This window comes from Gouania willdenowi, unplaced genomic scaffold (assembly GCF_900634775.1).
Source record: "Gouania willdenowi unplaced genomic scaffold, fGouWil2.1 scaffold_313_arrow_ctg1, whole genome shotgun sequence".
Lineage (NCBI taxonomy): Eukaryota > Metazoa > Chordata > Actinopteri > Blenniiformes > Gobiesocidae > Gouania > Gouania willdenowi.
Window position 1 is genome coordinate 1 of NW_021145074.1, and position 63189 is coordinate 63189.

General features: G+C 39.0%; 1 protein-coding gene across 1 annotated transcript; it reads right to left on the reverse strand.

Annotated features, from left to right (window-relative positions):
• Positions 1 to 17603: 17603 nt before the first annotated feature.
• LOC114459444 (NLR family CARD domain-containing protein 3-like) lies at positions 17604 to 21697 on the reverse strand (the record flags this gene model as incomplete). The annotated part of the gene is made up of 4 exons (XM_028441701.1): positions 21551 to 21697; positions 18030 to 19824; positions 17779 to 17952; positions 17604 to 17691 (listed from the first exon to the last, which is right to left on the reverse strand). Coding segments are annotated over exons 1-4 (2169 nt in total), but the record flags the coding sequence as incomplete, so codon positions are not given.
• Between the last annotated feature and the right edge of the window lie 41492 nt (positions 21698 to 63189).

Consider the following 63189-nt stretch of genomic DNA (forward strand, 5'->3'; position numbering starts at 1 on the left):
CCTGTTGTTGTCAGACAGTCTGAGGTTTCTGTTGATGGAGTTTGTGTCGAGGTGAATGTGACAGAAATCTGATGAGACACAAAGAAACAACAGTTGATCATGTGATGCTTCATTCTCTCTGTATCACTGACATGTTCATTCACTCAGAGCTTCATGAGGACACTTTGAATGAACACACACACACACTTACACTTCCTCACACCAGCTTTGATCCTCTGCTCTCCTCCATGGTCCGCCCTGCAGGAGCAAACACAGGCAGTGATTTACACACCTAAAGAGTCCAAAGTGCTGCTCAGAAACCTGATGCCATCTCCATCAAGCTCTCCATGTTTCTACTGGTTTGTCTTCAACAGCTTCACCTTCTTCATCTCCTTCAAAGTGTTGAAAGTGTGAATATTTAGTGAAATGATTTTGACACACGTAGGCTATTACGTGTATTTTGTATTTGAATGTAATTATTTTTAGACCTAATCAACACAGGTTCACGTTGACTTTTGAAGACATGGGTACGCAGCACCATGACCCAGAAAAGACTCACACACCTTTCTCTGATGCACACCCACACACAGATTCTGAACTCCCTGGACATTCGTCCCCTCATGAGAGACTTTATCTCCACGCCCCCAGAGCACACATCCACATCTGGACACCTGTAACCATGGCAACCCTCCCTGCAGCTCAAAGTAAGAGCATGGTGCCACCGTACACTTTCATATCTATTCATACAGTTTAACGTCACACTACAGTATTTTTACAAGGTGGTGGTGATGGAGATGGAGTGTGTTATTATGATTGTGTGTTCAGTGTGTAATGGATGTGGAGAGTTGTTAAATAACATTTAAATAGTCAGATTATTTCCTTGTGGTGTGCATAAAAGGATTTTGGAGTCACGTGACATAAACATAGATGGTGCAGTGACTCAGGTTCATGTCAGCTGATCTAATCTATTACATTGTTATAGTGTTATTGTGAAGTTTAGCTAATAGTGCATATATTCATCTGAGAACTGATGATGTCTGTGCGTTACAGACCCTGGCTGTGAGTGTGCACCAGGGGCGTAGCACCACATTTTGGGCCCTGGGTACAAACCATCTTGTTGGGCCTCTCCTGTAACTTTTAATATCTACACTTTTTTCACCTGGAAACTACACTAGTATTCAGATATAAACTTTATTTTTTTGAATTTTATTTGAACTAGATTTATATATTTCAGAAAGTTAAAGTATAAGATACAGTTATTTGATATTTATTGTATTTGTATTGTGTATTTGTTACGACTGTTGTCGTCTTTCAGTTTGTTTTTTGTGCTACTTGTGTTTCTGTGTTGTGCGCTGGGGGGGTGTGTCTCTCTATCAACAGCCCAACCTACGTGGTCTGTGAATAACGGGTCCACTTCGGATTGGCTGAGCTTCGGTGGAGGGCGGCTACAAAAAGACCCAGATGACGTATGGTGTCCCAGAGGTGGTTCAGAGGGCGGGTCATCCTATACCCATGCTCCAACCAGCACGCAGCATGTCCTTCTGCCCTTTGACAGCTGAGCGTTTGACAGCTTCACAGCGAGACTGAAACGGTGATACGTTTTCTTTAGTTTGGCCCAGTTGGCTTGGAAACTTATGTTCTTTTATTTGTGGGTTCTGCGTAACCCAGTTTGATACTTATTATTTTTCTTATGTGGCTCAAATAAATAGCCCAGTTTGAAAAAGATGTGTTGGCGTGCTGCTTGAGGCTGGTAAAGGATGACGTGTTCATGTGCCGTTCAGTGGCTCCTAGGCTGAGCGTAACATGAATTGGGGGCTTGTCCAACGGAATTTGTTTTTTTCGCGATTTTTGAGACAGTAGTGTTGCGGTGTATATTTTTCTCTGATTGGTGTATTTTTTCTCTTTTGTGTGGGAGGAAAAAAGGTGGGAGATGGCAGATTTTTCTGTAGAAGATTTTAGTGATAATCCTTCTTGGGATACCTTTGAGAAATGTAAAAAAAATGAGTTGTTAATGATTGCAAGTCATTTCAGATTAAATGTGTCTGCTAATATCCGCAAAGCAGAGATGCAGAGAGTGCTGGGTCGACAGCTGGTGGACGCCGTTGTGCTGCATGCTAGAGGTGGTGAGAGTGAGGCCGCAGCACTTCAGAAAGACGCATTGGAGCCGCAGGGTGCCAGTGGAGTCCTTGATGGAGATCGCAAATCGGCCGCTGGTTCTCTGACAGGCATGACTGCAGAGGATCTCCGCCTAACCCTAGCAATCAGAGAGGCAGAGGGGAGAAACCGTGAGTTGGAGGTGCAGACAATGCATCTTCGTCTCCGCGTCCTTGAACTGGAGCGGAGCCCGCCTCCCGGCACGTCCGTCCCCAGTCACAGTGCGTCTGCTTCCGCGGCTAGCTTTGACATGAGTAAGCACATTGCCTTAGTTCCTCAGTTTTGTGAGTCGGAGGTCGACTCTTATTTTAGTGCTTTTGAGCGCATAGCTGCTGCGCTAAATTGGCCCACAGAATTTTGGTCGCTACTACTGCAGTGCAAACTAGTGGGGAAAGCGCAAGATGTCTGTGCCAGTTTGTCTATTGAGCAGAGTTTAGATTATGAGACGTTAAAGAAAGCTGTGCTGTGTGCCTATGAGCTTGTCCCTGAAGCTTATAGACAGAGGTTTAGGAATAGAGAAAAAAATACCAATCAGACGTATGTGGAATTTTGCCGTGAGAAAAGCGCGTTGTTTGACAAGTGGTGTCAAGCATGTAAAGTTAACTCCTTGGAGGAAATGCGTGAGTTAATTTTGATTGAAGAATTTAAAAAGTGTTTGCCTGAGCGCATCGTGATTTATTTGAACGAACAAAAAGTGTCCTCTGTTACAAAAGCTGCTGTGTTAGCGGATGAATTTATTTTGACACATAAGAGTGTGTTTCCAATGCAATCGTCGTGCTGTCAAAATAATGTGTATGAACTTAGAAATAGAAATAGGTCACCGAAGCTCGCTCGTAAAACTGTTCCCACGGGTGCGCAGGACAGCCGTGAGTGTTTTTACTGCAAAGAGCCAGGTCACTTGATTGATGTGTGTCCGAGTTTAAGAAAGAAAGAACAGTCCAAACCAAGTAAACCTGCGGGTGTGTGTTTGATTAAGACTGTGTCTTCACCTGAGTTATTTTCTGCGCCTCCGAAAGCTGTAATTTTAGACGTGGATTCTCGTTTTGAGCCTTTTGTTACGCAGGGCTTTGTTTCTGTGACTGGTGAAGAAAAAGAAAAGGCACCTATTAACATCCTACGGGATACGGCAGCCTATCAGTCCGTAATGTTGCGTGACGTCCTACCCCTGTCGGATGAAACTTCGTGTGATGCTGATGTGTTAATGTGGGGCATCGGGATGACTGTGATGAGAGTCCCACTGCACATGGTGCATCTGCAGTCACCCTTAGTGTCAGGACCTGTCAAAGTGGCCGTGTGTCCACGGTTGCCCGTTAGTGGCGTTTCGTTTATCCTAGGGAATGATTTAGCTGGTGGAAATGTGTTTCCCTCCCCAGTGGTTGCCGATGATCCGATCCCCGTCTCGTCCATGGCCGCTCCTGCTGACCCCTCTGTGCCATCTCTGTTCCCTGTGTGCGCCGTTACGCGCGCACAAGCTCGTAAACTGTGTGACGTTGTAGATTTGTCTGAGTCGTTCATGACTACTGTTGATGAAAATGTGAAATCCAACCTTTTTGAAAATGTTGTAAAATCTGAAAACAAGATAAAAAGTAAAAATGAACTATGTTTATTCCCCACTGATGCTGAGTTAACATTAAATGTGACCCGTGAGATGTTAATAACTGCTCAAAGAAATGATAAAACATTAACATCTTGTTTGTCTTCTGCATCAGCTGGTGTAAACACGTTTCCTGTGTTCTTCTTTGAAGATGGTGTTCTGATGAGGAAGTGGAGTCCTGAAGCTGATGAATTACAGGCGGTTCATCAGGTAGTGGTGCCCAAAGAATATCGACCACAAGTTCTAAGTATTGCACATGATTCTTGTTTAGCAGGCCACCTTGGCATTAAAAAAACATATTTCCGTGTGCTGCGCCATTTCTTTTGGCCCGGTTTAAAATCGGATGTAGCCAGATATTGCCGTTCGTGCCACACCTGCCAGCTCGCAGGAAAACCAAATCAACCAGTCCCTCCAGCACCATTAAAACCAATTCCTGTACTTGGGGAGCCGTTTGAACGGGTGATTTTAGATTGCGTGGGGCCTTTGCCAAAAACGAAAGCTGGACATCAGTACATTTTAACTATCATGTGTGCAGCTACGCGTTTTCCACACGCGGTCCCGCTACGCTCACTCAGAACCAAACTAGTAGTTAAAGCACTCCTTTGGTTCTTCTCTACGTTTGGACTTCCTAGAGAAATCCAGACAGATCGCGGTACAAATTTTATGTCCAAATTGTTTTCACAGGTTGTTAAGGAGTTAAACATAAAACATGTGACGTCGAGTGCTTATCACCCAGAATCTCTGGGTGATAAGCACCCAGAGATTCTGGGTGACAAAGTTTTAGTGCTACTGCCGCTGCGGGGCGGTAGTCTGCAGTGTCGATTTGCAGGTCCATATGTAGTGGAAAGGAAATTAAGTGATACAAATTATGTGATTAAAACTCCTGATCGCCAAAAGAAAACTCGGATGTGCCACATTAATATGTTAAAACGTTACTTTTCCCGAGAGGATCCCCCCATGGCTCCACCTGAGGTGCCCGTGGTGGTTGTTTGTGAAGCCGTACCACAGTACACTGTGAGTCATGATGGCTTACGAGAGAAAAATGGTTTATTGCCGGTTACTCGTCTACAAAACTCTGAAGTGTTGAGTGACTTAGAATCCTTTTTATCATATTTAGATGAATCAGCCAAAACTGACATCATTAAGCTCATTGAGGATAATTTAAACATTTTTTCTGATCATCCTCATCAGACTTTGGTTTTAAGCCATGACATTGATGTGCAGGGTAACCTGCCAATCAAACAGCATGCATATCGGGTCAATCTAACCAAACGAGCTTTAATGAAAAGTGAGGTGAGTTATCTTCTCGAGCACGGGTTAGCTGTTCCAAGCGTAAGTGCCTGGAGCTCCCCGTGTGTCTTAGTTCCCAAACCTGACAAAACTGCTCGTTTTTGTAATGACTACCGGAAGGTAAACGCCGTCACAAAGCCCGACTCCTACCCATTACCACGAATGGAAGATTGCATAGATCGGGTTGGTTCTGCCAGATATGTTACTAAGTTGGACTTATTAAAAGGTTACTGGCAGGTTCCATTAACTCCTTGTGCTTCTGAGATCTCTGCCTTTGTCACCCCTGATTCGTTCCTCCAATATACAGTGATGCCATTTGGGTTAAGGAATGCTCCTGCTACATTCCAGCGATTGATGAGCAAAGTTTTAGCTGGAATCGACAACTGTGAAGCATATCTTGACGATGTTGTTGCTTACTCAACCACGTGGGTGGAGCATGTGGCAACATTGTCCCTGATTTTTACTCGTTTAAGTGCCGCATCCCTTACCCTTAATCTGGCTAAATGCAAATTCGGTAAGGGAAAGGTAACCTATCTTGGAAAACAAGTAGGTCAAGGTCAAGTTCGCACAGTTGCCGCAAAAGTACAGGCTGTGATTGACTTTCCTGCTCCCCAGTCAAAACGGGCGCTGCGCCGATTCCTGGGAATGTGTGGTTACTATAGAGGATTTTGTCGAAATTTCTCAGAAGTTGTCGCCCCTCTCACTGCTTTAGTTAGTCCGTTGAAAAATTTTGTCTGGTCCCCTGAGTGTCAGACTTCTTTCGAGTCCGCCAAGGCTCTTTTGTGTAGTTCTCCTGTGTTGGCTGCACCTAACTTTGATCGCCCTTTTAAGTTGGAAGTGGACGCCAGTATGTGGGGTGCTGGTGCTGTCCTTTTGCAAACCGATGAAAAAGAAGTCGACCATCCTATTTGCTACTTCTCGAAAAAGTTTAACGAACACCAGGTACACTACAGTACTATCGAGAAGGAGGCCCTCGCTATGTTGTTAGCCCTTCAGAATTTTGAGGTCTATGTAGGATCGAGTTCCCAGCCCGTACAGGTTTTCACCGACCACAACCCCCTCGTTTTCCTTTTGCGGATGAGGAATTCAAACCAACGCCTTATGCGGTGGTCCCTTCTTTTACAAGATTTTAATGTCAACATTCTTCATAAGAAGGGCACAGAAAATGTGTTGGCTGATGCTCTTTCTCGGTCCTCTTTAAATTAAACTCTTCAGGAGTGTTTAATTCTTAGGGAAGGGGGTGTTACGACTGTTGTCGTCTTTCAGTTTGTTTGTGTGCTACTTGTGTTTCTGTGTTGTGCGCTGGGGGGGGGGGTGTCTCTCTATCAACAGCCCAACCTACGTGGTCTGTGAATAACGGGTCCACTTCGGATTGGCTGAGCTTCGGTGGAGGGCGGCTACAAAAAGACCCAGATGACGTATGGTGTCCCAGAGGTGGTTCAGAGGGCGGGTCATCCTATACCCATGCTCCAACCAGCACGCAGCACATTCTTCTGCCCTTTGACAGCTGAGCGTTTGACAGCTTCACAGCGAGACCGAAACGGTGATACGTTTTCTTTAGTTTTAGTTTTAGTTTAACCAATTACTAGACATTTAAACCCCGTTTTAGTTCCAGGCTGACCCCACATGGGTTAAACAAATACTTAAATAAGTCAATAAAAAAATAAATAAATAAGTTGATCTCCAAAGGCACCAAATATGACAAGACAAAATACTTTTGTTTTAATGACAATTTACCAAAAACCTCTTGGGTAATAATAAAATAAAATAAAAAATCAGGACAATAGCCAAACACAGACACATTATAAAAACATATAGACACAAGCACCAAAACATCAGCCTATTGCAAAACAGAAATACAACAATAATAATAATATGAATAATAATATAACAATAAACATAAAAATAAGAGTAAGAAAAATGAAAATATTAACAACAATAATAATAATATTATATAATATAATAATAATCAATATAAATATGAAATAAGAATAATAAGAAAAATGATAATCTGAATGAGAATGATCTGGGACATGTCATCTACCAGTGGCTGTTAGTGATTGGTAGATGACCGTTGCTATGGATACTATGGACAAATACAGAAGGAACTCTCCCTTAAAAGGAAACACTCTGGAAACTCTGCTGCTGGGAAAAGACTAAACTAAAGTGTTCTAATCATTCCCTCCTGATAAAACAAGTAAAGACTGAAGGACACGTCACAGAAAACAATAATGCTGATGCTGCTAAAATATGTTGGTGTATGTTAACATGAAACACATCAGTTTAGAAATCATTAAATCAAAACTATATGTTCAATCCCATAAGGTTTTATAGATAACGCTAATAATTCTGTAATTTGTCTCATGTTTAATTAAAAAACGAAAACATTAATGAAATAAGATCAAATACTAATTATTGAACAAACTAAAAAACTTAAATTATAATATAAAATTAGGAAAATAAACTAAAATACATTTTGGTTGAGAAACTTTTTAATAAAAGTTCAGCCTTTGTTTCAAAGTTAGATTTGAAATGAAATTACTCCTCCATGAACCAGTAATTATTTTATTTTTAAACCTAAAATATATAAAGACTAAGAAAAAAATAGGAACCACAACAATATTTATGTTTTAGTTTGATTTTGAATATTCAATTTAAAATCACTAATGTCCTAAAAAGTCACAACTTTCACATTATTACATTATTTAATAATAATAAACATAGAAACAAAACATGCATCAAACAATTATTTTTCTGATCTTAAATCAGAAATGTCCAAATCAACATATATTAAATTAAAACAGCTTTAATAGATAAACCAGAAATGAATTTCTCCTCTTTTTGACATGAATGAAATGAATGATTATGAAAATATATCTTGTGTGAACTGCAGTGAACTGGTAGAAAGAACATTAGATAACACACAACACAACTTGTTCACAACTGATACAGAAAGAATATAAAAATAACATTGTTTGACCTAGAAAATAAACACTTACACAACAGAATAATTACAACATATAAACATTGATTAAATAAGATATTATGGAAACAACACACACACACACACACACACACACACACACACACACACACACACACACACACACAGAGATATATATGTATGTGTGGGTGAATGAATAAGGATGATGTCATGCTGTATGTATGGGAGAAACGTGTTGTGAGTGTGAGTGTGCTAGTGGGCGTGTCATAGGGTGATTGATTGATAGATGATGACACTTTATGTATAACTGAGAGAAACGTGTTGTGAATGAAAAATGTACCAGGGCGTGTCTTTGAGTGAGTGATCATGTGATAGAAGGATAGCTGTTTGCACACATATATACATACACACATACATACACACATACATACAGACTTACACACACACCAGTTTTTGTTTAATTCTTTAAATATTTATAATTTAAGATGGGTTAGGATCTTTATTTTAAGGAATTACTAAAAACTTTTTTCTTGTTGATCATACGTTGATATTTTTGAAATGACAATTAGAATAACTTTTGGATATCATATTTATAGATTTCATACTGTTTTCTTTCTCTTGATGAATAGAGTTGATTGACTTTATTTTTTTTAACACTCCCCAACACTTTACAGTTGTAGCTTGAATAAAAGTCATATTTTTTAGTTAAAAGGTAAATGAACAAATGATCTTAATAACTGACATGGATAACATTATTTCATATATTTAGGAATCATATATACTGTATAGACCCTGGCCCAGAATGCAGAACAGTGGCTGATCACCTGAGGTTATAAAAACAACCTCACCACCTAAAACGTCTAATCAAAGGTGGGGGGGCTGAACTGTACATGGTACGTGGTCTATAGATTTAACTAGGACTCTTTAGAGAGATAATAAAGACATAAATACAATCACACATCTGTTCCCTTGTAATCTATATAAATATTAGTAGAGGCATAAATTAACATAACACCTGGTTACATTTCTGTTTTGTTCTAATTACTGTTTTATTCTAATGATTTGATTTACTTTTCAGTTCTTTGGGTTATTTTCTTACTTTTTTATTCACTTCTTTAATAATCTCTGTCAGTTTGAATATTCTGTTACAACTGTGTAGAATATTGTCATTTTCCTATAATTATGTTCTAAAAATCTCACAACTAAAACCCTTATGTGTATTTATATCCTCAAATAGATAAATAAATATGTAGACATGGATAGAATTAGATAGAAATTATAACTTGAAATATTTAAAAAAATCATAATAAATTTTTTGTTGTTTGTGCTTCAAAAGCTTCCATATAAATTTGATAAAGATTGATAGTAATTTCTGAAAGTCATTTCCTGATTGGTCGCTGTGGGCAGGCAGGACCGTGAATGTATTTTTCCTCACTAAGAAATAAGAATCAATCAATCAATCAGTTAAGGTTCCTGCTGTGGGTTTTCACATTCACATGGAAAGAGAAGTGATATTAAAATAAAATACACACACACTACATAGCAATCTTAGACTCACCACATTATGTGGTTGTATGTAATAAAGAAATTATAAAATCTGTATTGAATAAATCTTAAAACATCTTTTGTAATCATGTGATGTTTTATAAGATTGATTTTGATGATCATGTATTCAGTTATTGTTTGTACGGATAAATATAAGTGGCTAATTTCAAGTTTACTATGTTTATTCAATTTAAACACAAATCATGTTTGTATTCTGTTCTGTTTTACTTATAACTTTTTTCTTATATTAAAACATAGTCTAACAGTAAATACAAATAAATGTAATAAAGTTAAATAAACGTTTTTGTCCCACTCTAACAATGGTAAACAAAATAGGAATATAACTTGAAATAAAATTATAGGAAAAATTACGTTAAAATATCAGTAACCTGATATTATAATTTCCAAATAAAGTTAATATAACATAATAAAACATAGTCTGAATTAAATATTTTTTCTTATTCATAATTTTATATCGTCACACTGTTAAACAGTGTGAAGAGAGGAAATGTTAGAATGGATTATTATTCATGGTTTCTTTTTGTGTGTAATACTATAATTATATATCTTTATACTCAATAAATCTATTCATAAAATATATTCAGATCAACTTGTTAGCTGTTATTTTCAGAACAAGGACAAACAGTTTCAGAACATCTGATTTCAACCTAATCTAAATCTAAAAATAACACAACCATGTACGTAAACATAGAGACAAATCAGATATAAACAAGACAATCAGATTAACACTAAAATGTTAGTTTGACCCGAAATGCACAAAGTCTAAATTATTAACAAATAATTATAATTATATTCTAAAATTAAACTTAATACACATTAAACAACTCATGTTCTATATATCTAAATAAATCAAATAAACAGACACCATAGACCCCTAAATGATCAATAATAATGAATAAATAAATAAATCTTAAACATAATTTGTATTGCTTTAAATCACCAGTAAATGACATTTTTAACTAATTACAAGGAGCTGATCATTTGATTTCTAAATATATAAAAACACTGATAAATCTATGTTTGGGGGTGAGCAGACCCTGAGGACCACAGCTGTGTTTTAGATGAGTGTCTGTTCTTCTATTGACTTGTTATGACTTGTTGATTCATTTTCTGTTCATCTCTAATAAATTGATTGATTGATTCAGCAAAACCTCTGACTATGTCTCTCTGTATGAAATCTCAATTACTGAACACCAGAGTTAGCTCGAAAACTCAAACAATTATTAAAAAATGATATTTGTAACATAAGTCTACAGTTTGAAAAAAATGTAAAACGTTTTAAAAACATACATATTTCTGTTTTAATAATTGTATAAGTGGGTCAAGTTGAACATTTTATTATTTTATTTTATGCATTGTTGGAATGTCTGTGGTAAATAAATATTTTCATATTTCAAAGGCAGGGTAGGTGTTTTTTTTTTTTAAAGCTAGCATGATTTTGAATGTAGCTTACCCCCCTCCCCTCTGTGCTCTGTCTCACTCAAATGCATTAGCACAGCTGCTGCAGAAGTGGATCTAAGCTCATTGTTTGTATTGTGTAGAAACTACGTCGTCTCATTCAGCAGTAAGTAAACACTAAACTTTATCATTATATACTGTATGTTAAAAAACGTGACTAAAAACTCTGTTTTAAGTTCGTCACCAATTATGCGTTTTGGTTAATAAAAAACGAACCATCTTTTTTCATTGGTCAACGTTTGCACAGGTTTACAGCTGCAACACATGATGGATTTTCTTTGTTCCTTTTTCAGAGCTCATAAGATCTTCATTTCTGTCAGAACATTAAGAAAATTTCAACCAAAAACTTAAAAAGTGTATCTGGAAAAAATCCCCTACCCTACCTTTTATTGATTGATTATATGAAGCATTAGTTTTGATTTATACAATTGCATAGTTTTAATTTTAGTGGTTAGTAACATTCAGAGCTGGAAATTTATTTTAGTTTTCAGTCAATAATTCACATTTCGGTTCATCCCTAAATTTTTGACTTGATAACTTGTGTCAGAGAAAAGATTAAAATATAATTTCATAAGATATATTTATATTTTTGTATGAACACAATCCTCACTGATTGGTTCCACCTCCTCTGATCTTCTCTGTCATTCCTTCATCAGCTCCTCATAGTTCTCCATCAGCCTCTCCTCACTCCTCACTACCTTCTTATCTCTGTCCTTCATCCCTCTAACCTGTCCCAGTCCTCCTCCTTTAGTGTCCCACCTCTCACACCTTCATCACATTCCTCTGATACAGCTCTCTGTCACACATGTGATGGGGATTGATGTGAACATGTGATGAGCTGCTGTGATGTGTCTCACCTCAGATTGTTCAGTCTCTGAGAGAGCAGCTTCACTGCTGAGTCTCCTGGATGGTTGTAGCTCAGGTCCAGCTCTCTCACACTGGAGGAGTTGGAGCTCAAAGCTGCTACCAGAGAAGCCCCGCCCACCTCTGTGATGACACAACCTGACAGACTGGATTCAGAAAAACATCCACAACTCAGGAAACAAGTGAGGAGATGAGAAACAGGACAATGTTGATGGAACATGTGATCCACTGACCTGAGAGAGTCCATTTTACAGTGAGGACTCTTCAGTCCTTCACACAGCAGCTTCACTCCTGAATCCTGCAGATCATTGTTACTCAGGTCCAGATGTTTCACACTGGAGGACTGAGAGCTGAGGACTGAGGACAGAGCTGCACAGTTTCTCTCTGAGAGACCACAGAAACTCAGTCTGTGGGAGAAAGACATTCATTTATTAATAATAATAATCATCATCACATTATTGACAGGATTCAAACCTTTGCCGTACACTTCATCTGCTTTATTACCTCCACCAAGGAGGAAAGATTTCTGCTGCCAGAGGGACTCCTGATCAATGAACTGATTCTGATCAGTTTCAAAGATAAAAAATGTCTATCTCTCATCATCATAATAATTCATATCTGGGTTTGTAATTGATGGATCTGTATAAAATGTGACTCAGTTATATTGGGTGGTTAATCAATGATCCCACTGAGTTTCTTCCTGATCAGATCCAGATTATGCATTTCATTGATTTATTTTCTTTTTTTTTAAAGTGTGTGTCCATACATTGTGACCTACTGAATGTTTATTAATGAGATATAAATGTGGTTCCAAGCCTTTAAAGTGTTAATGATCATGGTACCATGATCAGGATCATTGATCATTGACAACTGATCATATCTGTGAAGAGGAGGTTCAGAGCTTGGTGGAGGTTTGCACTTTATACTATTCATTTAGTCGACGAAACATTTTATCATAGTTTTTGTTGATTAAAGTTTTTAAAGTGACAATAACTAAACAATGAATAATTTAATAAAAATACATGTTAAAAACTATATCAACTTATATTTATATCTTCACTGACTAATAAAAACTAAACTATACACTATTATATATATATGTATAATTACACTATTTGGTCACCTCGGCTGAAATCCAATCAGAACTCATGTGATCAAACGTATTGATCACATCTAATCTGTCTGTGTTTACAAACATTAATACCATCATATATCAGGTTGATCAACAGTAACTGAATATTTCAAAAATAAATAAACTCTAATGCTTTATGTTTTAGTCGATTATATCAGATTTAGTCAACTAAAATCTTATTTATTACAGTGTTTCTCAAATGGGGGTACGCGTACCCCTAGGGGTACACAACGATACTGCAGGGGGTACGTGAGAGAGAGTGTGATAAATTTACAAATAAAAACATTAAATATATGGGGATTTTGCAATGTGTATTTTCTGTTAAAAATTATAATAATAAAAATTATTCCATTAGCTCCATTAGCTCCTGACTTATTGCAGGAACTATTCTGACTGGGGTCTCCTTCATTTTCATTACAATAATTAAATGAAAATATTAAATACAAATATTTACAATATTACATAAAAAGCAACATAAACACGCACGCACACACAAAACAAACAGTGAAACCAAATAAAAACATATCACATAAAACCAAAAGAACTGTCAGTAGATACTGTATTGAGAGTCGACCCAAAACCTCAAAATAAAACAGTAACAACTGTCAACATGACAACTGTATTTTATAGTCATTGTTCTCACACAGCCCAAAGCTCTTCCTGCTGACTCAGCCAAAAACTTTGTTCCCTCTTGAAAACTCATAAAGTCATTAAAGATCAATCCTAGGAACTTGTATGAACTTGTATAAACTAAGACAGGCCATATATAAAATTATAATTACTTCTCAAGTCATGATTTTTCCTAAAATACATGATCTGTGTTTTATCTTTATTTAGAGTCAGTCTCCATTTTTTACACCATGTATTTAAAATATTTAACATATTATGTAAATTTGCCAGAAAAATAATATCAGCATACAATAAAATACTTAAATTACAGTTATTTATACAAATACCCAGATTAGCTTCCATAATTTCATTTACCACATTATTTATATGAAGGGAAAACAAAGACAACACATCTCCTTGTTTTACACCAAACATGGTGGAGAACCAACCAGTTTTTAAACCATTCATCTGCACACATGCAACTGGGGCTTTATAGAGTGATTTGACATCATCATAGAATGTACCAGTAATGCCATAATCCAGTAATTTATACATTAAAGATCCCTGTTGATCCAGTCAAAAACCTTCTGGAAATCAACAAAAAGACAAATGTTGGTTTTCCCTCTTGCAGCCTGGCCCTCAGCACAGATGATAAAACATAAATATGATCAATGCAGGCCCTACATTTTCTAAAGTCATTCTGCTCATCAGCTAGGATGTTAAGTGTCTCCAGATATTCAGTGAGTCTAATGTTAACAATTCCTGAGAACTTTTGTTCAGAAAACTCCAAAAATACAAAACTTTTTATTTTGCAACAATTGCTATACAAAAACTTTGATTATATTAATAAATCAGGCAAATATTTAGCAAATCAGCTCAAACACAACAAAGAAAATTCCTTTAAAGCAGCAATTTCTGACAATTCAGGTCAAACTTTAAACTTACCTCAGGACATTAATAAGGTTTTTCATGATTATTATCAAAATCTTTACTCATCTAACTTAAACCCTGACCCTGAAGATATTAAAACCTTCCTCAATAACTTAAACCTACCACAGCTCACCATAGATCAGAAAACCACCTTAGACTCACCATTAACCTTACAAGAACTACAAAATGCTTTGGATAGCATGTCAACAGGCAAAGCACCAGGTCCAGATGGGTTCCCTGCTGAATTCCTAAAACATTTCTGGTCAATGCTGGCTCCGCTCTTTTTCAGAGTAGTAACAGAGATTAAAAATAAAGGTTACGTAGGAGGCCACATGAATACAGCAAACATTAAATTACTACTTAAACCAGACAAAAATCTCATGTTACCCTCAAGTTACCGTCCCATCTCGCTTATTAACACAGACATAAAAATTATTTCCAAAGCACTCACTTCCAGGTTAGAGAAAGTAGTACAGTCAATTAAAAATAGACACTCCACAGACAATGTTAGAAGACTGTTTAATTTGATCAACATGGCACAGAACTCTAAAAAGAAAACAATAATCTTGTCACTTGACGCAGAAAAAGCATTTGATAGAGTCAACTGGTCATTCCTCCTTGCTGTCCTTGGCATATTTGGCTTTGGAGAATCATTCATACAATGGATCTCCACCCTATACTCTAAACCTAAGGCCTCAGTAACCACAAACAAAATAACATCCCAAAGCTTCACACTGCAGAGGGGAACCAGACAAGGTTGCCCACTCTCACCTTTGCTCTTTGCAATATTCGTTGAACCTCTCGCAGCAGCTGTTTGTCAGAATACTGTTATTATATATATGTATATATATATATATATTTATATTTATATTTATCCTATTTATCCTTTATTCTCTATCTATCCTTTATTTATCCCTCATCCTTTATATTTATCATTATTATTATTATTATTGTTGCTGGGTTGTGCTTTGTTGTTCTGTTTTTATTTCTTTTATTTCTTTTTGTTGCTTGTTTTGTGCACCAACCACCAAGTCAAATTCCTTGTACTGTCCTCAAAACTGTACATGGCAAATAAAACATTTCTGATTCTGATTCTGATTCTGATTCTGATTCTGATTAAAGGAATCCACTCATCCATCTCAGAACACAAAATTAATCTTTATGCAGATGATATTTTACTCTATTTGGAAGAACCCCATCCTCATTAGAGGAAGTATTTAAACTAATAAACAGCTTCTCTAAACTATCAGACTATTCCATTAACTGGTCAAAATCGTCAATCCTCCCTTTTAACAAAAAATTAATGTAATCCATTAAGCCAAAACCCACAATACCCCTCCCCCACAAACACAATTAAATATCTAGGCTTAAATATATCACCAAACTTAAATGAATTAATTAAACTGAACCTAGATCCGCTGCTGGATAAAGTCAAAAATGATCTGCAAAGATGGCCGCCGCCTGTGCGACTGAGTAGTGGCACTGGGGCGACATTCCCACCTCAAGTTACCCTACCAATCCTTCCAATGTTAATCACACCTGAACACACCACCCCCCAGAAGGTGCGACCACCACTTCCAGCCTCCGGAGCTATTGCACCACATACCCATATATACACAAAGGTTGGATGGGGAGCACCGCTCCCCTCCATCCCCTTTCTTTTAATTGCACCTCATACATTTACTAAACACACACATTCACACAGGGAATAGGGAAGTTCCTCTCGATTGGGGAATGGAGAGGCACCATAACAGGAAAGTGGGTCCATCACATATTTGGGCCTGTCGGGTGGCGGCCCGGCTCCTCTGTTGATGGATGGGTACAAATACATCAGGATGGTGCAATCGGGTATGGCGGGGCGGAGGGTCTTCGGTTCCTTGGTGCTTTCTCGGATGTGTGTGTGGGGGGCGGTTGCTGCTTCTCGGCTTGGGGTCTCAGGGGCGTCTGGAGGGCTGCTCATCCATGAGGGGGTTGTCTGGGCTCCCTGGCCCCCACTCTTTCTGCTAGCCTGGCTGCATTTTCGGGTCCAGGGCAGCGCTTGGGTTTGCAGTAGTGGTTCTTGCACATACATCGGTCTACGATGCACTGGCATGTCTTAGACTGTGGGATAAAACTTATAGTGGGCTTAACTTTAGACACGTTGATCCTAAATACCTGTATTACCACTCACTCCTTCCCTTTGTCCACAGCCACCACCATTATACCTAAGTTTCACACTGGTCACCAGATTGGATTGATTACACAACACAATAAGCACAATATACACAACTACAACTTCACATCTCACTCTCACTTTAAAATAATCAACTCTTCCCCACACTTTACATTTACTACTTTGAATCTCTCCTACCTGCTCCCTTCCCCCCACCACCTCCCCCCCACACCCTCACCCAATAAAGTATTTCTTACCCTTCCTTAGGAAGGGCTGGTGATGGTCACAATTATGCAATAAAATAAATTAATTTATTTAATTGCAATAACAAAATATGTATTGCTGTCTTAAAAAGATACGATTGCACTTCTTGTAGTTTGACCTTTGACAGCCTGTGGTTTTATCATAGATTGGTATTAATTTATACAATTGCAATGTTTTAATTTTAGTGGTTATTAACATTCAGAGCTAGAAATGCAATGATTTATTTCAGTTTTCGGTCAATAATTCACATTTTGGTTCATTCCTCATTTTTTGACTTGATAACTTGTGTCAGAGAAAATATTAAAATATAATTTCACAAGATATATTTATATTTCTGTATGAACACAATCCTCACTGATTGGTTCCACCTCCTCTGATCTTCTCTGTCATTCCTTCATCAGCTCCTCATAGTTCTCCTCCAGCCTCTCCTCACTCCTCACTACCTTCTTATCTCTGTCCTTCATCCCTCTAACCTGTCCCAGTCCTCCTCCTTTAGTGTCCCACCTCTCACACCTTCATCACATTCCTCTGATACAGCTCTCTGTCACACATGGGATGGGGATTGATGTGAACATGTGATGAGCTGCTGTGATGTGTCTCACCTCAGAGTGTGCAGTCTCTGAGAGAGCAGCTTCACTGCTGAGTCTCCTGGATGGTTGTAGCTCAGGTCCAGGTCTCTCACACTGGAGGAGTTGGAGCTCAAAGCTGCTTCCAGAGAAGCCCCGCCCACCTCTGTGATGACACAACCTGACAGACTGCATTCAGAAAAACATCCACAACTCAGGAAACAAGTGAGGAGACGAGGAACAGGACAATGTTGATGGAACATGTGATCCACTGACCTGAGAGAGTCCAGTTTACAGTGAGGACTCTTCAGTCCTTCACACAGCAGCTTCACTCCTGAATCCTGCAGATCATTGTTACTCAGGTCCAGATGTTTCACACTGGAGGACTGAGAGCTGAGGACAGAGGATAGAGCTGCACAGCTTCTCTCTGAGAGACCACAGAAACTCAACCTGATGAAGATTCAGAGAAACCTTACAGATGTTTGTCTGTGACAGAATTAAAGACATGTTCTTTTAAAATCACATACTCAACTTTCTTAGAGGCTTTGATCACTGGGAGCAGCTTCAGAAAAGCTTCCTCTGAAGGAGAGAATCTTTTCAGGTCAAAGACATCCAGATGTTCTTGTGATGACAGTAAGATGAAGACCAGAGCTGACCACTGAGCAGGAGACAGTTCCTCTGTGGAGAGACGTCCTGAATTCATGTACCGTTGGATCTGCTCCAGCAGAGAGTGATCATTCACTTCATTCAGACAGTGGAACAGGTTGATGCTTCTCTCTGTGGACAACCTCTTACTCAGCTTCTTCTTGATGTATTTAACTGTTTTTTGATTGGTCTGTGAGTCACTTCCTGTCTGTGTCAGCAGGCCTTGTAGGAGCCTCTGATTGGTCGGCAGTGAAAGACCCAGCAGGAAGCGGAGGAACAAGTCCAAGTGTCCATTTGGACTCCGTAAGGCCTCGTCCACAGCACTCTGATGGAGAATGTTAAAGTCAGGCTGATCTCCACTATGGGGAAGGTTCAGTGGTTTATGTTCCAGCAGGATGACTTTAGAGCTGATGAAGGTCTGATGGACATGAAGAGCAGCCAGAAACTCCTGAAGGCTCAGGTGGATGAAGGTGAACACCTTGTCCTGGTACAGGCTGCTCTCCTCTCTGAAGACCTGTGTGAACACTCCTGAGCACATTGAGGCTGCTCTGAGGTCCATGCCACACTCTGTCAAGTCACTGTCATAGAAGATCAGCTTTCCTTTCTGCAGCTGCTCAAAAGCCAGTTTTCCCAGAGACTCCATCATCTCCCTGCTCTGTGGACTCCAGTGTTGATCTGTGGCAGCTCCTCCATCAAACTTCACCATCTTGACTTTGTTCTGAAGGACCACATAGTGGCTGTAGATCTGAGTCAGAGTCCTGGGCAGCTCTCCCTTCTCTCTGCTCTTCAACACGTCCTCCAGAACTGTAGCAGTGATCCAGCAGAAGAGCGGGATGTGGCACATGATGTGGAGGCTACGACACGTCCTGATGTGGGACATGATCCTGCTGACCTGCTCCTCATCTGTGGACCTCCTCCTGAAGTACTCCTCCCTCTGAGGGTCAGTGAACCCTCTGACCTCTGTCACCATGTCCACACACTCAGGAGGGATCTGATTGGCTGCTGCAGGCCGTGTGGTTATCCAGAGGAGGGCTGATGGAAGCAGTTCTCCTCTGATGAGGTTTACCAGCAGAACCTCCACTGAGGTGAACTCTGAGACATCAGTCAGGGTCTGAGTGCTGAGGAAGTCCAGAGGGAGCCGACACTCATCCAGACCATCCAAGATGAACAAAACCAGGAAGTCCTGAAAGCTGCAGATTCCTGCTTCTTTGCTTCCAGAGAAGAAGTGATCAACAAGTCCCACCAAGCTGAAGCTCCTCCCCCTCAGCACGTTCAGCTCTCTGAAGGTCAGTGGGAATGTGTAGTGGACCTCCTGCTGGGCTTTGTCTTCAGCCCAGTCTACAGTGAACTTGTGTGTTAAGAGTGTTTTCCCAATGCCAGCCACGCCCTTGGTCATCACTGTCCTGATTGGTCGAGGTCTTCCAGGACGGGGTTTAAAGAGCTCTTCTCGTGTGATGGCTCTTTCTGCTGTGTCTGATCTCCTGGATGCTGTTTCTATCTGTATGACCTCATGTTCCTGGTTGACCTCTCCACTCCCTCCCTCTGTGATGTAGAGCTCTGTGTAGATCTCCTTCAGGAGGGTTGGACTTCCTGCTTTAGCCACGCCCTCAGACACACACTGGAACTTCTTCTTCAGCTTGGACTTCAGCTCACGTTGGTATCGATGAGCCTTTGTTCCTGAATGAAGACAAACATAATGTTAGAGTGGAGAAGTCAGAGCAGGTTTGAACATTGGAGATCAAAGTGTGTGATGTTCTCAGTCTGGATGGTTCCTCAGATTAAATGTGACTGATTGAATTGTGTTTTCAAAAAGAAAAGCCAGCTTTGTGTCCTTCATGTGATGTTCTTCACTGTGAAGATGTTCACATGCTAGTGTTGTGTTCAAGACCACACTATCCGAGACCAAGACTTGCCCGAGACCAGAATGCACCGAGACCAAGACAAGACCAAGACTTTCGGGAGCCGAGACCGAGTCAAGACCAAGACCGAGACAAGCCGAGACCGAGACCAAGACCAAGACCGAGACAAGCCGAGACCGAGACCAAGACCAAGACCAAGACCATAAACATTTTTTTTTTCAATTTAAAAAAATCTATAAATAAATAAAATTATCGCAAGGTTCAACAGTTAAATAACATTCTCTCTTTAATTTTAGTTTATTTTAAATACATTTGATGGACAAAAAAGGTGCCAGCAAAAAATTAACTAAAATATTAAAACTACTACTGCTACTGATAAGTTCACAATTATTTTACATATTTGAAAACAAGATTTTTATGTCAGCTGAATGTACAGCAAGTGTTTACAAGCATTTCTGCCAAGAAATAATGATTCTTGATTCTGATTTATTGAGTTGTGCAGGTCAACAGGTTACAGATTTCACAAGACAATTTTTTTAGTTTGAAAAAGCCTTTACACAGGCCATTTTTATTAATTCACTTAGTTGATATAGTTTAATTTGGTTGCTGTAATGTAACTAGGATATTCAATTAACAAAGGTTTCCAGCTGTAACTGTAAAAGTGAAACTTTCTGAAATAAAACTACAAACAAGTTGTCATCAGTCTAAAAAACATAGAGCTACAGGTAGATGTGAAACTAAATAAAACAAACTCAAACCCTAGAAAACTCATGTGACAAATTAATCAATAGTTCTTGTTGAGAATTATTATTATTATTCTGGATACAGTGGAAACAGAAACTATAAAAAATAGTTATATTATGAACCTGTTTTAATTGCAGGGAACATATTATATATATTATATTATATATAAATGTAATTGGAGTCTAAAGCCACAAAAAAAAACACCACTTTAAAAAGAAAATAGACTAATATAAGACCTCTTTACAGTTATTTGACTCATTCTATGCTAGTGCAACTCTGCGGCGAAGACGCGCTGGTGACGACATAAACCAAGATGGCGGAGGCCCGGACTACAGCCGACATTATGTAATAAAGCCTTAAAAGACATGGATATAATGAAAAGAGTGGATGGACGGAGGCATAAAAATGCTGACACACACGGACACACACGGACTTATTAAACACACACGGACCTCAGTACACACGGTAAACGGAACAGGTTTCACAGCTCGGCTGGCACTAGGACACAGAAGCAGAGTAAGGTTGTGGTCATTATACGGGGTGGATTAAATAATGAATAAAGGATTGTTTTATCCCGTTCTTCTCCGTGTTATTATCACATTATAAAAAAGTTTAAAAATAGCAGGAATTAGTGCTGGTCTCAAACGGTCTTGACGGAAAATCCCGAGTCGGGGCAGCCCGAGTCCGAGACAAGACCGAGTCAAAATGCTTCAGAGACCGAGACAAGACCAAGACCTTTAAAATTTGGTCTCAAGACCAAGACCGGTCTTGACCACCACAACACTATCACATGCTCTTACTGCTCTGCAGATGCTCAGCTAGCTCCTCCTGCTTCATCCTCTTCAGGAAATACAGTGTGATGTTCAGAAAGGCCTCCCTGCTCCTCCTCTGCTCCTCATCTTCACCCTCCATCTGACTCTCTGAGCACTCTGGATCATCTCCATCCACAATCTTCTGCATGTGTTTGAGTTCAGCCTTAACAAAGCTGATGATGTTGTCCTCCAGCAGCTGGAACACAAACACATTAAAGGTGATGATGAGTGAAGGCCTGCTCCAATCATCAGTGTGTGTGTGTGTGTGTGTGTGTGTGTGTGTGTGTGTGTGTGTGTGTACAGTGGTTTGATCACAGGCTGACACAGGTTTAGTGTCTTTGTAGACGTACACACCATAAAGATGGAGTCAGGCTCAGCTCCAGAGGAACCATCCACACCCTCCAAGCTGCTGTGGAGAAGACACAGACACTCAGACATGCTGAGGAGCAGCTGGAGGAAAGCACAGGAAGCTCTGCTAACATCATGTGAACATCAGTAACAGTGGGTGATGTCCTGCAGAGCCACAGTGCAGTGAGTGTGGAGCAGCCTTTGGAGCTCAGCTCACGTGTGGAACATCTCAGCATGTTTCCACTGAACAGGAGAACAAGTCTGTTGGACTGAGGCTTTATTTGTCTTCAATCCTTCATAAATCTGAAGATCACACGCTGTCTAAGACTCACCTACACACTGGAGACCATTCCTACAAAGCCTTTTCTCTTTCACCTTCCACTGTTTGCTGAGATTTACATCAACACCACTTCATATAACAAACATAGTCCATCAGAATTGATTTTTTTTATTGGGGGTGCTTACCACTCTCAATGGGCCACTTTTCATTCTGGCTGTTTAACACACCACACTAAATAGGGCAAACATTTAAAACACAATATATATACAACAATAATACATAAACATGAAAACACCATACACATATAAAACTAATTAACTAAGGCGGTCCAGGTGAACCAATTTCTTCTAAAGCTGGTGGTCCCGTACCAGCAGATCTGCATCCTCCTCAACAAGTCTGTGTTGTCTGAGATCGCCTGCTATGATATTGACCCATTGTGTGCGGGGCTTGCCTCCTGGCCATCTCCAACCTGCTGCCCTTGGGTCAAACTGGAGAATGGTTTTCGTCAGATGGTCAGGAGGTAGGTGAAGGACATGGCCAAACCACCATGTGTGTCACTGTGCAGCCAAGCAAGATGCTCTAGGCTGACATGTGTGGGCTCTTAGCATTTCATTAGAATAAAAATAAACAAATAAATACTTGAAATCATTTAAACTGTGAACCCTGAATCTATAATCTATGAAAGTTTAACTTTTTGAATCAAATTATGGAAATTAAACAACTTTTCCATGATATTCAATTTTTTATAAAGGGTATGTATAAGAGGGTGTGGACACTTTAACAACCTCATTCTCTCATTTTTTTTAATTTTTACTTCATCTCCCTGAAACGTTTCAGTTTGTTTTTCAATTGTATTGTACAGGTTATAGGTCACATTAAAGGTGGAAAATACTGTGAAATTATTTATTTATATTGTTCCTCCTCTGCTTACTCTCCATAATCGTTTTGAAGCCCTCACATACTAAAATAAAGACAGACTCAGTCCAATTGAGCGACTGAAACAACCACCAGGAAAACGTCTCCACCCCTGCTGGGACTGAAATCCCATCAGTCCAAATCCTCCATAGCCTGTCTAAAACTTCTCAGAGCAGCAGTACAGAGACACTCTGGTTCCATGTACAGCCCTACAGCCATCAACAAACACCGCTCTACTCCACCTGCTGCAGAGCTGCTTCTATGCAGAAAGACCCCAACGATGGAGGGTCCCGAGCAGCCATCAGTGACCCTCTCACCATCAGACGCTCCTGGTCAGTGTAACAGGTTCACACACATTCCTCGTCACTCATTATTGGTGATTTAATAACTAGGAACATCAGATTATTTAATGACATCACACACTGTATTCCAGGTGCTACAGTTCACACTATCTGAGACAAACTTAACCAAATGTTACCCACGCTGCCAGCAACTGTTACTAAAATAGTGTTACATGTAGGAACAAACAACAACGCTTTAACCTGATCAGACCAGATTATGAAGTGGATCAGATCTGAGGGAGTATAAAAGCTCCGCCTCCTGGTGCGCAGCACTATTGTTGCTCTTCACTGTCATCATGCAGATATATTCATGATATTTATTCAATCAATCAATCAATCAATCACATTTTATTAATATAAAAAGAAGCTCCTTTCATACAGCAAGTATAACATCATAAACTGTTCCTACTCAGACGCTGCTAGCTCCACCCCTTTTATGTGAACCCAGGCTGAAAACACTTGGCTATAATTAGCGTGTTGTTATCGACAGCTTCTCTCTGACAGGGAGTGTTTGGTTAGGTGAAGCTAATGGAGATTAATCCAGGATATAATAATCTAGATTAGTAGTATAAGGCCTTAGTGTCAGACACTTTGTTTATTTGTTGAATCCATAAATAATAAACCTTGATAATGAAACATTGACCTGTTCTCTAGCGCCACCATCAGGACAAACTTTTACATTAGAATTCATTTATCTGGAATAGTTTTCATCTAAATCTTCTCAAATTTACTGACAACATTAATGAACACTAGAGTATGAACCTATTGGTTGTGGTGATGATATGACCTTTGACCTTTACTGCAGCGCCACCATCAGGTCAAACTTTCACTTTTACAGTAAGTGGATCTGGAAAATATTTCATCTAAATATTTTCTAATGTGTGGTGAACATTCATAACTCTCACACAATGAACCATAGTGATTGATACTGGTGACACTCCCCCCCTTCTCTCATAGACATATTTATTTACTTATTTCTATTTATTTTTTGTAATATATATAATATTAATAATAAAAACTCAAAGCGTGAACAGAAACAATTATTCCTTCACACCAGTCATACTAGTGGTGGTAAGCCACATTATAGCCACAAGTGTCCTGGGGCAGACTGACAGAAATGTGGCTACCATTTGGTGCCTACGGCCCCTCTGACCACCACCAACATTCATACACAGTTCATACACATTCCTATGGAGTTATTCACTATAAAGTTTCACTCCTCTTTTAACAGAGTTTTTCTTTCTTTATTTTTTAGTTTAAGGTTTTATTGTTTTTGTGGTTGTTTTTTGTGTGTGAGGGGTTTCACATGTTTGAAAATGAAAAAATGAAATATCAGTTTTACTTTACAATGTCATGTATCAACTCTGCCTCTGTAGGTGGGGAGATGTAAAGTCACACGCACACACACGTTTTACACCAATGTGTGTAATATGTGATCATCACAATGAAAATATATCATCATGATCATCTTATGTTTAATCAATTGTATCAAATTAAGAAAAGTCATGAAATATAAAGCAAAAAAAAAGTCTATTATTTTTTGAGTGATAAACATTGAATGAGGTCAAACTGACATCAAGAATAATAGGAGGGTTAAAAAGGATAGCTGCTACCATATATGGTCAATTGGAGGCGTGTCTTAATGTAAATGAGCCTGAATGTGTGCTAGCTTTAGAACAGGTGGGATTAATCAACACTGCTGTGTGTACGACATCTGTCCACACGCTTCATAAATACTGATTCTTTTTGTACTGGTGCACATTCTACATTTCATTGGTCTGAACGTATTTAGAACCAGTTCTATGAACGGATCAATAAATGAGGCCCCTGGACCATCAGGAAGACAACCAGCAACCTTCTTTATGTGGACTCACTGTGGGTCAGTAGATGGACCTCCTTTGAAGTGAATGAGTTTGTGCATGGACCGGTCACTTCTAAAGGACACACAGCTGGGTCCAGGTCCAGATGCGAGCTTCTTCCTGGTCCTTGCACACACACACACACACACACACACACACACACACACACACACACACACACACACACACACACACACACACACACACACACACACACACACAGTGTAACACTGATGTACAGAGGTGTGAGTGCTGAGCTCTGACGTGGTCTCACCTCTGATCTTCAGTCTGGATCTCATGTTGTTCCTTCACCGTGTCCTGATCCATCTCCACGTCATGAGATGATGAGCTGAAAATATGAGTGTGAGACAGACAGCACTACCTGAGTATCATGGTAAAGAGTGAAAACACACATTAGAGAAGATAAAAGATGTCAAAGCTCTGAGTTTCATTTCACAACAAATATCTGGAGCTCTGAAGTTTAACAGCACACTGACTGGATGAGAGTTAGTGCTATACACTGTGATGCTAATGCTAAATGCTACACACTCTGATGCTAACGCTAAATGCTACACACTCTAATGCTAACGCTAAATGATACACACTCTGATGCTAACGCTAAATGCTACACACTGTGATGCTAATGCTAAATTCTACTTACTGTGATGCTAACGTTAAATGCAATGCTAACGCTAAATTCTCTACTAAGCCATTTTAAAAAGAAGATTTCTGTTTCTTTTTAATGTTTACCAACGAAGCTAGTTTAGCTGTTTTTTTTTTTGTTTTTTTTCTCTCAATTTCAGATCCTTCATTATTTAATTTTACATTGTTAATTGCACTGACTGTAATTCATATATGTATCGGATCGGTATCGGCCAATAGGAAACACCAGATATCGGTATTGGAGGTGAAAAAAGCAGATTGGTGCATTCAGTGTGACACCAGTATGTGGACAAAAATGGAGGACAATGCCACCTTTGGACTTTCACCCAACGAAATATAACACAAGGCACTCAGGCCTGTATGTTAATTTCAAAAGTGACTTTATTACTAATGCTTTTTAAAACCATTAAAAACTGCATTCATACAAAAAAGGGAGATAAAGAACAGAGTATAAGATGATCAGTGCTAAGGCTAACCATGAAGAAGAGGAGATAATGCTGAGGATCCCAGGAAAAAGAAAACAACATATTCACTACTAAACAATGAAAAGTAGAATATTTACATTTACTGAAGAAAATATAAATGAGGATGCAGGTGCTGGCACTGTATTAGCTTAACATTAACATCAGCTTTAGCATTAGCATTAGCCTAGTGTTAGCACTTGCCTAGCATTGAAAAAGTTGATAAAAGCTGAAATGTGTTGATTGTTTTATCTGAAAGTGAACAGACAGATGACCAAGTTAAAGGTTGAAATCAGTTGAAGAATGGATGAACAGCTGAAGTTCACTGTTGAAGGTTTAAAATATTCGAATGGTGATGAAAAATGAACAGTTAAATAGTTTAAAAAAAAAAAAGTTGAAAAGTTAGACATTATTTAAAACAGCACAAATTAAATTATTTGAACAGTTTGACACCAAACTTGTTGAAATGTGTTGAAAATGCAGGAGTAGTTAAAAGAAGAGGGAATAATAATAATAAAAACTACAAATTTAATAAACTATCTACTTGAAACTCTAGTAGAAGCGACAAAGTAAACACCATTAGAGAAATGAACAAACTACAAATATATAAAAACTTAAACACAATGTAAACAATGAGAAATGTCAGGATTAAAGACCAATAAAACACACACACGCATAGTGTAGACTTTAAACAATAGTCAATCATCAACTGCCTTATTGTCATGGAAACCACTAAAGATACCACACGATACACTGTGGTGTCCCCGTAGGTAAATGACTTTTGGACTCCAAGCTGCATAAATAAGCTGCTAACACATCATCTATTACACAGAGTCATTTTACACAAAACCTACAGACAATAAATAAAATAGAAGGAATAAAAATATAACACCATGGCATTATTGCACAGTCCTGCTACATTATTATGAGGCACCAGGCACGTGCAGAGTGTGTGTGTGTGTGTGTGTGTGTGTGTGTGTGTGTGTGTGTGTGTGTGTGTGTGTGTGTGTGTGTGTGTGTGTGTGTGTGTGTGTGTGCGTGTGTGTGTGTGTGTGTGTTTGAGTGAGTAACTTGAATTTGATAACACATAATGTCAGTTAACACATGCTAATTGCTAATTTCTTGCCACATATCAAACATACATATTTAGCCGACATGTTGGCAGGTAAATGAATCTGTTCCCACACAATTAAAATGTATATTTACTTCTAGAATAGTCTTTAGTTGGTTTAATTATCTTACCAGGGATTTAAAACTTCAGGTTAACCACAGGTGTAGGAAAGTTAATGGTCTGTAGATGTTTCAGGAGGTGAAGTAGGAAAGTGCTGAGTCATTGCATAATGTGATTTATTTTTAAGTTAACAAATTGTTATATCATGATTTTATTTGGTGTCAAAGTAATTAATCATTAAAAACCTCTGTGAGAAAATATTGATTTAATTCAATATTATTTTAAAGCTATAGGGAGCCATTACAAAAGAGTCAATGGGCCACATAAGGCTTCAGAGCCACATGTTGCAGACCCCTGGCTGAGGATAATTAATTAACCTCATTTTAATCATTATCACACAACGTTAGCCAGTTGTTTAATTTGACCTGCTGTGCTAATGCTAGTGCTAGCACTGGTGCTGCTAAGTATGTCACAGACACAGCTTACTTGAGTATAACACCGTGTCGTGTGGCCAAATGTTTGGACATATTGGTTGTGTTAGCGCCGTTAGCCACAGATCCTTCTAGCAGGAATTACAGGTGACCATCCCAGAGGTGTGGTCTGTGATTTAGGTCAGTGATTCAGCTGAATTGTTCATAATACAGTGAGCAGGTTACACGTATTCTATCCTTTTATGTCTTTATTTGCAGGTTTGGTGTTGAAGTAATCCAAAAGTAATCAGTTACATTACTTTAATATAGTGATACTTAGAGTAAGTTACTAATTCCTTTTTTAACAAATAACTTGTAATTTGTACTGAATTACTTTTTAAAAGTAACCCTCCCAACCATGACTACATATTCACTATTGTTACTATTAATATAATCTTATGTATCTTTGATTTTCAAAAAGTTTTATTTCCCCCCATTGTATTTATAATAATAATAATAATAATAATAATAATAATAATAATAATAATAATAATTATTATTATTATTATTATTATTATTATTATTATTATTATTATTATTATTATTATTATTGTCATTATTATCATTATTGTCATTATTATCATTATTATTATTATTATTAACGTCCTCGGGGTAGGTGCTTGGGTGGTGGGGGGACCTCATTGGCTCTGGGTTAGCCTCCTCCTGCTAGATGTCGAAACCATCATTGATCCCTCTTCCTTTTATTTATAATTTTTTTTTTTTTATTATTATTATTAATGAATGAATGAATGTGTAAGTCGTGTTAGTTATACCTCCCCCCCAAAAAAAATAAATAAATAAATCATCTAAAAATTACCAGCCGCCCCTTAAATTGTAGCAAAAGTATGTCAAAAACACAATATTCAATAAACTATTAAAATATAGTAGAACAGATTTATAAAATACAATTAATGGATATGGAGTCATTAGGCTCCCGTAGGCCCACCACCCGCAGGAGGGATCATATGGGGCCGGTGCAGTGTGGATCGGGCAGTCGTCCAGGGCGGGGGCCTTGGCGATCTGATCCCCGGCTACAGAAGCTAGCGTTAGGGACGTGGAATGTCACCTCTCTGGCGGGGAAGGAGCCTGAACTTGTGTGCGAGGGGGAGAAGTTCGGACTAGATATAGTCGGTCTCACCTCGACACATAACAAGGGCTCTGGAACCAGCCTTCTCGACAGGGGTTGGACTCTCTTCTACTCTGGAGTCGCCAATGGTGAGAGGCGCCGGTGGCTATACTTCTTGCCCCCCGACTTAGTGCCTGTACGTTGGAGTTTACCCAAGAGGGTAGCCTCCCTCCGCCTTCGGGTGGGGGGACGGATCATGACTGTTGTTTGTGCCTATGGGCCAAACAGCAGCTCGGAGTATCCACCCTTCTTGGATTCCTTAGAGGGAGTACTGGAGAGTGCTCCTTCTGGGGATTCCCTCGTCCTGCTGGGGGACTTCAACGCTCACGTTGGCAGCGACAGTGAGACCTGGAGGGGCGTGATTGGGAGGAACGGCCCCCCTGATCGGAACCCGAGCGGTGTTTTGTTGTTGGACTTCTGTGCTCGCCACAGATTGTCCATAACAAACACCATGTTCAAGCATAAGGGTGTCCATATGTGCACTTGGCACCAGGACACCCTAGGCCGCAGTTCGATGATCGACTTCGTAGTCGTGTCATCGGACTTGCGGCCGCATGTCTTGGACACTCGGGTAAAGAGAGGGGCGGAGCTGTCAACTGATCACCACCTGGTGGTGAGTTGGCTCCGATGGCGGGGGAGGATGCCGGTTAGACCCGGCAGACCCAAACGTATAGTGAGGGTCTGCTGGGAACGCCTGGCAGAGTCTCCCGTCAGAAGGAGCTTCAACTCCCACCTCCGGGAAAACTTCAACCATGTCTCGGAGGAGGCGGGGGACATTGAGTCCGAGTGGGCCATGTTCCGTGCCTCTGTTGCTGAGGCGGCTGACCGGTGCTGTGGCCGCAAGGTAGTCGGTGCCTGTCGTGGCGGCAATACCCGAACCCGTTGGTGAACACCGGGGGAGAGGGATGCCGTCAAGCTGAAGAAGGAGTCCTACCTGGCCTGTGGGACTCCGGAGGCAGCAGACAGGTACCGACGGGCCAAGCGGAGTGCAGCCACGGCGGTCGCCGAGGCAAAAGCCCGGACATGGGAGGAGTTTGGTGAGGCCATGGAGAATGACTTCCGGACGGCTACGAAGAGATTCTGGACCACTATCCGGCATCTCAGGAGGGGGAAGCAGTGCACCGTCAACACTATGTATGGTGCGGATGGTGCGCTGCTGACCTCGACTCGAGACGTTGTGGATCGGTGGGGGGAATACTTCGAAGACCTCCTCAATCCCACCGACATGCCTTCCAATCAGGAAGCAGGGCCCAGGGACCCGAGAGTGGGATCTCCTATCCTGGGGCTGAGGTTGCCGAGGTGGTTAAAAAGCTCCTTGGTGGCAGGGCTCCGGGGGTGGATGAGATCCGCCCGGAGTTCCTCAAGGCCCTGGATGTTGTGGGGCTGTCATGGCTGACACGACTCTGCAATATCGCGTGGACATCGGGGGCAGTGCCTCTGGATTGGCAGACCGGGGTGGTGGTCCCCCTTTTTAAGAAGGGGGACCGGAGGGTGTGTTCCAATTATAGAGGGATCAGACTATTCAGGGGTACTGGAGAGGAGGGTCCGCCGGATAGTTGAACCCCGGATTCAGGAGGAGCAATGTTGTTTTCGTCCTGGCCGTGGAACTGTGGACCAGCTCTACACCCTCAGCAGGGTCCTTGAGGGGTCATGGGAATTTGCCCAACCAGTCCACATGTGTTTTGTGGACCTGGAAAAGGCATTTGACCGTGTCCCTCGGGGATTCCTGTGGGGGGTCCTCCGGGAGTATGGGGTATCGAACCTCCTGATAGGAGCTGTTCGTTCCCTGTATGACCGGAGTCAGAGTCTGGTCCGCATTGCCGGCAGTAAGTCGAAATCATTTCCGGTGAGGGTTGGACTCTGCCAGGGCTGCCCTTTGTCACCGATTCTGTTCATAACTTTTATGGACAGAATTTCTAGGCGCAGTCAGGGCATTGAGGGGGTCCGGTTCGGGGGCCTCAGTATTGCAACACTGCTTTTTGCAGATGATGTGGTCCTGTTGGCTCCAACATACCGTGACCTTCAACTCTCACTGGATTGGTTCGCAGCCGAGTGTGAAGCGGCCGGAATGAGAATCAGCATCTCCAAATCCGAGTCCATGGTTCTCGACCGGAAAAAGGTGGAGTGCCTTCTCCGGGTTGTAGATGAGGTTCTGCCCCAGGTGGAGAAGTTCAAGTACCTCGGGGTCTTGTTCACGAGTGAGGGAAGGATGGAGCGAGAGATCGACAGGCGGATTGGTGCGGCGTCTGCAGTGATGCAGAGTCTGCACCAGTCCGTCATTGTAAAGAGGGAGCTGAGCCAAAAAGCAAAGCTCTCGATTTACAGGTCAGTCTACGTTCCAACCCTCACCTATGGTCATGAACTTTGGGTCATGACCGAAAGAACAAGATCACGGGTACAAGCGGCCGAAATGAGTTTCCTCCGTAGGGTGGCTGGGCTCTCCCTTAGAGATAGGGTGAGAAGCTCAGTCATTCGGGAGGGGCTCAAAGTAGAGTCGCTGCTCCTCCGCATCGAGAAGAGCCAGATGAGGTGGCTCGGGCACCTAATTAGGATGCCCCCTGAACGCCTCCCTAGTGAGGCGTTCAGGGCACGTCCCTCCGGAAGGAGGCCCCGGGGAAGACCCAGGACACGCTGGAGAGACTATGTCTCTCGGCTGGCCTGGGAACGTCTCGGGGTCCCCCCGGAAGAGCTGGAGGAAGTGGCCGGGGAGAGGGAAGTCTGGGCCTCCCTACTGAGGATGCTGCCCCCGCGACCCGGAAACGGCTAAGCGGGAGAAGATGGATGGATGGATGGATGGATGGAGTCATTAGGTTATTGCAGTTTTTTCAACCTTGGGGTCAGGACCCCATGTGGGGTCAGCCTGGAATTAAAATGGGGTTTAAATGTCGAGTAATTAAAAAAATAAAATAAAATAAAAAAAAAAAAAGTAGATGAAAACTTTTTTTTTAATTATTGTTTTTCAAATACACATCACAGACAATAAATATCAAATAACTGTACCCTATATGTAAACATTCTCAAACATATAAATCTAGTTCAAATAAAATACAGTATATAAATACATAATCCTGGCTACTCTGTATTAATAACACACTTTAATAAACATGATCAGAAACTAATTCTTGAAAAAAATGTCCCAGGGGTCGCTGGACATTTGTGATATTAAAATGGGGTCACGACCCAGAAACTTCTGGGTTGATGTAAAAATAAAAAGAAAGTTTATATAATAATACCAGTTTAGTTTCCAGGTGAAATAAAAGTGTACATATTAAAAGTTACAGGAGGGGCCCAACAAGATGGTTTGTACCCAGAACCCAAAATGTGGTGCTACGCCCCTGCCTTTGCCCCACATATTAGTCTATTATTAACTTGTTGTTGGCTCCTCCCCTCACCCTCTAATAGCACATTATTATAATTATTATAATATCACACACACTTACTGTATTATAATGTCTATGACTTGTAAAGACAAAAAAATAAATACATATATCCATAGAGACACACATGTGCATCCGTACATACATATATACATACAGTACATGTACATGTATATATACATACATGCATGGACAGAATGTCTATAAATACATTAATGTATCTCTCTCTCACACAGACTCAAACCTTTTCTCTGCAGAGTTTGTTCCTGGAGGTCTGCTGTCCTTCCTGTTTCAGATGTTGGTCAGTTCTTCATCAGTGTGTGTGTGTGTGTCTGCTCTGTGACTGTGTGTGTGTGTGAGGTGAGGACTCCTCCACGCCCTCATTCCTTCCCAGTATAAAACATATGAAACCAGTTTCCCCTCATTCTGCTGTGATACATCACCAGTTACTGTAATTAAATACACCAACAGCTAAACCTGTCTTTGTTCCAGAGCCTTTTCAGATTTGAATGTAGTCCTAGTAATAATAATCACATTAAAAACACACTTCAGATCAGGCTTTACACCACCAGGATGTTTGAGACAATCACAGTTACAGTTTTTCTCAGTTTTTAAACACAAATACTGCTATTTGAGACACAATGACCACAACATGTAACTCATGCACCCCTCTACTATGCTCACTAACTGATCACATGATCAAACACCTGTCACACAGTTTTACAATTATCAATCAGACCTTCAGCATAAAAGGGCAACAGGTGAGTGTTTCTGTTTTGGACCAATAGATGCTAATATTGGAAACAGAGGCGGAGCCAGAGGAGTGAGAGGAAGAGGAGGAGGAAGAGGAAAGCAAAGGACTGTAATCTCTGATGAGATCTGAACCACCTTGATTGATCATGTGATCAATCATGGTGTTACAATGAGGGAAGTCCCCACATTGTTCACACACTCAACTTTGAATGAAAAAAAAAAACATCCTTTACGCTGGAAAATATGGTAATAATCGCTATGTGAACGAGCGTCAAACAATTTAAGTTGTGCACAAATTAACATGATTTTGCCAAATTAAATTATTTTCATGATTCCACATTTCTTAATGCAGTCCAAGTATGATCTATACTATGAGCTAATGTCTATATAGACAAGAGAAAGGTCATCCTACAGGGTCATATCTCATCACCATATATGGAATCACCTTGCTCTAGAAATAGATGAGAAAAAGACAACCTATCAATCAGTGAAACAGGGAGCTTGTTGTTTGACCCCCAAGTTTAAATATATCTCAGTGGTACACTGACTCAAAAATGAAGGCCTCTAAGCTCTTTGCTGTGATGTATAAGAAACAGTTCATCTTTGTTCAAAAGAATAAAAACCTTTTAATATCAGGATGTTAAATACTTTGATACACTTCAAGAGCGTTAGCTGTTAGCAGCTAGCAGAGCGTTTGCTGTTAGCAGCTAGCAGAGCATTAGCTGTTAGCAGCTAGCACTAAACAGAAACAAATAAAATAAGTAACTAGCTTAACAAAAAGACGCTGATTGCATGGCAACAGCAATCTATTAATTTATTTCATTGTAGTTTAACGTCATTTGAAGATAACTGTGTATTTTAATGCAAATGTAAATAGTGATGTCACAGTTTGTGTTTTATAAAATTATGATTAGCTTGATGTTGATGTGTGTTCAATACTGTTTTTATTTTGGCTAAAGCTGTTAGTGCAATGCCTTTAATCTTATAATATTAATACTTTGTATTTTTAACTTGTCACTAAGATCTTTATTTAAATTAACTTTTATTTACTTGTTTGTGTTCTTTTGTGTGTGTTTGTGTGTGTGTGTGTGTGTATGTGTGCTGGGACTCTAACACACCCTCATTACTTCACTGCATAAAATATGTAGAACCAGTCCAACCTGAAGCTGCCCCACACCCACCCACACACACACACACACGCACACGCACACGCACACACACACACACACACACACACACACACACACACACACACACACACACACACACACACACACACACACACACACACACACACACACACACACAGGAATGCACTATAATAATGCAAAGCAACACTTCAGATGAAGCTCCGCCTTCATTTTCAGTCACAGGATAACTTTGTATTCACTCATTTCATAATACAGAGGCAAACTCTATACCTAAGTTTTTAATATTTTGTAAATAAATATTTAATGAGTAATATAGTTGTCTTTGTCATATTTTATTTGGCATTAGTAAATAATTATTCACATTTACAGATATTGTACATGATATGAGTGATAACACGTGTTATAAAGGCTATTTTACACAATATGTGTGTCTTCAGATTTATACATGTCCGTTGGTGTACCATGGGCACTAAAGGTTTGGGAGCCACTGCGTTACACTACACGTAGCTAGAGATTTATACGTTATTATGGGTAGAATTCAACGTATGTGTTTGTTACACTTTCTAGGGTTGGGGTCAATTACATTTTTCAATTACAATTACATCTTAAATTATCCATGTTTAATTAAAATTACAGTGACTGCCATTTTTTTTCAAATTTCAGTTATTATTGGCCTCTGAAAGTAATTTACAATTATATTCTCAAATACTAGAGTTAAAATTCAATTAATAACAATTACCAATAATAAATAACCCTTATTTCCTTACTGTGTACATGACTGTGCTTTATAAAGCCTTTGATCAGTGAGAGTGGCTGTTCTTTCTATGAGAAGGATGATTGTGGCTATGGTACACTGCCCCCTGGTGGAGGCTCGTGTGCTTCTAGTTGTCACAGCAGAAGTCAGCTGTACAAAGTTCTTAGGAGGTGCTGGTGCACAGTGATGTCACATTCTATGGGCCAATCGTATTGATGCAAATCTTTGAATGTTGTCAAAATGTAACAGTGAATATTTCTGAAGGACTAAATAGTGATGGTGTTGTGGTGGTTTTCAGCATTAGATGCTCTGGTGGGTGAAGTTAATGCTTAAAAGTTTAAGGGGGAGTCAGTGTAAATTTTTTTTTTGCACTTGGCTGTCACTCAGCACGGCTGTGGCACTTTGTGATGTCATCGACTAACCGACGTCGACTCAACAAGTGTTCACATAAAGTCAACCTTTAAAATGATCGTCGTTCAACCCATTATATATATATATATATATATATATATCAATTTGTATGTTGTTTTTCTGAGTGAATTTGTCTGTTGTGTAACGTTACAAAAACTATTCCAATATAACAACAAAAGGAAAGCACGGTGATCAAAGTCATTTATTTGTTAATGTGAGAGTTCTAAAATCTTTGTTAACATCAATAATAAAGTGGTTCAGAAACCAACACATTTCAGAATAATTGTCTTCATCAAATGCTTTTTTACATCATCCACACCCTCACGTAAAATTAAAACTAAAAATCATCTCCCTCACTTTTTATAGAGGGATTAATTGTTGAAATTGAAAACCTGTCTGTGTGTCTGTCTGTGTTAGTCAGTTTTGTCTGTGTTTGTCAGTGTCTGTCTGTCTGTCTGTGTTTGTCAGTGTTTTGTAGATCACAGAGATATATTTATTTGTTGCAGTTATAACAATAACTTCCTTTTGTCCATGAGCTGAAAAATGTCAGTGAGTTCACTGAGGTTGATGAATATCATTGATTCCTTTGATTACAGACCTGTCTGTGTCTGTTAGCGCAGCAGTAGCTCAGAGAGGCACAATGCTGTGTGTGTGTGTGTGTGTGTGTGTGTGTGTGTGTGTGTGTGTGTGTGTGTGTGTGTGTGTGTCTGTGTGTGTGTCTGTCTGTCTGTGTGTCTGTGTGTCTGTCTGTGTGTCTGTGTGTCTGTCTGTGTGTCTGTCTGTGTCTGTGTCTGTGTCTGTGTCTGTGTGTGTGTGTGTGTGTGTGTGTGTGTGTGTGTGTGTGTGTGTGTGTGTGTGTGTGTGTGTGTGTGTGTGTGTGTGTGTGTGTGTGTGTGTGTGTGTGTGCATTTAGGGGACCCATCATAAAGTCAGCAAAATGATGGTCCATTGTTCTAATGTGATTAACACGTATTTATTTATCTGAATAATATCCACTGTTAACCAGGAATGTTTACTATTATTATAGTCATCTTAAAGATGTAAATCAGTGTTGTAATCAGAAATAAAATGGGTTAAAAGTGACCAAAAATGGTGGAAAAGGTGGTAAAATAGGATTTTAAAAACCACAGAAATTGGCTAAAAGTCACAAATTAGAGTGGGCAAAAATGGACAGAAAAAGTGTTTAAAAAAGGGTTCAAAGTGTCAATATTGAAACAATTTAAACTTTCAAATAATGGGCACGACAAATGGTGAATGTGGGTAAATTCTCAAAAATAATCATGAAATATGGTGAAAAGAGGTTAAAAGTGACAATAATGGGTCATTAGGTGAGAAAGTGGTGGAAAGGGTTTATAAGTGCTTAAAATTTCTTGAAAGAGGGAAAAATATGCAACAAAACGCACTAAAATGAACAAAAATATGGCAAGAAAAAGTGATGAAAATAGGTTAAAATATGGAATGTTTGGTGAAGTTGCAGAAAAATGGTAAAAATAAGTAAAAATGGGCTGAAATTGTTGAAACCAAAAAAGTATTTTTAGTTTCTTGAAGGCATCTGGTGGCCCCCTCCCAGTAGTCTCATGATCCCAAATGGGGTCCTGACCCCCAGGTTGAGAACACTTGTGTAAAAGGATACTGCAGAGCCTTCATGTAGATCTGACCCCCCTGCAGCCAATCAGAGCCACTCATGGAGGGTTCACACACACACACACACACACACACACACACACACACACACACACACATTGGAAAAAGACACACAAACACCACTTCTACTACACATTATTTGTGTAAACATTTGTTCCTCTAAACATGTTTATTATGAAGATGAAGCGATCATCTGTAGTTTAAAGATGTGTAGCTCTGTGGGCCTGTACTACAAAGCTGGATACGTATATCCTGGATTTATCTCCGTTAGCGGGTTTCACCTAACCAAACATTCTCTGTCAGAGAGCAGCTGCACTATGAACTGAGATATCAACTCACTCACTTAACCCAGGTGATGTCAGCCTGGCTACGTGCACGCTCCTGTGACAGGGGTGAGAAAGGACCCCCACACTTTGTGTATAGCAGCACAATACTGCACTAAGCTGTATCCCACCATCCCTGTAGAAACAGTTACATTTCACTAAAGTTTAGGAATACAAACACAACAAGAACAATAATAATCACTAAGCAGTTTTATCCCTATCTATCAAAACATGACTGTTACTGAAAAAGTACAGTATCATATCACTACTTGTAAAACTTTGGGTAACACCCGTCCCAGGTGACCACGGTTTTAATACTATTTAAGGTGGTGGTAGACAATGGGCGGGGTCCTGGGTATTCTTACTTGGTAATGAATAAAAATGGTAAACAGTAGAAACATAAATTAAGAAATAGTCCTAGAGATGCTAAATAACTTTTAACGATGGTGACTCTTCTCAGTAAAAGAAAAACAGGTAAATATAGTTTTTTTTACTTCTAATAAAATGTATAGTAACTTATCAACCTTTAAATCTCAATGTAACCTTTAAAATACCAGAAAATAAACCACACACTCACAGGGAATTAAATAGCAAAATAATGTTTAGTTTTAGTAACAAAAATGTATTGACAAAATAAATAAACGGTGGTTGAGGTATTTTTTGTTTCTGTTTTACAATCACAGTATGATTATCCCCATTGTCTGTGTGTTGTGTTTCAGAGGGTACTCACCTTGGATTAAAACATTTCTGGAATTTTACATGTATTTCTTCATTATCATTATTAGGAAAGATCTGTAAAATTACATCAGATTTTATGTCAAATTTGAATATTAAAGAAATAGGTTGAATTACCTTTAAAAACATATTAATATTGTAATATATTATGTTAGATACTTGTAATTCTAAAGGTAAATATTTAAATTACTTCTGGTTACTGTTAAGTTACATTTATTACATTGTATTATGGAAAATGGTCATAAACCTGTAAAAAAATACAGAAAATTGTATGTAAAATTACAGTCAAAAGGTCATTAAAAACATGATATTAATGTAATCTTACATTATGGTTAATTAACAGTAATTTTAAACAGAAAACTTAAAATTACTGAAAATGTCTGTAAATCTACTAGCATTTTATTGTTTTAATGAAAAACTGGAAAAATCTGTGCAAAATTACAGAACATTTCCTGTAAATGTACTTTATTTTTTACAGTGTACCTCCTTTCCTATCCACTGTTACTTTAGCCCCAGAAGTGTTTAAGTGGTGGCCATGCTAAATACATTCATATGCACAGGTCAAACTGTTGAACTGAGAGGCAGTTGTTGAATTTCATAAAGTCTCACCTGGACCAACCTTGACCCATGAACACATACGACAAGTGAAGCCTGTTGCTATGGTGATAATGTCACATGATTACAGGGGGAGGAGCATTAAAGAATACCATCAGCTCACACACTCACTGACTGTCCTATTGGTTTACTCATTAAAAAAACTACTTTTCTAATTCATAATTTACAGAGAGCGAGAAAGAGAGAGAGACAGAGAGTGTCAAACTACAGAGACAAACTACAGAGACAAACAGCATACGTTGAGTCAATATCAATTAGATATTGGCATTTCAATCATAAAAATTCGACCACAAAACAATATTGATTCAATGACATCTTTTCAACATTGGTAATTTGGCTAGAATTTGATGATTGTTTGATGGTTGATTCACCATCAATTGTCGACCTTAACCAAAAATCAACCTTTTTGACCATAATTCAACATTAAACATGTTTTGCTGTCTGGGCCTTTACCTTTAGGATCTTCACCTTCATGGGCTGCAGGCAGTTAAAGGGACCAGAGCGTCACTATGGATCAAATCCTGCAATGTCATTCTAAAGTGAAAAAAAGAGGTAGTTTAAGTTGTAAAAGTTACAAGGTCATGATTAACCAACTACACAGTCATAAAATAAAGTCACATCAATGAACTGACAGCTCAGTGACTGGTTCACATTTTATATCACACATTTATAGAGACTTTTTTCTAAAATTAGTGTTTTGATCATGTTTGTTTTACAGATACAGAGTAGCCAGTATCAGTGCACAAAGTAACAATAGGTGCAGGCTCAGATATTTATATACTGCATTTTATATAGATTTATATGTGACAAAGTGAAAGTAGAGAGTACAGTTTCTGAGATTGTGATTGGAACACATTTAAAAATTACTTCTTTTAATTTATTTATTTACTTTATTCTTTTTTAAATATGTATTTTTAGAAAGTAAAAGTATAATTTTAATCATTTTTTTTTTTTTTTTAATTTTCATTATCACAAGACATTTCAGGTGACTCTATTTTATTTCCAAGTGACCCTACAGAGGGTCACAACCCGGAGGGGCAGTGGGCTGCCAAGGTCTGAATTATTTTTTAAATTAATATTATTATAACATGTTTTAATTTATTTAAAAATGTATTTTTTTATTTTAAAAAAAAAACAAATATATATATATATATATATATATGGGGTCACTACCCAAGTGTTGAAAAAAACCGTGATTTAACCCACCAGGGCCGGCCCGTGGCATAGGCAGTATAGTTAATGCTAGGGGGTGGCAAAAATAAAATTATGAATTACACAATCAAAGCGCTGATATTAGTAACTTAACTTGATAGTATTATTAATAATTAGTTAGTCTAGTTTTGATTAAAATAAATAAAATAGTTTTACTCCCAAATTGATTGACAGTTGTCTGAAGCGTGACCCAGGACAGCTGGACCAGATGTTTACTGTTTACTGCTGCAGCAGTGACGTCATGTCTAAACAACCAAACTAATGATCTGGTGTCCAGGGAAGAAAAACACAGAAAGAAGAGGAGGAAAATGTGGAAAAGCCAGAGGTAAGTCAGTGTTTGACTATCATGGATTAATGAATTGTCATGTTTTATCAAACAAGTTAGCAGAGCGACTATGCTAAGACATGTTAGCAGCTAGTGCTAAACACAAACAGATAAAATACTAGCTTAACAAAAACATTGGTTGCATGGCAACATCTGTCTATTTTACTTTACACAATTCACAAGCACAATTGAAGATTTACACATGATACTTCATGATAAATACACACAGATGTAACCACATAAAAGTTACTGTTATTTGATGTGTTAAGTATTCAGCATTTATAAATACATATTTAAGTTTTCAGTAAATCATTAACAAAGTATAAGCTTTCTATGTCAATGTGTAAGTAGACAAATGTGGTGGGGCTATGTCCTTATTTTATTTATATGTTTGTGTCAATTTTTAGGATTCTAATTATTTTTTATGACACTTTACAGCAGTTGACAGACACTTGAGGGTAAAATCCGCTAGGTGGCAGTGTGACTGTGTGGTTACCATGTTTTCCATGTGCACTGTGGAGGGAGGTTGAGTGATAGTCAGCTCTCTTTAACACTAAGGAAAAAAACATGGGATTTTTGACGTGATGTCTGTCCAGTTTGTATGTGTTTGTAACACCACGGCCCAACTTGAAGGACCAGAGAGGAAGACAGAGGACGCTGAGAACAACTCTGTGCTTGGTTGAGAGTTTATTTTAACTGTCCATTGGTTCAGCAGGTCAAACAGGTTGTTAACCTGGACAAAGGAAGAAGAGGGAAAGTTAGAATCAAAGCATAATTAACAATTTTCTCATGCTGGGATTTTATATCTGCATTTAAATGAAAGAATCTAAATTTACTGTTATTTTTAGTTAATTTGATCCATTTTCCTGATTTAAACTAAATGCTTTTGTAATATTAAACAGTATGCTCAAATTATACTCACCTAATAAACCAATACACAACTAAAAATCAAACCTAAAATGTACTTAATTTATAAATAGTTATTATAAATCCTTAGTTTGAAATGTATTTAAACTTGGAAATACTTGTAATCTCAATTACATTTTCCTCAAATTGCATTTATTTATTTATTTAATGTATTTACTTACTTATTCATTGTTAATTTATTAATTAAATTGTAAACACATATTTTACTAAGTATTAAGTATTAATATCCATCACTTTAAACCAACCATTATAATTTTCAATTTATGACATCACCTGGAACTTTTTCTTTATCTTTAACTAAAGACTTACTTTTGATCATTTGACTTTAGTTATTTAACCAAATAGTTCTTTTATTAACTTAAACACTACTCAAATCAAATATTCTACTAAGAAAGGATGACGTCTCACTGATCAGACCATTCCATCTGCTGCACAGTTAGTGCATTGCACACGCCTGCCTGTCAAACACGCGCTGACCTGTCTGTCAAACTCACGCCTACCCAGAGTATTTTATCCTTAACGTACATTACCCAATGATTAACATACCGTCTCTGCTCCTCTCTCATACACTGCACTCTAATGTCAGCTGGATGGCTCTGCTCGCGCTGTGCACCCTGCTGCTCTGAGGTGATGTCCTCTGCCCATTACGCAGCTGATCCAACCCCACCTGATGGTGCTCTGCCCTTTTAAGGCCCTGCCCCACGCAACTAGACAGCCCAGCAAAAGAAAATGTTTTTCTTTAAAAGAAAGAAAATAAGAAACTCAATATTTTTGATTCTTTTTTGGATGGTTTGGACTTCACAGTGTCTGATGCTGTGTACTTGTCATGATAGCCTGGACTGTGGGAGGAGTCTCAGTGTGAAGGAGGAGCCGTCTGTCCGCTCTGTGCTGAATTCTACCAACACGAGGACCTGTGGCTGTGGAGTTGACAATCGTTTCAGATTCTCAGTGCTTCAGTAGGACTTGGATTTCATGTCTCCTACACCAGTAAGATCTTTCCAACACTTGTGACTCAGAAACCCACTCCTAAAACGGATTTATTTTCAACATTTTTTTTGGACTGAGTTAAAGTTGTGCACAACAAAAAGGGACTAAATCTACAGCGTATTTTTTTTTTTTTTTTTGGCCAGTTTTTATTTTATTTTTTTGTTTTGGGGAATAAATTGTGGTATTGTTAATGCCAAAACCTGTGAAAATTGTTAAAATAATAATTTTGGTATAACAACCTAAGCAGTTTGTGTCTGTGCATTATTCTCTGTGTGAAGTCTTTCATTTTCTACAGCCAAAGACTTTTTTTTTTTTTGTCTTTACCCCGAACCAGGACATCATTTAATGAAAGTGGTGATTCCAGACCTTTAGTTTAAATTTTCACAAAATTTGTTTAGAACCGGTTACACATACATGATAAAACACGTGAAAATTGTGGATATATTTGTGGATATTTTTGAGACAAAACTCTCTCATAGAATGGATGGAGCTTTTATAGCTTGTGTTGGTTCAAACTGTTTTATAAATCACCATCAAAAAGACACTATTTTAATAAATAGTTTCTTTGTTCAATACCTCTGTGAACTGCAATTCTTTAAATTAATGTGTGTTCATTTCTACAATTTCAGTAATGTTATGTTAAATCTGGACGTTTTGCATCTTTTCACAAAATAGTAAAATATTTTAGTCATAAGTATTTATATTAAAAAGAATACTTGATGAGCCAACCCACCACTATCTATCTATCATTTATTTGTATCTTGTTTTTGTGCAAAGCCTTACTCTAATAATATTAATATTTATTTATTTATTTTATTGACTGACTGACTGACTGACTGACTGACTGACTGACTGACTGACTTTTAACCTGTCACTAAGATATTTAAATTGGCTTTTATTTACTTGTCTGTGTTCTTATATGTGTATGTGAAACCCTTTCATCAAAATTAAATAAAATGTCAGAAAAGTAATTTTGCTCATGTTTTCTCCTTCTATAAAGCTTCTTTGTGGATATAGTGAAGACCACTATGCAAGTGTTAGAAATGATCCTGATAATAATAATAACAATAATGTAAAAATCAATTACTTGGAATTAAAAAAAACTGCATATAAGGGGGCACTATAAGAAAATGTGGCCTAGGGCACCAGAGAGGTTAGGGCCAGCACTGTAACCCACCATGGAGGAGCAGTGGGCTTCCTCTCTGTAGATTCTTCTGAAAAGCACTTAAAGACTTACTTTTTTAAGAAAGGGTCCGAGCCTTACCAACTCAGTCTGAGCTGCCATATTGATGGTATTTTCTTATATTTCCTCCAGGATTTTGAGGCGTGCAGGAAAGATTGTGGCCGACCCCTCCCACCCCGGTCATAAACTGTTTCAATCTCTCCCTTCTGGTAGGAGGTTTCGGTCCATCAGGACCAGAACCTCCAGACACAAAAACAGCTTCTTTCCTTCTGCCACCATCCACATGAACACACCCCAAGTCACCCACTGACCCTGTACATGGCAAATAAAACATTTCTGATTCTGATTCTGATTCTGATATTTCAATGTGTCTTTGTGGTGATTGACAATAAACTGGACTGGGGGAGGAACACTGACTCCCTCTACAGGAAGGACCAAAGCCGCCTCTATTTTCTGAGATGGCTGAGGTCCTTCAACATCTGCAGGAAAATGCTGAGGATGTTTTATGAATCAGTGGTGGCGAGTGTGATCCTCTACGCTGTTGTTTGCTGGGGGAGCAGACTGAGGGTTGCAGACACCAACAGATTCATCCACAGGGCCAGTGACATTGTGCATCTCTAATATATGTATATATATATATACGAATAAAAGTGTCTGAAATGACTAAATAAATACAATGAGTGTGTTGGTGAAGAGGAGAAATAAATGATTGAGAGACAGTGTGAACCTAATGTTTGTGCTGATTATTGTTAACTGACTGCAGAGTGTCAGTGGTTCAATGAGGACGTGAACCAGTTTCCACTGAGGATCCAGTAACACTAACGGCTCTGATCAATACCAACTCCCCTTTGATTGTTAGAGCTTTTCATTTTAATCCAATTTCCTTTGCAGTGAGTTTCTGTTTGACCGTTTGTGTAGTACTTTGCACCTTCTACATTTCTTAGTTGAGTTTCTAGGTGTAATTTTTAGTTGTTTTTTTTTCCCTACAAAGTATTGTCATTGTTTCCACTAATTTGGTTTATTGCTCCATTTGGTAAATTAATAACTACGTTGTTTGGTTTTTACACCATTCTAACTGGTCTTGTTACTCCTCCTTGACTCTGAGACCAAATGAGTCATTACAAGGTTGACATTTAATTGTTTGGTTCCCCGTATGTTGCACAGTTTGGTAGTTTGTTAAAATGAAAGTGTAAAAAGTCAAACAGGAGTATTATCTCCAAGTCCTTTTTAGAGACAGGTACATTCATTGTACCGTACAATGCAAAATTGTGTTGAAATGAAAGACCAAAGGAAACCCTACACATGATCATTTTAATTAACACACCCAGTTCAAACAAGAAAAAACATTACAGCAGACATCTGATCTCAACTGTCTGCATGCTTCAAACTGTAGGCTCAGTGTAAACTAATAATAAACTAGAATATTAGCATTTCCTGAAGTTCAAGTGAGGATGCAGAGCTGAAACACACCCTATTTGGCTACTGGGCAAAAAAAAGAACACCATCCACCAATCAGGAGCCAGCAGATGGAATGTCAGTGTGAATTTCATTGTGATATCATCACACACTCTGCTGATGACATCATCAGGAGCTGATCACACATCAATGGACTCAGCAGCAGATTGAGTATTCTTTAATGAGGGAAAACCTTCTGAGAGAGACACTATAACCCACAAACTCTTTGGACTCAGTGAAATTACTTTATATCTGTCACTCAGACAACAGCAATATTTTTGATCTAATAATGGAAGTGCATCAGTTCAATGTAAAGAGTCTAGAACAAACATGCTTTGAAGTCCTTAAGGATAATATCTGCCCAGAAAAATGCATCGGGCTGTGGCAGTTTACTAAAGTCTGGTATATTCCCATTTTGTTTCAACTGAAGTATGAGGCCTTTCACTTTATCTGTGAGAATTTTGAGGAGGTTTCACTCTGTGAAGAGTTTTTGCAGCTTGAGGTGCAGGAGCTGGCTGATATCCTGGGTCAGGATGACCTTAGTGTGACCCAGGAGAGCACAGTTTATCAAAGTGTTTTAAGATGGATAAACCACATGCCTGAGGAACGACAGGGAGCCATTTCTACTCTGTTACCAAAGGTACGACTAGGGCTGATGGACAAAAGTTACATCACGGACAATGTGCTTAACAATGATGTGGTAAAAACAAACCCTGAGTCCCACCTCTTGGTCTCTGATACCCTTAAAGTCATGTCTCAACCTTCGTTACTCTGCTCTGAGTCTGGGATCAGAAACACCTTGTTTTGCCGTCGCTTGCCAAATGCCATCTTACTGATGTTTGGATTATATTCTAAGACCATAGAGGCCTTTGACTACAGAACTAACAGCTGGATCATAGTTCAGACTCATCCTAGTCTGGAGGATTCTATGACTCACTTATTCTTCTACAACACTGTCTACCTTGGTGGATACTTCTATATTTTGGGTAATGGTTTAATATTCACAAGCCCCTCTGACAGTGTGTGGAGGTTTAACCTAGTCACACTCACTTGGCAGGAGATGTCACCAATGAAAGAGTCACGGAACTCTGGGAGTGTTACCGTGCTAAAGGGATACATCTACGCTATGGGAGGCTACTGGAATCATACCTCACGAAGAACTGCTGAACGCTACCAGCCCAACATCAACCAGTGGACATTCATTGCATCAATGAATGAAGAGAGGAGATACGCCAGCTGCACCACACTGAACAACAAGATTTACATATGTGGAGGACAGAGTAATAGAATACTGAATACTGCTGAGTATTACAACTCAGACACCAACCAGTGGACACTGATCACTCCTATGGGAACACCTCGGTGTGACCTTGGAGTTGTTACATACATGGGCCACATTTTTGCAGTTGGAGGAAGCAATGGGTCCAGACTTCTGAGGTCTGCTGAGGCTTACGACCCAGTGACCAACACCTGGTACGATGTCCCTGAAATGGTCCACACACACTGGGACTTTGACATTGCAGTGATGAACAAGCGGATCTTTGTTGTCTCTTGTCACACAAGAAACAGAATTGTTGAGTGCTATGACTCCACTACAAATACTTGGTCTGTGGTATTTTCTGGCCTGAACCACCGCAATGATAGGGTGAAATGCTGTGTGATTTCTGGACTTCCCAACATGGCTGAGTACTGTTCACCTTATAAACCCGTCATACCCAGGACACAGATCTAAATAAGTCTAAACTAGATACTGAGACAGAGCAAATGTTATTTTCCATGATCCTAACTGGGAGTGTAACTTGCTCTGAGCAGGTCTGTGTGTATCAAAAAAAGCGTTTAAAGACATTAGAAGAACTAATGTGTGAATAAATGGATCAGTTCATGTCCCAGATCAGATGGGATGGTTTTAATCAGCCTGGATCAACCTGAGTTGGTGATGATCTAAAAAAAAGTACATTTTAGTGGTGACAACATATAGCAGACGTGTAGATGTACTGAATTTAATTATAATTAATGCTGTGGTTAGCATGTATTTATTTTAAATATCAAGACAAAACAATGCAATTCTGCGACACAAACCATTGAAAACAACAGAACCTATTTTTTAACATTTAGAATAATGCACTATAACACAATATAACACCTACAGACCAGGTTAGGTGGTCAGCCTAAGTTTTATTGTTAGACACGTCGTCCTAACCAACAGGACAGAGGAGTTCATCTGTTGACCAATATCATAGTTAATGTTGTTGTGGACTGTCCCAGAAAAGCTGCTGCTCTCTATATGATCTTAAAACAAAGCCTTTGCTGCAAATTAGGGTAAATAAAATATAAGAAAAAGCACTACATTTGAGAATTCTTAAAACAAGAGACATTATCTGTCCATGCAGCAAGTTAAGTTTAGTTAACAAGAAATCTTGAAAAAAGATGTTAAATCTTAAAATAAGAAGGTCCTGATAAATATTCTAAAGCATTAAAATTTGCAGAAATGGATGATTATTAGATTAAATTACTGGAAATCAAACTTCCTACAGCACAATAATAAGTGAAATATACTGACTATAAGCAAATAATCAAACACCGTCGTGAGACAGGTTAGTTTTACCCTACTGATGATGTGTTGTTGCAATAGTAATCCTATTGCAACAACTAAATAACAAAAGTAATCCTATTGCAAAATCTAAATAACAATGTCAATATAATATGACATTGTTATTTAGATTTTAAACCAATCAAAAATACACCATTTTTGTTTTTTTTTGTTTGCCTGTTTCTGGTTTTAAATTAATGAAACAAAAAGAAAGAAATCCATTTTTTTAATTTTTTATTTTGGTTTTGAAATGAAATAATTAAAGAACGACGGGTACACAGATATGTTTGGGAAGGTGAACTGTGTTTTAAATTCATGAATTGTGAAAATGAATGATTTAAATGACTGTACTAAACTGAACTTTGAAGTAGTTCTTGTTAAGTGTGAACATGCACAACAATGTCAGTACATAAAGGACACATTACAGTGAGTGGTAAAGGCCTAACATAACAATTCTCACCTTAAGGATATGAAGCAACTCACTAGCATTTCTGATTTGGTGGTGGAGTTGGTGAGGGGAACAATGATGGGAGTGCACTGAAGAGGGTGATGGTGAACTCTACAATGGGGCACAAGAATGGCCTTTTATGGAATAGTTTGAACATGGCTGCCAAAACAATGGATTTGGTATATAAAACAGTAACTTACCTCCACACAGATCCAAGGGGAAAGGAGGTTTCAGGACCTTCTTCCACACTCTATAGAACTGCATCTTAGCACAAAGGTCTGCCCATCTTCCCTTCATTTCCTCCATGTATTTGTGGTTGGTGCCACCAATGATGCGATGCAGCTCATCCATTGCCTAGGACAACATTCTGTTCAGTTATTACCACTGAGCAGGCTTGATACAGGGCAGACTGCACAGACAGAAACACACAGTACCAAGGACGGAAGTCAAAAAGCTGACATTTCCAGTGTCTTTGAAGCAGGGATATGCATCAAAGAGTTTCATAGGTCGGTCTTCTTCCTTTGTAATATCTGCATCAATGAAAGCCCGTCTAGCCTTAAACTCAAGGTCCAAAATTTGGGCAACGTGGCCTTGGTTGGGTTTTGCTTTGGGATTCTTGTACATTTTGCTCAGTGTTTTGTAGTGACTCACCTGCATCCTCAGACTATAAAACAAGACAGTGAGGCAACGACGTTTCCATGGAAACACTATTACACTAGCATCAGAGAAGAGAAATCATAGTTCATTGCATGTGTATGACTAAAATACAATGCACAATTATATTAGAAAGTAATTAGTCAATACATGCATACAATACTGTGTTGCTACTTCCCCCACTAGGTTTGACAGAACCAGAAAACAGTTATCATAAATAGTGTAAGGTACACCTACTCTATTATTATTTAACAATTGTAGTTAAGATGTGTAAATAGATTCAGGGATTTCTTTTTTAAGCATTACATTTAAGATAAGACAATATAACCTTTATTTGTTCCACAAAGAGTAAATTTGCAGTGTTTCAGCAGCAGTAGATAAATAAACAGGGAGATATTTACACACACGGTCCTGTACACAGTACAGTGAGAAAGAGGGAAGATAATGGTGCATGAAGGGATATTACACAATAAAAAATGTAATTTATAAATTGTCTTTTTCTAATTTGTTTATCTAAAGTGTAAGTTTAGTTTTTTAATTCTTAATTTTTGAGGGTGAGTACAAGCATGACAACAGTATAATGTACATTATAGTAAATTATTTTCCTTTTTAAAAAGCTGCATTTATTACACTTTGATCGACATAATTCAATAAATATTTTTTTTTTTTTTTTTTTTTTTTTTTTGAAAAGTGCTTACATAAGTATCTTCTGTTATTTTTATTTGTATTTTTTTCTGCCCTTTTGAAATGTCCAGTTTGCAAACCAGAACAAATAAAGATACTTGATGGTAGACTACATTAACTGTAACTTTTAATCTTAAAGTACATATTAATACAAGAGCACATCTCAAACAAATACACAACAATTATAATGTAGTTGATAATGGAAAATTAAAAACACATTTTCCTGATATGTTACAGTGAGAAAAACACAGTTGGAGGATGTAGGAACCTCTCACTTGGAAAATCTAGTCTCGGTAGCACTGCCTTGGGCCAGTGTTTTAAGTGGGAACCCCCACAATGCCGCTGGCATGGAGGTGAGGACATCAGTCTTTAGGTATAAATCAACGTTAAAACAGACCACAGCCATGTTAAGAACGGAATTTTTTTTCACCGGAACGGATCATGTCACTAAAATCTCACTCCTGTTATTTTCTGAAACTTGGTTGCCCTGTATATAGAGGTACAGGTGACACTGTCTATTATAGTTCACTATTCAATAATTCCCCCGTGCTTATTGTGTGTCATTTTCTTTGTGTGAGGGAGTGTAAAAATTGTCCCCTGCCTTTGAGCAGCTAGCGCTCTACCATTTGAGCTAATTCCCCTCTCACTGAGAGGATTGGGAGTTGATGAAGAAGGTGAGTGTAGCTGCTCAACAGAACAAGAGTATTTAGTTACTTTGAAGGAGTAAACCAGGAACGCTGGTCAACACAGTGAAACTGTTCTTCCTGATGGACAAGCTTTTCCTACATGTTGGTGGATTCTGAAGAGAATTTTTCTTCTTCTAATCGTCAAATCATCTTCTTACAGAACATTCTAAGAACTGTTTACAATCTATTAGAAAAACCATTTTACTGTTTTTCTTTCTCGAAGATGTGTTTGTGGTTATCATGACCTCTGACCTTTGTGATCATCCATCCATCAACTTTCTTCCGCTTTATCAGGGGCCGGGTCGCGGAGGCAGCAGTCTCAGCAGAGATGCCCAGACCTTCCGATCCACGCACACCTCATCCAGCCATTCTGGTGGAACCCCGAGGCGACACCAGGCCAGCTCAGAGACATAGTCCCTCCAGCGTGCCCGAGGTCTTCCACGAGGCCTCTTCCCAATAGGACATGCCTGAAACACCTCCCGAGGGAGGCGACCAGGAGGCATCCGCAACAGATGCCCGAGCCACTCAGCTGGCTCTGTTCGACATGACGGAGCAGCGACTCTACTCCGAGCTCCTCACCCTATCTCGAAGGGTGCGCCCAGCCGCCCTACGAAGGAAACTCATTTCGGCCTCTCTCTCTTCCTGTAAATGCCTTTTAATTCTTAAAACTTACAGTTGAATGAACTATCCCTCCTGTAGAAAGTAAACACAAAAAATAAGCAATAATACAAGAAACAATATTACAATAAACTAAAGATTTGATGCAGATAGCTTCCCTCCAGAAAAACAAACCATTAGACATATTACTGCATACACTTTTTTAATACTTTTTGTGTTTGAGAGGGAATAGGAAGTGTAAATGTATTAGCCTCACCCCTTTTTCTACATTACAGTAGCAAATACATTTTCAGCATCCTGTTGTCAGACCATTGCTGCTGTTAAGAAATTAATTGTCTAATCTTTATGATTTTGATTAAATAAACGTTTTAAATTACCTGATATTTGTACTCTTTCAGTGATGATTCAAATGAAGAAAATCACAGTGTAAAAAAACAATGAGCACTGGAATCAATGTGTCACATTTATTTCATTTAAAACACTGAACAATAAACTTTGGTAACAATAAAAAGTCCAACATACCAACAGGCAGCAGCAACATAAATCAAACATTAAACTATGGTCACAATAGAAAAGACAACTAAACACTATTCAACAATAACAACTTCCTGAACTGTTGGTGTCCATTTTCCAGCTGACAGCAGGTTTATGTTGGAATCCTGTGCAGCCTGATCTCTGGGTTCTTCAGTCCAAAACTGGAACCAGAAGGTGTCGTCACCATCCGTGTGTCGCAGGGATCTGAAGATGATTCCTGCTCCATGTCTCCATCCACACAGAGATGTGAGTGGAGAACAGATGAAGTGCTGAAGGTCTTCCCACACTCATCACATCTGAAAACATTCTTCTCATGAACTCGTTGGTGTCGATTAAGGTGAGATTTGCTCTTGTAAGATTTTCCACATGCGTCACATTTATGAGGTCTTTCTGATGAGTGGCTGATTTGGTGACATTTTAACTGTTGATATGTTGTAAAAACTTTGTCACACTGGTCACAGGGACACACTTCATGTCCAGTGTGAGATCTCAGGTGTTCAGTGAGGGTTTGTTTCTGTTTATATATTTTCCCACAGTGGTCACAGCGATACAACTCTGTTCTGGAGTGAGTCTTCATGTGCAGCATTAAATGTGATTTTTGTGCAAAAGTCTTGTCACACTGTTCACATCTGTGAGCTTTGATTCCACGATGAATGAGGACATGTCGACTGAGATTTCCAATTTTACTAAAGGTCTTCCCACATTCATCACACGGGTGCAATTTCTCTCTACTGTGAACTACCTGATGGAGTTTGAGGCTCCACTTTAAAGCAAAATCTTTTCCACACTTGTCACATTCAAACTTCTTAACTCCAGTATGAACGACTCGGTGACTTGTTAAGGTAAAACTGTTGGTATAAGTCTTTCCACACTCATCACAGCTGAATGGCTTTGATCCAGAATGGATTCTTTGATGTCTAGTGAGGGATGATTTAATGCTAAAGGCCTTCCCACACTGGTCACATGTATGTTTAGCTTTAACTCTAGCTTGGCTCTGCTGTTGAACTCTTTGCTCTGAAGTTTTTCTCTTAGATTTGTTTCTTTGTTGTGGCTGAGCTTCATCGTCCTGAGAGCGTTGAGGTGTCACTTTGTTCTGGCTTCCAGAGTCCTGTAGAACAGTTAGAGATTAAACATAGAAAAGGAACCAAACAAACATTTGTTTCTAAATGTGTTCCTAGAAAGAACAGTGGCTGTTAAAGATGGATCAGACATAGCATTAGGTTTCAGTAGGAGATCAACGTCAATAGAACATCCACATGGACGTCAGGAACCAAAGTTTACCAGCAGAACATTGACCAAAGCATCACTGCCTCCACAGCTCAGTGGCAGGATGGACATTAGCACTTATCTCTGATCAAATGAAGATTATTTACATCTTATTAAATAATGAGAAGAAAATATGATGAGAAGCTCAGATTGGTTTGTTGAACAGGATCAAACAGACAAGTTGTGCTTTAAATGGTAACCTGTCTAACTGATGACCTCCTTCTGATTGTGTTGCTAGTTGCTGCTTGTAACTGTAGCTGTTCCTTTGATGTCTAAATAAACTCTGCACTATGAGCTCAGAAATAAGTCTTTTCACAATAAGAGTCAGACTAGTGTTGTGTATGAGATAAGCTCAGTTAAAGGCAGTAACAGAGGCTAACGCTGCTAAAAAGTGATGTCACACACAGTGAGAACAAGTTGATCTGAACTGGTTCTAGAGCCACAAATGGAAACAATAAAGTCTAACAACAACATGTGATTCTTGGAGGATCTTCTTATTCACACACTGCATTATTAAAGAATATGTGTAAAAGCTGACATTTCTTATCAGGGCTCATCATGTTATGGCTGATCTGTTGTTGTACTTCCTGTCTGTGTCATTGAGCAGTTGGAGGTCACATGTTCCACCAGAAGTCCAGCTGATGTTCAGCTTTAAAGGTGTCCTTCACTGGTTCCACATTCACTGGTTTTGTTCCACGTTTGCTGAAAGACTTTAATCCACTCATTTCTCACCTTTTCTGAGGAGTCCATGTTTGCTGTCACGGCTGAGTGGTTCCACAATCCTCCTTCAGATGCCTCCATTCACCTGTAACATCAGCATGGAATCAGCTCCACCTGAAGGATGGAAGAGACAGAATGAACGTGAAGGATCTAGAAATATTAATCATCCTTTGCAGTATTATCACTGATTAAAAGGATCAGTTTGTTCAGAGATCACATGATGTGGAGGAAAATATTTAGATTTTGTGGCTGAAGAATTTAAATTCCCATGGATTTGCAAAGGGAAATGTTTCAGGGGACCGTTCATTTGGTGCACCCCAGCACCCCTCCTGGTCCTGAGCTAAACAACATGTTGAAGCGTCCACCTGAAACACGTCTAAACTACCAAAATACTGAGCAGACCAGTTCCCACGTAACGTTTATGTGTCTGTGAAGCTACGGCCATTTCTGGTGAAGAGCTGCAGTTGTTCTGTTGTTGTGGACGAGACCAACGATGACAGGGATTGTAGAGTCTGAAACATCATAGGTTCATGATAACTTGATAGCTTCTAATACTGTACAATATTCTGCCCTCTAGTGGTGAAATAACTGATGCATTTGTTTTTGTTTAATCAATATAGTCTGGAATGATGTCATCAGGAGGATTTAAATTAGTTTAAATATAATGAAGTTGATCAAAACTTAAGTAATAAACCTGCTCAAATTCAGTAAATCATTGATACCTGAGGGGAAATATGGTGATATTAATGAAATATTTAATTAAAAATAAACAGTTTTGTTTAAATATATTTGTAATATATTTCTAAATAAACAAAATTAACAAAACGTGAAAAACACGGAATTTTGAGAAAAAAAAAAAAAAAAGATTATACAGTAGCTAATGACCTTAGTTCCTCTTCAGTTTCAGATAGAAATGGTTCATCAGTCAGTTATTAATCAGTTTATAGCATTTCCCATTTATTAGTGTTTTTATGACAATTTGGATAAAAATAAAGAATAATGGAGTGATCAAAAATGTAAAAAAACAAGACAAAATTACTTGATTATGTATTTATCATGAGAATGCAAAATAAATACATGATACACATCGTATCATGAACCCAGTATCGTGAATCAAATCGTATCGGGAGTTAAGTGAATCGTTACATCTCTAGTTGATGTCAACATCAGATCAGTGCACGGGGAAACCAGCACGTCAAGCATAGGTGTGCAGTGTGCTCCGCTGCGCCAGAGACAGCAGTGGATCTATTTACATAATCCACATATCAAATATAAGGATAATCCATGTTCTTGTGCAGAAAAAGGACTGAATTAACAGTGGATGCTTGTGTTTGTTCCCTCTCTGCTCTGAGGACAGCACACTGCGCTGACAACACTTTTTCTTTTTTTTGCAGCGCAGCACTTACTCACACACAGCTGTTGCTGGACATAAATACATTGTACTGATATTTAATCCTTACCACCTATATAACTGCATTGCAATTTATTATTTTATTTTTTTACGCTATTGAAACTGACACCGTTGCTGGTCGACCAATGAAAATATTGGTCGACCATGACAGCATCGACCAATTAGTCGACTAAACAACCAAAGTTGGCTACCTATAAGTGACTGAGCTGCTGAAAGAGTCACATTAAATCTGTTCTCTCATTGATAAACAAAGTGCATTGAAGATCTTGATGAAATCAGCTTCTCTGCTTTATTTATTATACAAGCATGTTCAAGATGCACAGTGAACATGCTCTGTGTGCTATGATAGCAGCATGCATCATTTATTGAGCGCGATGGTTTAATCCTAACCAAAATCTTTATAACATGAATCAAATACAGTCGTGATGAAGATTAAAGGATCTCTGTGAAATGTGCGCTGACAGACTGAAACCAGATTCATGCAGCTGATGCATAGCCACACGTCAGGCTGCCATATAGGGGTACGTGTTACCAGAGGGTTACACGTAACTACAGTGCTGACGTGACAAACATATATAACACTTGTGTCTCCCATCTCAAACGCTGCTCAGAAAACCCTTTAGTGCTCAGATAGTGAAACACAGCAAGTCCGTGGACAAGTTAGCCCGTATCCAGACATGAGCGTGTCGACCGCAGTGTTTGCTCTCATCTTTACAACATAACTTTTGGTTGGTTTGTCTCAGTGACAAAAGTGTTTTGACCATAATGGCCCAAAAGTCCAGGAAAATATCAAAATATGAGTTTTGGTCCATATCGCCCATCCACGATACATTAAATGCCCTGCTGATACAATTCATCCTTGTTCCTGATTCAATTTGATGGAGATTCAATTCTACACAATGTGAATGATTGGATTGTGAATAACGTGATTCAACATGATGCAAAAAAATTAGACAAAAACATTTAATAGTAAATAAGTAGCTGCCATTCAGTATGGTACTAGAGGCAGAGGGTTTATCGTGTTCCTTATCAGCAGCAAATTTAACAAAAAAAGGCACATTTTGCTTATAATCTCTGCATCACTTTATGCTAATTCTTTTTTCCTCTTAAAAAGCATAATTAAAAAACAGACCTTTTCACAAGTACCATTGGAATTTGGAACCAGATTCAACATAAAGAACAGGAACTGGTTCCTCACATTTAGAACCAGTTTATCACACTGTCACAACTTAAACAGTAAACAGTGACATCATCACTCTCAATGAGTGACTTAAAAATACACTTTCAATAGTACTACGTCCATATTCTTGTCTGCCACAGATGCTAATATGAACTGTTCAGCAGCTATTAGGCTTATACATTAACATTTCTAATATGAATAATACTAATAATAATAACCTTTCACTATTAGGTATTTCACAACTGCTTGTGCAAAGAAAGATTAAAACTATTATTTGTCACAAGTGAGCCCCTCAGTTTGCGTAAGGTTTAGCAGCACGACATTCTTTATAAACCACCTGCGTCTAATCAAGTTTATCATCTTTCTACGCCTGATTCAAAGTTTTTAGGTGAGCTGCTCTCACTTGTTGTGGTAGAAATGTGCTTCCAGGCTTCAGTCCTAAGTGTGAAGCAGTGATGATGCATTAAATGTGCCTCAGAAACACAGGATAGAATGAAATAAAACATAAAAACAGGAACAAGCGGATCAGAAAACGGATGGATGAAAAAAAAAAAAAAAACATTCTTTTGGCTCTTGGTGTGAAGCAGCCATGTTTATCCAATCCTTCAGTAATTAAAATGCATCATCCAGGTTATTTGTTCTTCTATGTGGCCCTGTGCCGACTCAGCGAGGGCTGCACAATTTTGACAAAAAACCTAATTGCGATTTTTCTGACAGATATTGCCAGCTCGGATCGATTTACAATTTTTAAAAATATTTTAAATATTTAAATGCATATGTGCTTTTTTTTCATTCTTTTTTTAAACCAAATTCTGTTTTCCACATCAATTTTTTTAAATTCTGTTTTTTAAAGAAATATTAATCATTTTTTCAGAAATTATTAGTTTTTAACTCTGTGAGGAAACAAAATACTAATAAATAAAAAACCCATAATTAAACAAAAATGGATATAAAAAATAAAGTTTGGTTTGGATCTACAACCAAACTAGACAGACACAGACTACAAAGGATAATTAGGACTGCAGAAAAGATCATTGGTGTCGATCTGCCCTCCATCCAAGACTTATACCTGTCCAGGGTCAGGAAACGGGCAGGTAGCATCACTGCAGACCCCTCACACCCTGCACACAATCTGTTTAAACTCCTCCCCTCCGGCAGACGCTACAGATCACTGTACGCCAAAACTACCCGCCATAAAAACAGTTTCTTCCCCCAGGCTGTCACTGTGATCAACTCTAAACAGTCATAGAGTGTCAGACCTGTTTCTGTGAAATAACCTGGAACTAAACATAACAACCCTGGATCAATCTGTCACTGAGAATGTTCATGTATATACTATTTAATTTAAATGTTCTCCTGCACTACTCATTAATGCACTACTGCACTATTATCTTATTATTATTGTATTTTTTTATTATTATTTTTTATACTATTATTATTATTATTATCTTATTTTATTTAGTTTTGCACATTCTAGTCTAACTACTGTTTATATTTATTATTATTTTTTCTAGTTGATTGTTATTACAGTATTTAATGTTTACACTATCAGAGAGAGCACAGTTCACCAAGTCAAATTCCTCGTGTGTATAACATACATTCCTGGTCAATAAAGTTTATTCTGATTCTGATAAAGTAAGATACAATTAAAAGGAAGATATAAGTTGTACTGTGAGGAAACAAAATAAATACCAATAAAAACGAAAACTATAAATAAACAAAAATCTATGTTTAAAATAATGAGTAAAATACAATTAAAAGGTAGATATAAGTTGTAGTGACATGGATTATTCTAACTGCTCCTTTTTAATTATTCATGTCATATAAAGATGTATGAGAACAGCATTAATGTCACTATATTTACCCTCAGGGATCAATGGTTTACTGAATCTGATCAGGTTTATTGATCAAGTAAATTTAAATTAACCTAATTTAAATGATCCTGAGGACATAATTCCAGACTATAATAATTAGCCTTTAGCCACAAGGAAATAAGAGGGAACAACCCCCCGCCCCAACCCCGGCACAGACGCCAGCACCCCCCAGCGTGCCCACAACCACACACCAGCAAGGCAGGCTGTCCCGGGCCCGCACACCTCGGGGACTGCCCCCAAGGCAACCACAGTAGTCCAGACAAGCACCAAGCCACACTTGAAGGTCAGCGGCACCCCCATGCCGCACCAAGCCGCCAGCCCGAAGACACCCACAGCAACACCCCCAGAGACCCACCGCCCCACCACACCATCCTGATGTATTTGTACTCTACACGGCGGCCCAGCCATCAACAGAGAGGCCGGGCCCCAACCCGGCAGGCCCAAATGTGTGAACCTACCCACCACGCTGTTACTCTACATCTCCATTCCCCAATGGAGATGTACTTCCCTGTGTGAATGTGTGTATTTACTGAATTTATGAGGTGCAATTAAAAGAAAGGGGATGGAGGGGAGCGGTGCACCCCACAGAACCTTTGTGTATACAGTATGGGTGGAGGTGGTGGTCGTACCCTCCGGGGGGTGGTGTGTTGAGGTGTGATATATGGATATTTTAATTTATCTCCTTCTCCTGTGTCCGTGTCTCACACATTGCTCCTTAGGCATTTTGTTTTTGGAAATCAAAGCCAGATGTGATAATTTGATCCATATAGAAATGTGTTACTGCCTTTTGCTGACCAACCAATTTATTCTGATAACAGCTAAGCATGGCAAATGTTGTGTCTTTTCACTGTTGGCTTTTATTTCCAGAGGTGGCAAAATATTAAGAACCATTACCCTCTTTATATTCATCTCAAGTACTGGAAATCAACTTTTATAATTTGTTTAAACCTCTAAAAAATACACCCTCAAGCAAGTGATTATGAGCTTGTTTCTATGTTAGCTATGGTCCATTGTGGATTTAATGAGCTTTCATACACGTTTAAAACTTTCAGCAAAGTGATAACACTATGAACACAAACTATGAAAATATCTTTTAACATATTTTATCTTTTATCGTTTTTATCTTATTTTATGTTTGGGTTTTAATTGGCAATGTTGTATATTGTGTTTGAATCTGTTTATTTTTTTAATTCATTAAAAACACCACAAAGCAGTCACGTTTCAATGTGTACTATTAAAATATTTAACAAACGTCGTACGATCAATTTTTATTCAAATATCACATCCCAGCAGCTCTGTCGTAAAGATTGTGAGTGAAGGAAGTAACGTAGTGTTAGGGTCACTTAGGATTGGTTACTGAAACAGCCAATCAGAATTTGCCCTGTCTGGTCTGACTCCTGATTGGTTGACTTTGTGGCACACCGTAACACTGTGTCATGTTGAGCGAGCGTACGGGCAGAGCTGAGCGCACAGGGAGTGCGAGACAGAGACAGAGAGACAGAGAGAGAGAGAGAGAGAGAGAGTACGAACAGGTAGAAACACTGTGAGGGAGCACATGGGGAAAAATGAGGAAAACTGTTGTTAATGCACACTTACAGTATGTGTACAAGCATGAAAAATAATTTCTTGAGCACATTATTGATTATTGTTCACTCAAACTGCTCTGTTTTGCACTTTATTATAACTTTTACACAAAATATAATTTTGAGTTTATACAAAAAACATGTTTTTGTCCTCACTCACCTCTGCAGTGACAACATGGAGACAGAGTCCGCCACCGAAGAGTGGCGGACTCCTTCAAGTTCCAGTCTGCTAACGCACCTCTCATCTCCTCCGCTATATTATCCCCGGTATGCTCCCCGGGGAAGAATGATGTCTGCAGACAGCGGGTCTGGAGTTTGAAGTTTGTAGTAATAAAATGGATCGTTAAACTAATGTAAGGTTCGGTTGTCCGGCTCAACCACAGGTCCGTGGTTGTGGCGAAATGATCGATATCATGGAGCACGGATTCAACATTAATTTTACACTCATTATAAAGTTTCGGAATGGCCACTTGATTAAAATGTGTTCGGGATGGTATTTTATAACGCTTGTCCAGCGTCCGAACCATTTTTTTAAAGCCTTCTTTTGAGACTGTGTACACAGGTACCATGTCTTTAGCAATGTGGTATGTTATAGCGTCGGTAATTTCTCAATTTTCAGCAATAAAACTTTGCTTTGGCTTATTTTGGGATGACTGAGAAGTCCCCGGTGTTTCTCTCATGGTCATGCACTCTTCATGCAGCACACGATGGTGTTGTTTCAGGTGGTGAAACATGTTTGTTGTGCTACCTTGCTTAGTCGCAATTTTTGCAAAACACGACCTGCACAACACCTCACTCTGGTTAACATCGTCCTTTCTGAATCCAAAATACCTCCAAATTATGGAGGATGATCTATGTTTTGGCACCAAATCAGATTCTGCACTGCCACCGGCCGCATTATCTCCTGCACTCATTTTCTTTCTTTCTTTCTTTTTAATTTATTCGCTGTCTCTGTCGTGTGTGCGCGCTGGCCTTAGCGGTGCATTCAAGGGCACTCGTTAAAGTGACGTTTGTTGTAACTGCCAGCGTTGTATGCACTATGCAGGGCGAGCGGGAAGAGGAGAAATCTATATCGTCTATATCGTTACTTTTTTCGATATTCATATCTTGAAAGTTCATATCTAGATATAGATATGATAACGATATATCGTTCAGCCCTACCCACCGTCACATGCTAACAATTAATTAAACAAAAATGTAAGTCAAAAATAAAGTACATGTAGCGGGTTTTGAAGACTCGCTGCTAGTATTAAGGTTGGGCTAATACTAACACTTTGAGGCTGAAAAATGCATAGGCTAGTTGATCACAGAAGACTAAATCCAATTACAGGAGCTGGTGGTCAGTGACAACACGGAAACAAGAGTTTAGCTTTGGTGCAGGTACCATATATTAAATAATGGTTTACATAAAGTATTTACAGAACAGTAATGAGAAAAAAAATAGAAAAGACCCAACAATATTTACAAACTGCAGTTCAACCGGTAACCAGTAGTCACGTGTACTGTATGATTCTTATCGAGCAGGATGACCACGGAACACACAGCAAATGTCACACACAACAAGAACCTAAAAGAATAATCCATATGATTTGGTTCCTTCAACGTCCAAAGCAACAACCCACGAGGGTTTTGTAAGAGTTCATAGTGGCAAGTCCATAGGTTATTGATGGGGAAAGGGGAATGTGTATGTGAGAATGAAGCGTCGGTCGATTGAGAAGTGTGTAGGGACAGGCTGCGGACAACCTTCCTACCAGACCAGCAGGATGGCTGTTCAGTGTATGCTGCTTCGAAGGTAGGCTCCCAGCCTTAGTTCAGCTCACCATCAATCGTCTCCAAGACAGAGAGAACCTGGCCAGTTCCTCAACACGACGCAACACGATGGCGGCGACGGAATTCCCCGCAGCACAGTAGGTTGTTCTGTCCGCAGCTGTCGATCGGCTTCCCCACACCTCGGAATGCGGAAGACGCCACAGCCAGGTTAAACGCTAATGCTTCCATGCAGTTGGCTAAGCACGGTCACTTGACTCGCCTACGTGAGGTCGAAGGGCACGCACCACGCACGGGTAATTTAAAGGGGCAGAACTAGTATATATTTAGTAGCAGATCTTAACCTGGGTTACATACACACAATTAAAAAGTAGATATAAGTTGTAGTGTCATGTATTATTGTGACTTCTCCTTTTTACCTGATTTCCTCTCAGGGATCAATGATTTACTGAATCTGATCAGGTTTATTAATTAAGTTCTGATCAACTTAGTTTAAATTAGGCTAATTTAAATTATCTTCTGTGTAATGTGGAATTTGATGTTGACTAGATATTACACTTTGTTACTTTTGTCTCTCATAGTCAGGACTAAAGTAACATCATGCAATACACTGAAGTTAGAAAACAATAGATCTTAAATTAAGTATAAACTTTGATTGTTTTCATTGTTGTGTTTTATTAGTTAATTTTTTTATTAATTAATTATTTCAACATGCATTTTACTGTAGCTCTGATGAGATGTTAGAATGTAACATTGTAATAACGTTGCTCCAACGGACTTTTATTTTGTAAACCCGGAAGTTCCCACTGAAATGGTTGTACTTGATGTAGCTAGCTGACTGCGAATGTGTAGCTACTAGACACAGACAAAAAGTTGGAATAAAAAGAACTAAATTACAGCACGGAATGAGTTATTCTTAGTTAACCAGACAAAACCAGCAGGGGAAGATGATTAAAGCTGACCACGTTTTCACGAAGCACCGCTGCGCTACACGAAACACAGACGGAGCTTCACAGGTACAGCAAAGTTAACGAGCAATGGGGTGGTGTGTAGCTCAGTGGGTTGAGCGCCCGCCCCATGTACGGAGGCTGTAGTTCCTCACCTGCAGCCGGTCCAGGTTCGATTCCCGGCCTGGGACCCTTTGCTGCATGTCATTCCCTGCTCTCTCTGATCCCTTTCCTATCAAGCAACTGTCATATAAAGGCCACTAGAGCCCAAAAAATCCTTAAAAAAAAAATAAATAAATAAATTTAAAAAAAAAAAGTTAACGAGCATTAGGAGTCAGTGATGATTTGTGTTGTTATAGATGGTGTTTGTGGTGGTTTAAGATGAGTTTAATGCAGCCAGCACAGGAGGAGAGAGGGTGGTGCACCTAATAAGCGGTCCCCGGACACATTTCCCCATAAAAAACCTTCTTTGCCCCACGGTAACGGTGTTTCATGCCGATTTTGTTCATTTCCGCGTTCAAGCGGTTTTTTTGGTCGATTCCGTTAATGCAAATTTTATAGGGCCACCAAAACTGTGGCTTACCATATTGCTAAAGACATGGTCCCCATAATAAGAAAGTCTATGACATGCTCAGTAAAACACTGAGGGGCGGATTCACTAAGAGCTGAAATAAAGGGTGGTAAATGAGTTGCGTCTCTAAATCCTTTAGTGAGGCAGTTTCCTCACCTGCTGCGAGGAATTCACTAAGATTGTAGCAATGATTAGTGCACTTGCAGAAGTGGTGGAGATCGCCCTATTTAAATGAGTGTTTTGCTCATTCAATGTGGAAACGTGAATGCACAGAAGCACACAATGACATTTGAGTTAAATTGGAGGCAGATGGACTTCTCTGTCTACTGTACAAACATTTTATAATGTAGAAAACTAAAGAAACAATAACAATGTTTCTGTAACTTAACTCTGATCAGTCCATAAAAAACAGACAAATTTGGACAAGGCCTGAGCCGATAATCGATAAATCAATTAACCGGACGGTAAATAAAATTAACTCGGTAAGGTTTCTGGCCTCGGTATATTGCCATATTCATGGTGGAGCGCCTGTCGGTTGCGGCTGCACAAACTAGCATAAGCAACAAATATAAAACAGCAGTCATTTCTAATAATTTCTTCAGGAACCT